The 60,948-nt window shown below is 35.0% G+C and overlaps 1 protein-coding gene and 1 long non-coding RNA gene across 3 annotated transcripts; one reads left to right on the top strand and one right to left on the bottom strand.

The window, feature by feature from the left end:
* The first annotated feature begins 10,458 nt into the window (after positions 1–10,458).
* LOC145680303 (uncharacterized) lies at positions 10,459–16,915 on the top strand. Its single transcript, XR_014130639.1, has 2 exons — positions 10,459–14,830; positions 14,893–16,915. It is a non-coding gene; the product is annotated as an uncharacterized LOC145680303 (long non-coding RNA).
* A 2,037-nt stretch (positions 16,916–18,952) lies between these two features.
* On the bottom strand, positions 18,953–41,533 carry LOC145680302 (uncharacterized). Of its 2 annotated transcripts, none has more exons than XM_081750665.1 (4): positions 41,345–41,533; positions 36,141–36,403; positions 31,437–32,141; positions 18,953–25,052 (listed from the first exon to the last, which is right to left on the bottom strand). In XM_081750665.1, the coding sequence occupies exons 1-4, from the start codon at positions 41,447–41,449 to the stop codon at positions 24,677–24,679; spliced, it is 1,449 nt and encodes a 482-aa protein (XP_081606791.1). In that variant the 5' UTR covers positions 41,450–41,533; the 3' UTR covers positions 18,953–24,676. The 2 variants fall into 2 exon arrangements, with proteins under 2 accessions (XP_081606791.1, XP_081606792.1); XM_081750666.1 differs by lacking the exon at positions 41,345–41,533 and adding an exon at positions 37,548–37,959.
* Positions 41,534–60,948: the final 19,415 nt, after the last annotated feature.

Here is a 60,948-nt window from a genome sequence, read left to right as displayed (position 1 = left end):
GTAGGAGGAAAATAAGCATTCACCGTTTTACGTTCAGATTTAATATGATTTATCAGTTTCACTTTCATTAATAAAAGTTTACGGAGCAAACCTTGTTCAGCAGAACCTTCATTTGTCATAGTAAGATCGAGCAATTTTAAAATTAGAAGCAAGGTAATTTAGGTGGCCTAGATTTAATGTCAGATGCCCACGAAGTATCCTTTATTTAAGGTAAACGATCGATTTATATACTTTTCTTTTCCCATTTCCGTTTTTCTAGGCATACCTTTCCTCAAAAGACCAAATAATACCGAGATATTTCATTCAGAAAGGAGAAAGTGTAGCGGTCTTAAGAGAAACTTCTAATGGTTGTTGATTATGGGCAATCATTTATTTGTAGCTATTCTTTACATTTAACTTCGCAAATAGGAAAAAGAGAAAGGACGAACAGTGTAGTAATGCGGTACTTGTAAACTTGGGTTTGTTTCTGTGTTTCCTGACATTCACCACACCAAACAGGCTAATAAACTATACATGCATCTTGAATATTTGAAAGTATGGTTTTTAGGTCAGTGAACAGCCAAATATAAGAATGACTAAGGTATACTCATATGGTATAAGAGTCCCTTTTGTTTTAACCTAGTAGTTAAATCTAAATCCTATACTCAAACCTACCATACAGCTCGGAAGAAGGCAGGTACTTTAGATACCGAAATTTTAACTAGCACGTGACAAGTCATTCGAAAAGTGCGATTCTTTAGTAACTTCAGTATTGTTCATCTCTCCCCAATCTTTGCGCGCTTTTTCATTGTTCTTTTTTTTTTTCGCACAAATAATTTTCTCTATGCTTCATACCCATGTTATATCACCATTTTTATCTATCATATTTTCCACATTTCTGTTCGTAGAAAATTCTTGTCAATTAAATTACATGAAACAAGCTATCTATTTTATATTTATATAATTGGTTCATCATTTTTTTTGTTTCTGAATAGTATGCTTGTTGTGCTTCTTAATAAAGATACTCATAATATTCAGTACAGCACAAAATAACGTCAACGATGATTTTTTTTTTCTTTTTGTACAAAACGCCTACGCTTTTTTTTTCCCTAACACCACTTCTGAAGATGCCAAATAATGTTGCGAAAGGTTAATGCTTTTGTGTTTTTAAATTTATTTTCGTGATACCTTGTTGTTCTTGATCACGACTGTAAATAATATAGCCTTTATATTACTTGAATGATTAATAAAGTTATAGTAATGTAGAAAAAAAAAAATATATGAACGATGTATTTGGTGCTTTAGCGTTAATGCTCAGAATCAGTGGAATAAAGAACCATTTATATTTATGTAAATTGTACAAATTTTTAATTCATTTATTAAAGCAACTACTTGTAGAGAGAGCACGTATTTTGTGAACTCTTAATATATTTATTGTTTATTTATATATATGTAAAGTAAATATGATCTTATTTGCTAAATACTGAAGATAGAAAAGCTCTGTGTCTATGTAAGTATTTTATTTCTTTTACTTTAAAGTTGCAGATTTATGTCAGTTATACTCTTAGTGATGACAACATGTTATGATTAATATACTTTGAGAAATACAGTTTGTAGTATATTAATATACAGTCCACCACAAAAGTTTATACACTCTTTGTCATCCTGTATTAGGATACTGGCATTGACAATTGTTCTGAAATTTAAGTATGTTGTAATATGGCTTTTCGCCCAACAGATGTCAACATTGTCAATTGTTTCCAGTTAAAATTATGTTATAGTACGGTTTTTTGCTCAACAGATGTCGCGACTGTCAGGCAGGACTTATTTCTCTAGGTGTTCTTCCCAATCTTCCTTTGTGAATGTCGTAAATCGTTCCATGGGCCTCAAACTTGTCAACAATGCGTTTGATTATTAGGCGGGTTGGTGGTTCAGTACCAAACTCCCCTCTCCATTGACACTACACTTCGATGGCATTCTCAAACCTGATAAAACACTTCAAAACGTACTTACGCTGCTCGGACGTCAAGCGTGCTCCTGTCATTTTCTTATCTCACTAACCGTGCTGACAGTACCGACATCTGTTGAGCGAAAAACCATACTACAACATAGTTAAATTTCAGAACAACATCCTAATAACAGGATGACAAAGAGTGTATACATTTTTCAGGCGGACTCTGTATAAACATATAATCATGTGAGTAATATTCAGACTGTGTGGGAAATTATTTCCCATTATCACATGTTATATCTCCTAAAATATTCTTGTCCAAATTATCTGTTAAAGCAAGTTGAAATAACCGTACAGGACAAATCAGTAAAATGAGAACTTCAGTATTCCTCGTCCATTTAAACCTGTACCAATCAGTGAATTAAGTTTTCAAAATGAAGTTTCCCGTTTACAGTTTCAATCATGACGAGATTAGTTTCCGGTTTCCCAAGAAAATCTGCAGGCAGGAATACAATCATCTAATCTGTAGGAATCTAATCATCATTATTATTATCACTGGTCCGTTACTTGCTGAAAATTTGGGAGGTTTTTCACGCATTACGAACTTCTGATTTCTTTGCTTTGCCTTAAGAAGAGGACTTTTATATATTGTCTGTCAATTGTATTTGTTTTATCCCTCTTTTATTTTCTACTGTATTACCATGAGCAAAATAAATGACGCGTCTCTTTATTTTGAAGTTTTTTGAAAATATCTCCGTTTTCTTTATATGTTCGAAATTTCGGAAGATTTCCCCAGCAGGACAGGTTAATAACAAACCCGTTTTTAATATTTGTGTTAGATATTAGCTTAAAATAAAGAAATTAGAAGCAAAAAACATTAAATCGACAGAAATCTCGAGAATTACCAACTCTGCTAAAGTGGGAAATTTTCAAGAACACGAGGGAATTCTGCATTTCAACACGAAGCAGCGACATCTATGTCATTGAGAGAAATGTGGATTAAATCTACAAACTAAACTTTTAACGAATATTCCTAGTATGTCTTATTATATGCATTTTCTGCAAACTCCAAATATATGAATCTATGCTAAGTATTAACATAAAGATAGAGCAAATAGTGAAAATTATCTATGGAAAAGGACGAATTGGTAGGACGATCGTAATGAAATATCGTCTTTACCGGAACAGGCTCAGTTCACGTAAAAAAAACAAATAGCTCAGTTAGTTAAAGCAACGAGTCTGTATGCTGAAGGTAGCGGGTTCGATCCCATGGAAGTGCCGTTGTCATTTTTTATCTCTACACTACGGTTATTTTATTTATTTTTTTATGTGGGAAAGAATTAAATTGTAACGTATGTGTAAAACTCATGACGATACCAAAAAAAGAAAAAATGCCGTTGTCGCACTTGCATTAGCGTCCCTAATTTTGTTTGCAAACAGTTTCGTAATTATTTCCCCTGTGCTCACTGCTCACCATATGCTCGCTGGCGCATAACGAATGTTTCCCAGTAAATGTTAATTCTAATTTGGAGAATTTTATAAAGTTTCACAATATTTCTCACTAGATAGTCTTCTATCTACGTGTTTGGATATTTTGATAACAGATGTCCCTATTAAATGTTTAATTTTCCCTAGATGTTTAATTACGGAAAAGTTTTACAATGTATTTGTATTGAATTGAAATTGTTTTGAATTTACTACATAAGGTAAGTAGACCGAAGGAGGAGAACTCAAGTAATTGATATTCTACGTAAAAGCAACCTATTGTAGAATGATGATGCTTCTTACCTTCAGCACATAATCTTTACGTTAGAGAGTCAGACAGAGAAAAAATCCTGGTTTTTCCTCCTCTATGACCACCCATCTTAAAGCTCTACCTATAATGATTCGTGTCACATAATTTCGGCTCTCCAAAGACATTCAAATAATAATAATAATAATAATAATAATAATAATAATAATAATAATAATAATAATAACAATAATAATAATAATAATAATAATAATAATAATAATAATAATCTTGAATATGCCATCCTTACATAATGTAAGGATATCTTAGTTTCCTAGTTTAAATCTTAAATATCTTAGTTTAAAATGCTTTAGTACTTATTTGAGCAACCATGTAGGAGAGGGTACGACTTTTTATTTTCCTTCTCTCATTTCAGTACCCTTCCAACAGAAAGTAATTTTTGATAAGCAGGACAGACAAAATGAATAAGAAATATATTTACAGCATCCTCTCCCCTTTCATGATTGGAATATCACGTAATATTTTTTATTCTACGAAAGATGGCCCTGTGCGGTTTGGGGTATGTAACTAAAAAAATACCTAATATATAGCGCTCCTTGATTGTAATATTACCGCTTCTTTATTTGTACGAGGGAGCCCCTACACAATCAAGGGTGACAAAAAGAATAGGAAGAGTGTCTATTGATTCCAGTGGTGGATCCAGCACGAACTCCTGGGGGAGAGGAGTTGAAGTGAAACATTCTTTTGATGATGTGAAGCTGTCACAAATTACCACTTAACTAAACTAAACAATAGTGGGGGGAACCGAAACCCAGTCAGTTTAAATTGATGTAAAAGTTTAATTTTTGGCTTCATATTAAAGTTTTGGTTTCAAATGAGAATTTCAGTCCAAGTGGTCAATGATCAAATCTCGTAGGGCTCTTCAGTGTAGGCTAATACGGCCCCCTTATGAGAAAAGGCAAAATTATTAACATGTTTATAGCTTTCGAAATTTTCGTCTAATTTAAAGAAATATTTTGCTTCGTATTAAAGTGTTGGTTCCAAATGACAAATTCAGTCCGAGATCTCCGGGGGGGATCTTCAGTATAGGGGGCTACGGCTCCCTTATGGGAAAAGGCAAAAATATGAAAATGCTTATAACTTCCGAATTTTCCGTCTATTTTAAAGAAATTATTGGCTTCATATTAAAGTCTTGGCTTCAAATGACAATTTCAGTCCGTGTGGACAATGATCAAATCTCGGAGGGCTCTTCGGTGTAGGGGTTTCGGCTTCTTTATGGGACAAGATTCACGTAGTTGATATTGCAAAATTGTTTTGTATATATAAGTGGAAACTTGCACCATTTGGTTAATTTTACCTCTTATGTTTTGCAGATTCATATTCCAAGCAATAGTTACTTCGCAGAGCTAAAAGAAGGCACTTACTAGTTTCATTAAAATGAAATGTCTTTTATGAGAAGTTCTCATGGAACCGACGAACGAATAGGCACCCAAACGTTGGTTGAGTCGTACAGTTGAAACTCGTTAAGCTCGCTTCAATTATTATTATTATTATTATTATTATTATTATTATTATTATTATTATTATTATTACTATTAATAATAATAATAATAATAATAATAATAAAGCATTGCAGGGACCTTTGGTGCAGGGGGTCCGTGGCTCGATTCCACTTCGTGCCAAGTGAAATTTGAGGTGGACAAATACCGTGTGCATGGGTATGTGTTTTCTTGAGATTTTCCATTTTCCTCCCACTTTCTTCATTTCACCATTTCATTCATCATCATTCTCCCTTAGCGTAGGTGCATAATCGTCCAACGTTAAACTAGATATTGCAATTTCAATAATAATAATAATAATAATTAATTCAACTGAAAGGACTGTAATTTATGTGGACAGCAATTATCATAAATATGCAACCATTATAAAAACGATGCTTTGAGTAGAAAGATAATCCTTTCCAAGTGTTAACGAATGCGCACGAGATAAGACATGTCTCGAGAAAGAGACAAGACGCGCTTTGTGACATCCAAGATAATACGAGGCAAATGTTTTGGACACGAGATAGCTTGTAAAATGTCTCGTCTTGTCTGGAATGTCTCGAAAACAAAAGTCTAAGTTTTAGAATTATTTTTCAAGATCTATTCTCTCAGAAGTAGTTCTCTGCCTTAAAATTAATAACGACATTTGTGATTTTAAAAAAGATAAACAATGCCTAAAGTTAATAGTTAACTTTTCGAAAAGAAGCTTCATTAAGGATGAACCTGAAAGATGTCCACAAACTTCGGGAGGTGATTCGTGACATCAAAAGGAGACAAATGGTCCTCTTGCAGTTTTCAAATTCAGCTTCGTTGTCGAGATACAGGGTTGCCAACTGGTCGTGTTTGAGAAACTCACTGAGAATAAATTCAAGTCCAAGAATAAACTACTACTCATATATTTTTCAGGTCAATTGACTTATACCATGTTGTAAGGTCAAATATTTATTTATGAAGTGTGTACAAAATTCGCCAGGGTCTTTTCTGAGAAAATCGTCGAGAAAAAGTCACCTCCAAGAATAAACTACCCCTTGTAAATTTTTCTAAGATAAATATCTGATACTGCAATATAGGGTTGTTAATTAAATATTGATTAATGAAAAATAAACAAAATTGTGAGAAAATAGCGTTTTTCGATTTTCGGCTGTTTGTAAACCACACTTATTTTAGGTGGTAGGGAAAAATGGAAAAGCTCCTGTAAGAATACTAAGTAAACCCTAAGTTTAAAATTTGGTGTAGATAAGTTGAACGGTATGGCCTCTAGGCGAGTGCATATAAAAGTGTGCCGAACGGACGGACCGGAAGGACGGGTGTCGAAAAGTCACATTTTCGGTATGTAGACGCCATGAAACATGTAAATCCGTTGAAATCTGAATTTGATATTATTATTTAACGAATATATTGAAAATTGTCAGAGACACGTATGCAGTAATTTATTTCGGGAGGGGTCCGACTTCAATATTAGGATAAATTATAATAAAATTTTAAAAGATAATCCCCAAAATTAGGCTAAATTTACAGAAAAGTTGGGGTTTCAGAGGGGGTCCGGACCCCCTGGACCCACCCCTAAATGCGTTCTTGTTTGTCTGTAACATTTCCTCATTTTGAAACCCTCAAAAACTTCGGATAGACTATATAAAGGAAAACGGGTTATTTTCGATGAAATATCACTTCAAGGAGACGCGTCAGTTTTATTGCACAGTGTGGTATCCCACGTTCACAATGGCAAGAATTTCTTTCCTCTGATTCTCTGTCATTGTGCTCTATCGAAAGGTTAGGTTTGTAACATATTACTCCTACGAACAAGTATGACTGGCAGATAGGAATACTGAACACAACTCCAGAGAAATGCATGCTGGAACTTACGTTTATAGCTACGCTTTGGTGATTTGCCCTCAAGGTCAATCGAGTGGTAATTCAGTTCCGTCTCTGTTCTTAAGCCATGTTCGTATTACTTCGAACAGTTTTGATAATGAAAAGCATGCCTTTTAATATAACAGACTTCTTTCGCGTAAGAAATCGAAACTCAGTTGGTCAGAGCAACTAGTCTGTAAGAATTAGGTTGTTAGTTAGTTAGGAGCCCAGTACGAGTAAGGGTTTTTATTACTATTGTTTTTATCTTTTTTATGTGAGGAAAAATCAAATTGTGACATCGCGATATCAAATGTATTTGATTAGGTAGCTTTGTCTTAGCTAAACTTTAAACACCAGTAACCGTCGAAATTATTTCACTAACCGATCACTTACTGAACATTTCAAACACGTCAAACCAGTGGCATAACATGAAGGTTAACCTCTCCTCCGCAATCCTTAGTTATGCGTCCGTACTTTCAAGGGCGGACTAAGGGCCGGGCGACTGCCCGGGGCGCCAGAGAAAGAGGGGCACCAAAACGAGCCTCAAAAAGTAAATTTTATAATGTGCTTTCTACTGACGTTTTTGGTTTATATTCTTGTAAAGTAGTGGCAATTATATGATCTTTTTCTATTTCACTATGGAAGAAGAGAGTTTCATAGTACTAAGGGGGCTGTATCGAAAAATTGAGAGATGACATGTAGAATAAAGAGTGCCGGGAATTAAGTATTGTTTGTTTGTTTGCTTGAGTTTAGCGTTCCACGGTTATGCCTTAATGGGCAAGGGAGATGTGGATACTAATTATAGTGGAATCCGAACCACTTTTATCGTTCAACAGTAATCCACCGGGAGTTGGACCCGGTACCACAGAAGGCTGGCGTGCTAGCCACTAGACCAGGGGAGGTGGAGTTGGTATTGTTTATAGCGGGCCATATTCTTTGTGAAGTTTTCCTAGGTAATGGATTTCTTTTTGAAAATGGGTTTAAAACAGGGGCGTCATTTAGGGAGGGCAGGGAGGGGCATTTGACCCCCTGAGTTTGAGATGTATATAGATTTTATCATTAGAATAGTAGTAAATCAGTGAAAAACGCGAAATTTTACTTATATCAAGAGGTCTTGCCCCCCCCCCCCAAAGCAAAATCTGAAATGACGCTCCTGGTTTAAACTATTAAAAACACTATGATAAAATGTAAAATATAGGGGAAGGGCGCCGAAAAGTCACTTTGCCCGTGTGAAAATTTGGCCTGCTCCGCCCCTGCGTACTTTCTGTATATTTTTTGGCCTTGCAGCTTGTGCGGTCCCCACGCCACATTGTTGCGGAGGCGCTATTTACGCCTACCCTTCGAACGTAATTCAATAACTGTTTAAGAAATTCTACCATCAGCGTGGAAACGGGAATATATTTTTCTAATAGTCCCATAGAACTTTCACTCAGAACGCCAGATGCAATTTTTCAGAGTGGGCTCTGGCTAAGTAGAAGGAAGATCTGTTTCCTAAGTAAGTTCCTTTCAGAAAGTTTGCTATTTCTTTAACAGTGATGTAAATAAACATATTCATCGTTATTAGCTCGACACCAAACCATCCTGGACAAATCCCTCTAGAACACTTTATTCTGCCTAATTTTATAAGCGACTCAACGGTGAAACACTTGTTAACGAAAACAATGCTGTGTATACACTGCCTTGTTTCTGACAAAATATAAAGTGTTTTGTAATCTTTAGACACTTTTCCTATTCTTTTTGTCACCCTTGGTTATGTAGGGTGGCCTCGAACAAATAAAGAAGAGGTAATATTACAGTCAAGGGGCGCAATAAATATATTAGATATTTCTTTTGTTACCTAACCATAACGGCCTAGGGTCGTCTTCAGTAGAATAAAAAATGTTACGTGATATTCCATTCACGAAGGAGGAAAGGTTACTTTAAATATATTTCTTATTCATTTTGTCTACTCTGCTTGTCAGAAATTATATACTTTCTGTTGGGACGGTGCTGAAAAGAGAGGGGGGGGGGAAATAAAACTTCGTGCCCCCTCATACATTTTAAATTTTGTTACATGGCTGCTCAAATTATTAAAGAAAGCACTTTAAACCAAGATATCTAACGTTACATTATGTAAGGGTGGCATATTCAGGAATAATAATAATAATAATAATAATAATAATAATAATAATAATAATAATAAATGTCTTTGGAGAGCCGAAATTATGTGACACGAATCATTACATGTAGAGCTTTAAGATGAGTGGTCATAGGAGAGGAAAAAACAGGATTTTTCTCTCTCTGACTCTCTAACGTTAAGATTATGTGATGAAGGTAAGAAGCATCATCATTCTACAATAGGTTGCTTTTACGTAGAATATCTATTACTTGAGCTCTCCTCCTTCGGGCAACTTTGCTTATGTAGTAAATTCAAAACAATTTCAATTTAAGACAAATATTTATAGAGAAAATTAAACATTTAATAGGGAGATCTGTTATCAAAATATCCAAACACGTAGATAGAAGACTATGTAGTGAGAAACATTGTGAAACTATAAAATTCTCCAAATTAGAATTAACATTTACTGGAAAACATTCGTTATGCATCAGTGAGCACAGGGGAAATAATTATGAATCTGTTTGCAAACAAAAATTAGACACACTAATGCAAATGCGACGATATTTTCTCTCTCTCTCCTTTTTTTTTTTTTTTTTTTTTTTTGTATCGTCATGAGTTTTACACATATGTTACAATTTGATTCTTTCCCAAATAAAAAATAAATAAAATAACCTTAGTGATGAAAATGACAACAGCACTTCCACGGGATTCGAACCGTCTACCTTCGGTATACAAACTCGTTGCTTTATCTAACTGAGCTATTTGCTTTCTTACGTAAGCTGAACCTGTTCTACAGTAAAGACGATTTTTCATTACGATTGGGCTAACAATTCGTCTTTTTCCATAGATAATTTCCACTATTTGCACTATCTATACGTTAATACTTAGCATAGATTCATATATTTGGAGTTCGCTGATAATGCATATAATAAGACATACTAGAAATATTTCGTTAAAATTTTCGTTTGTAGATCTAATCCACGCTTCTCTCAATGACATAGATGTCGCTGCTTCGTGTTGAACTGCAGAATTCCCTCGCGTTCTTGAAAATTTCCCACTTTAGCAGAGTTGGTAATTCTCGAGATTTCTGTCGATTTAATGTTTTTTGCTTCTAATTTCTTTATTTTAAGCTAATATCTAACACAAATATTAAAAACGGGTTTGTTATTAACCTGTCCTGCTGGGGAAACCTTCCGAAATTTCGAACATATAAAGAAAACGGAGATATTTTCAAAAAACTTCAAAATAAAGAGACGCGTCATTTATTTTGCTCATAGTAGTACCTTTCATGTCATCATAAGATTACCTCTGAAATATTGTTTCTAACTATTATCTTCTTTTAACCTTTGAACATACGATTATATTATGAAGCTTCATTTTGTGTTTGAAATCAATATTCTAGGTTTTTACCTAAGTAGTTAGAGCTTTAAAGGAACAATTTTGAAAAATGAAATGTAGTATTTCTGTCAGAATAACGATAATGATGATAATAACTGTCGAAACTTTTAGAAAAACTTACCTCTAAATGTGTGCTACTTTTGAAATCTCCATACGTTTCAACAAATCCTCGTGTCTTTCACGGCAACTTTGAAACTCCTAATGTAAACTTGCATCACATTCTGTGATAAAGCATCATTTTCATGTACTATTTAGCGGTACTGTACCATCCGCCTTCTGAATTATCGGCAAATGTACAAGGCGGTATTGTTGTATTTCAGGATGTGATGTAAGTTTACATTAAGAGTTTCAAAGCCGCCTAGGAAGAAAAGAGGACTTGTTGAATTGTACGTAATTTCAAAAGTATATGCATTCATTTTCTAAAGCTTAAATATGCGTCAGTTTCGTTCTTTGAGTGATTAATTATGAAGAAGTTTATTTGGAAAATTCTAGTTGTGTAATAAATGCATGGTATATTTTAAAGGCGAAAAAATTATGCATTTCGTATGTATTCTTGTTTGGACGTGCCAACCAAATTTTCGCTAGCTAGGACTTCTGTCGTCTTTCGGGCTATAACGTAGAAACGGGTGCTGAACTTACGTAATTATTCGATTAAAACAAAATGAGCCATGGTTTTCACTTGAATATGAAAGTTGATTGATTGATGTGCATTATTTACGCCCTTCGGCGAGGCTATGTAAATCAACAGTTCAAAGTAGTTTATGAACTATTATTGTGTGTTCGATACTCTCTCACCGGGAACGAATTCGCAATCTTATATCAAAAGCATACGAGCTAGCGGCCGAATACTATAAAGGCTGTATACTCATGTGGTATTCAGTATAATGGTGATAAGTTTTCTTTCTGTTTTAACCTAGTAAAGTAAATGTAAGTATGATAGCGTACAGCTCGAAAGAAGGTACCAACTCTAGCTACCAAAAAGTCAACTAGCATGTTGACACAAGCGACATTTGAAAGATGTGATTCATGTCTCTCCAACTTACGCTCATTTCCTCTTATTTATTTATTTTTTATCCATTCTTTATACGTAGGGATACGGTGGCTCAGTGGTAGAGCGCTCACCTTTGATGTGGGGGTCCCTAGTTCGATCCTCGCCAAATAAGTTTGTGGTAGACAACATAGTGTATGTGGGTATTCTCCTTGGGGTATTCTCCTTTCCTCCCACATTATCATTCTACTGTTTCGTCCATCATCATTTACTTGCCTTAATCATCCGTCTCCCTTAGCCTAAAGAGCATAATTGTGGGACATCAAACAGAAAGTTTTCATCTTATTTCATTCTTTGTACCCATATTTCATCATACTTTCCTAATATTGTTAGGTTTCTGCTTGTAGAATAAAGAGGAAGGTTACTGTAGACATACCTTAAGTAACCAATAGATGTTGTCATGTCTTGAAAAATTTTCGTTTGTGCAAATAATTGAAAGTTTAATCTGGTCTTCTGGTTATTATATTCGAATGTTTAGCCAATACTACACATCGGTTTATTTTATGATCGGTATTTATTGTAATTGATTGAATGAAAACCCGTGGACCCAAAGTTTAAGGTAAAATCCTAACCACCGTAATGCATTCAAATATTGAATGCCTCTCTTACCGGGAATCGAACTCGAATCATGTGCATCAGCAAAGGCGCACGCGCTAGTCACTACATGATCGATATTTAAATGTGCTAGATAGTGTATTATATTTGGTATAGATAAATACCTGATAATAAATGTATGACAGATTTCATGTACGGAGATTAAGTGTGTTCATGGATAATGTAAATATATATTTTAAAGAGAATGCGCTCACAAGCATGTTACTGCTATACACAGTATACAATGCTTCACACGAGATGGGTATTTTTCTTACCTCTTTGTTGAACGACCCACAAAAGATCTTTTCTTTTCCATGAAGACTTCTTCCGTCATTCTTATTCTTAGACTATTTTTCTGCAACAATAACTACTTCACTTTTAGGAAAATGAAGATAAAACTTAGCATTACGATGATAATAATGATTGAGAACTTGATTCTATAAAGGGAGCACATACATAATCTTATTGTATGAGGATTGAGAAGCAATACATGGTCATGGGTAAGAAACGCAAAGAAAAGATAATCTAATTTTTGCCTTCCGGGACAGAAGTTACTTTTAATTACAATGTAGATACCTTTTATTTATCATTGTCTTATATATCCGTCGTATAATACTGTACTATTCGGAAATTTTGGACCGTTATAAATCACTGTCCCACCAGAATATAACAACAATACACACTCAAGAGTTCAAGGGATGTATCAAAATGATGTAAGGTACACTCAAACTTTTTATTTTCTCTGGATATTTTACAAGTATCTTAATTTTCCATTACCTTCTGAAACTTGGTCACAGTTAATACATAGAGATCAAGAAAATGAAATGAAACAAAACAAACCCAGAAGTATCACTGCTATGGTGACATCAAACCTGATGAGCGTACTTTCTGACAGAGTATCATCCTAGTACTCGTCTGGTGTATTTGTTCCTTTTAATTATTTATTAATTTTACCCCGAACTCCTTAATATTCACTTGTCACCAAAATGCAGTATGGATGATAATTTAATCAACATGTTGTAGAATGGTTGGACTACGTTACTAGAATGCCAAATAATATCAGGTGGAAAATCGGAGAAAATAATTTTAAGCCAAAAAGAGGAGAATGAACAACGTGAATATTAGTGAAGTAGGTAACAACACTCTTCATTTGAATAGTCTGACACAGGATTAAGTTCACTACGGCGATTCTCTTTGTGACCACAACTGCACAGGAAAGCCGAAAGCAAGCATTTATAACTCTCAACAATTAATTAGACAAAGTGTAATTCTAACATTTCTGAGCGTGCCATGGAGCTCATTAAAATGAAATTTTTAGTAGTTAAACGTCTCACGCTTGTGCTCTTTAGGCTAAAGTAGACTCAGGCATGTGGCCAAGGGAAAAGGTCCAGATCCCCCCCCCCCTTCGAGTCCAGAAATGAAAAAAAATTAAAGATGGATGAGACAAAATGAAATGAGAAAAAGAAGGATCAGTGTTAAAAATAAATAGCTACAGCAAGCTTTTGGTTACTCTTTCTTATGAGGAGATTTGTATTATTTACAATACATAGTGGCGAGGTGAGCGAGATATCCTGGAAGAGTCAGGGAATTTGAAATTTCTAGAAAAGTTACGGAATTCTCAGAATTTCTGATACTAGTCGTGGAGATTTCGAAAGCATAGTGCCGTTGTGTAACAGCGTGAACATTTTTTATCATAATTTTTCGTCATCGCATCCTTGCAGTATCAAACATGTTATTTGAAAAACAATTTTCTACTGCTCCTTTAACCTGTCATTTGGAACAGACAATAGTTGACAGAATAATAAAAACAAAATTTATGTAGAAAGAAAGTGCTGTTAACATTTGATTCAGCATAGAAAGGAAGACATATTTTAAAATATTTTACAAGACATTATTGAATATGTACTTTTTATAATAGTTGAGGTCATAATGAAAGGAAAATTGTTATATTTGAATGAACAGAGAAACTGAGGAAGGACGCAAATATTGTAAAATCTTTTTCAATACTTTTTTTTATTTATTATTTTACTCGATTTTTCTTCATAGTTCGTTATTAAAATACTTACCAACATATCCTCATTTTATTGTCCTAACAAATCAATATGTGTTGCCAGTAAAATAGTTTAGATTGATCGAGCTCCTGGTGTGATAACCACAGTATTTCATGTCACGCCCCCTCCCCCATTACGAAATCCTGGCTAAACGAACCAATATATGTTCCAGTAAAGTAGTTTAGAATGATCGAGCCCCTGGTGTGATGACCATAGTATTTCATGTCACAGACTGCTCCCCCTTCCTCTCACGAAATCCTGGCTACATGCCTAAGTAGACTGATGATTAATGAAAGTGAATGTGAAAGAATTTGTGGAATAAGAAAGTGGGAAGAAACGGGAGAACCCGTGGGTACGATGTTTACATCACAAACTCACTCACATGGGGAAAGCAGACTTCGGGGCCATCTTTCGCGAGGTAGTAGTGCACATTTAAAGTGTTAACATCACAAACTGGGAGAGCGCAATAACCAGAAATAGCCTGGAAAAACCGTCTTAAAATGTCCTACTCGCTGCATATATGATACGACGCGTAAAGTTATCAAGTGACGGTGTGGCAGTGTGAGGTGCATGCACGATTCATGTGCAAAGGGTCCAAAGTTATCAAGTGACGGTGTGGCAGTGTGAGGTGCATGCACGATTCATGTGCAAAGGGTCCCGGGTTCGATTCCCTCTTTTTGTTTTTGTATTTTACGTACTAATATAGTACAAAACGTGAAAGACAGGTAATGCTCTTGGCCCCTCTCAAGCGAAGTCTGAAATTACGCCCCTGGTTATAGCAATACATCCAGTATTACCAAAGATTTCCCCCTCGTCCTCTTTGTAAATCGCACAGTGTTCACAGATATAGACACGAAGCATCAAGAACATTTTTTACACAACGACTGTGTAACCATAATATAACTCGTGCTATCAGTATATTTACGGAATAATTATATTTTGTTGCTAGTTAACATGGAACATTGAAAGAAAGGTTTTACAACTGATTTGAACATTTCTATTGTTTTATGCATTATAAGCATATGGTTAATTAATATTTTACTTGTAGCTACAAATAGATGCTTTTTGGTTAAAACAAAAATAAAAAAAAATCTCGAGCGGGAATCGAACCCGGGACCCTTTGCATGTGAGTCGTAGACGCTCTTCGATGTGCCACACCGTCACTTGATACCTTTATGCGTCGTATCGTATATGCGGCGAGCCGGAAACTTTACGACACACTTTCTTCGCTATTTCTGGCTATTGCGCCCTCCCAGTTTGTAATATTAACACTTTAAATGTGTACTACTACCTCGCGAAAGATGGCCCCGAAGTTCATTTACCAAAGTCTGCTTTCTCCTTGTTAGTCTGCGATTGAACCAGGAACCCGTAGCACCAGAGGTGAGCACTCTACCACTGAGCCACCGTGCCCCCATGAAGTAAATGGAATATATGCACTCAAAAGTCACCAACGAACAATAAAATATAGTTGGTTTCATTAAAACCAGTGGGCGGCTGTTGAAGAAAATTACATCGGTAAAAAATTAAATTTTATTGCTACAAGCTACGGGAATAGAGCTCAAGATGCAAGAAGTAGTACATTAAGTAAGCTTTCTTCCCTTAACCCATAGCAACAAATTTTACATTTTTAGTGATGTGATTTCCCTAAGAGCCGCCACTGATTAAAACCAATTATATTTGTACTTTATACTACAAACGAAAAGGTTGGCTTTGCGTTTATTTATTTATGTTCATCTTACTCATTTAAGAAATTACCTTTTTACACAAAGCTTTAAGGAAATCAAACGGATATTTTATTATTACTAATATTGCAAAAGCTATTGCGATGCAGTAAGAATATCTTACGAGAGTACAATACGTAACGGCTTTAATTGATTGATAAGAAGTACTGCACAATAACCTCATATTTAATGTACAATTGTTATAATGTGTTTATGTGTTAATGTTAATGTGTTTATACGACCAACACATGTGAAACTTACTGAAAAGGGTTTGCCTCAATATCTCTATAAACCATACACTTTTTCCTTACACACCATCTGTTATTTGAGTAAGAATGACTCTCCATTATTCGAAAGAAAGATGAAATTGTACATAGTTATACATAGAAAGTAGCGAAATCGTAATTTTTGATTTACATATTTTTCCAAGCTTCACCTGTTAGTCGTATAGTATACACATATAATTGAATTTTATCACACTGTGCATGTAACATGGAATAATCAATGAAAAGTTTAGATCAAATATATGTCAAAGAAACAAAAAGGACATCACTGAATTAGATGCGGGTAACAATGTCGAAAATATAATTGGTAGCATCTGCTCAATGGAATTATATGTTTTGTTTGTATTAAGTATTTACGATTATTTTATTTCAGTTGGCTCAAATATGTGGATAAGTTATTCTGTATAAAGAAAAAAAATATTTTGTGGTGTTGAGATTTTGTCTGAAAATATATTCACCTGTGAAATATTGTTGTAAAGTTCAATATATTGTTGAAGTAGTAGAAGATTTATATGACCTATTTTGCTCTTTTGTGCATGTCATTCTGTCGAATCTAGCTAGACGATATAGCTTGATTGAAGATGGTGATAAAACAAATATATTAAATAATAAAAAGAAATATGAAGTAAAACTAGTTTCATTTTCATTTCGAATTTTTGTTCCTGTGTTCCTTATTGAATTTTTTTTTTCCACTTTTACTTTCATATTATTCATTCCGGTAGATCAGTAGCAAGGATATGTAAATGATATTGCAAGATTATAGAATATATTTTGTTAGTCGCTTTTTAAGTGTATGTAGCATCAATGTGACAGCGAAATTCTCTGAATTTGATGTTGCAGACACAATTAGAGCTGTGCGAAATGTATACAGCTTCTTACATACGTTTCAAATAAATATGTTATCGCAACTAATATTTGGGTTGCGTTGACGAAAACGTAAATATAAACTCCAAAAATAACTTTTACGGGTAGACATAGAATCTACGATTTATATTATTTGTCTATGTGAACTATTACCAAATTGGAATATTATGGTGATCAAAAAAATCACAAACTTTCAAATATAAATTATCTTTATATTCCTCTGATAATCGCAACTTTTTTCGTATTTGCAACTCTTATTATTTTATACGTATTATATCTCCTCCAATTCCCATGGACACATTTAATACCATTCATATGACTAAAAAACAACCGATTTTACAGACTCCAACACCCCTCACCATAAGTGAACTACTATATGTATATTAACGCCAAAGCTAAAAACAGCCCTACCTCGAGGGAAATGAAGTGACATATAAAATGCACCGATCCTGCCTGTGATTAGGGAATAACTGTTAGTGCTTTCTTCCACTACCTTAATAGTGCTCCGAAAAGTGAAATTTTTCAGTATTGCCAGTCTTATTAGTGTTTTTAGTGATTTTTTTTTGTGTGTATGATCCCTCAGTGCTACCAACCTTCACAAGTAGAAAAATAACCCTTCGGCTTGTTTTTAAACAAGCCAGGGGGTGTAATGCCCCGCGTGATGTAGTGAATACACAATTCTACTCGTCAGTGTTTACAAACACCACTACATGGTTTGGCAAGAGGATTCCACACCAGATGGATCTACAATCACCTGCAGACGACGGGCTTCTGACCCCTCCCACGGAGCAGAATACGACAACGGAGCAGCAGCGCCACCGCCACCCAAAAGACCCTATAAATTGGATGGACGAAGGCAACTCGACACCAGTTTTCTGGTGACCCTCCTACTGTTTGCCACGGAACATTAGGAGTAACCTAACCCCAGGCCTCTAGTCTGCTACGGGACTACGCCTATCCTATCTCCTGGCTTAGCCTGCTACGGGGCTCTATCTGGGAATCCTAACCACAGCCACTTAGCCTGCTACGGGGCTCTGTTGGCCGCTTAACCCTCCTCTGCTTGGGTCCCTAACTCCTCTTTGCTTAGCCTGCTCTGTAGAGATCCTGTCTGCGACCTTACGGTCAAAAACTACCTTTAACTAACCTTGTATACTAGAGAGATTATTTGTAAAAATACTTCTATAGTGAAATTTTTATAATAAAAGCCGATGTGGGAATCGATTCCGGACACACTTTTTATTAACGCTCTACCTATACTATATGGGACAAAGCTTTACAATATGATATTCGGCTTGCTCAATATGTGTGCGTAAGATGAAATTTTGACAGTTCATGAACTCAACGATGCATTCCTTGCATTCATACAAGAAATTACAACGTCAGTGTTTTCTTATTAATTCCGCGTTACAACATTTGTGCGAAGTTTATTACCTTTGCTTTTGTGTATTCTTTCTAACTTTTCCTGTTTCAAGTTCGTTGCCCTGACTAACTAAATGCTTCATAAATAAATTACAAATTGGAATATTATTTCCAAAATCAGAGTGATGCTACAATACATGAAGACGAAGATATTACTTGAAGACCTTGGTACATGGAAATTTCTCAGTTTGCTGCAAGTGACCTGTCAATAATGATAGAATTAGTATGATAATAATAATTCGTTTTAAACGCAAGAAGATAACAAAGTGTAGCAATTTCATGCTCCGAAAAAGTTGCACCAAAATCAGATTTTTAAGAAGGAATTTTACACGGAAAAGACGAACAAAAATGCATTTTTATCCTGTATATCGAATTTAGCTTCAATAAAACAACATTTTTCAATATTACTTTTTTATTATTAAGAGTATCTTAGCATGTAAATAATACTTTAGACCATTTATATATTTCCCATTTATAAACCGCAATATATTTACAGTATTTTCTTAAAAACAATATACATGAAAAACATTATCACAACAGATCTTTAACTCATCTAATGACAAAGATACAGGGAAAAACGAAAAGAAGACGAAATGTCAATGTCTACAATCATATCGGTTTTTAAAAGTGTTTATTGTGGTTACGTTATAGTGATGGCTGGTTATTACATGCTACAGCACTCCCTGTGCATTGTAAAAACTTAACTTTTACAAAATTACATGATGATGGTAGTAAATTTCTGCACTTTTTATTTTTTAGAGCGTATTGGTTACACAGGTGAGTATGAACCGTCACTATTTACATAAATAAATAGTTTCAAGAAAGCCATAGTAATTTACAAGTTTCAGTATAACTTACCATACTTACTATAAAGATAGACAAACATACAAGTGATGACTTTCACTTTTCCTTTCTCACTGGTTTGTTAGTAGGTAAAACAATGTGCTACAAATTTTTGTGCTATGCCGTAAACGGCAAAACTATACAATTTACTTGAGCAATTGACTTTAATATGTTGACTGTCGCGTGACCCACTGATGGGTCACTCGACTTTTACGTTTGTTGCCACGTACCACCGGTGGGTCACCTTTTCCGGAGTTTTACATAATAATATAATTTACCCCAGTCTCTAAATCAATCTGCTCAAGTTGGTTTCCGATATTCATCTTAATATAAACAAATACTAAAATACTTGCTGTCCTTATACGTGTCAGTAATCAACGTATTAAAGACGAGATGTTTAACATGTTTTTCGTCGTAATATACAATATATTGCTTGAAACAATTAAATAGGAACAGATAGATTATCGTCTTTAGCATAAAAAACGCCAAGTGCAATTGCAGGAATGCCATCGACCTGAAAAGATTACTGAATTTCACGAAAGGCCTGAAAACGTCAGGATATTTTAAGTGCGGATCTTTCAGAATACCTGAGAATTGTTGGTCTGCTGAGTTTCTGTTTTTGCCTTAACCCGGCTATTTGATAGAGGATAATGTATAAACTAAATTAGCTTGTTTTGGAAACCTCTTCTATATATATGCATGCACAGTAGATGATGTAGAACCCCTTGTCGGGAAAAATATAGTTGCTTTTTCACAATAATACAAAGACCTGAAAATTTGTAAATCATGACTTAAAAAAGGCAGAGAATTCGTGCTCGCCAAAAGTAGAAACCGTGAAAGGTAATTATTTATGGTGGTATGTATGTTTCACTGACATTTATCGAAATTTTCAATTTAAAAAAATGCTTAGTTATGTTCTCATATCATCAGCAATAGCACAGACAACGTAGATGCACAACGTCTATCCTAACCTTAATGTGTAGTGCCGAGCATTTCATAGAATTGTATACGATTACAAATGAAATCTGGCCGTTATTTGTGGCTCTGACAGACATGCAACAATTTTACCTACTTGTGGTTGTTATCGTTTCGTACTATATAACAATAACGAACGCATCACACCGAACTTTAACAACCAAATTGCAACAACACCTGATTTTCAGGGCAATTCGGTCACTTATTAGTTGTGTGGATGCATAGGAATATTATAGTCAATACCCCAAATTACGATTTCTTGCTTGCATGTCATGTATCTTTCCTGCCTTCTTAGTTACTTGAACAGTAGTCAAATATACTTTATTATTGACAAAATAAGTAGTATCAACTTCGTTGTATATCAAATGCATGGAGATTTGAACAGGAATGTAAGCCAAGGAGGGGTCGAATTTCCTTTACTTCTTTCAATGAGTTTAGCACTGCCCAAATTTAGTCAGTAAGGTTCTGCTATGAATTTCACATTTAAAATGTCAGTTTCCTTTTTAATTGATTTACCAAAACAGAGAAGAGTTAATTTGTTCTAGTTCATGTTATTGGACTGTGTATCTTCTGTTGGTCTTCTTTCTCTGCACCCATTACATAAGAAAGAACCGCCAGTGGGATCTCTCATGTCAATATTCGAGAAACTGAGTTTCATATGGTTTTTTTTTTTTTTTTTTTTTTTTTTTAAATATTAGGTCCTGATCTGCAGCATGTTCAATCAAAGCGGGGAAAAAAAACCGTGCGTAAGCACTAAACATTCATAAAATAGTAGAAAATTACCTAAACGAAACCAGAAGAATTCTCTCCTCAAAACATGTTTTACCTGTATATACACACTGATGGAAATACATGTAAGCAGCGTCCGATTTTTTTTTTTTTTTTTTTTTTTTCAGTACAGAATGGGCCTGTAGAGAGCAAGCTGATTGCAGTTTTATGGTTAATTGGTTGGTTTACTAAGAGTTATATGTCTCTTTCCAGTACCGAGGCCGTATGAGACGGGACTACTATTTGAAGTGAGATCCGAACCTCTACTCATCACAGCATACCGGCCACCTCAGAAGGCAGGCTGATTGTAATGCCTATAGAGAGTATGCTGCTTGTAGTTTGAAGGCCGTACTTTTACGAGGGTGATTTGATATTAAAGAAAACAATTTGCGTTTTTTCAGTGTAGTTTATTTCTTAGCAGTCACTCGAAGTTCACCACATTTACCCCGACGTTTTTTCAGCTTCGCGATTATTTCGCGGGATGAATTTCATCGAGGCTTTCAAAATACTCGTTTACTTCCTGTATGACCCCCTTCATTTGACTCAAATTTTCGTCATGTCAAGAAAGTTTTGAGTTTCGGGAATAGATATAGTCCGAAGGAACTACATCTGGGGAATAGGCAGGATCCGGAAGCAGTTCAAATCGCAGCTCGGCCAATTTTGCTCAGCGACACGGCTTTTTCTATGCTCTGGATCGAGTAAACATGGCACCCATCTTGCGCGAAGTTTGTTTATGTGCAATTCATTATTCAAAATAAGCTGCACGCGTCCAATTTCGATATTTGTGGCTTGTGCTAACTCGCGCACTTTCACTCGTCTGTCGCCTAAAATCAGATAGTGGACTTTAACGGTGATTTCAAGGCTCGTAGAAAGGGGTACATCTTCAATGCTTGTTTTGCCACGTTCAAATTAATTTAGCCAAAGTCGAATATTTTCATAGGAAGGACATGAATCGCCAATATGGGTAAAATACTCTCATGAATTTCCTTCGCTATTTTCCCTTTCAGAAAAAAAAAAACAACTAAAAAACTGAATCACACCAGAAATTTTAACTCTATCCATTTTTCACTGTTAGTCAAAACATGTCTGTTTATGTAACTGTCCAGCAACGAGTGACTTGACACCACAGATCACTTATAGAAAGGAAATTTTTGACTACATACAGAAATCACGTTAGCGCCATCTATTAATATGCAAACGAAGTTACTTACCGAACTGCCCTCGTTATATGTGGACCAGATTTAACTACAATAAAAGGATGACGCATCTTGTCCAAATAATGACTTCCAACGTTGCCGTATAATGGGGCTGCGGAAGGCTGATTGGTCGCTGCACACAACTGCCGATTGCATGGGTTCTGACGTACCAGTGATTCCTTGGTGATGTACACTCATGTCCAAAATGACTGTTGCATATCTATAACTGTCTTCTTGTAAGAATATAATTTGATAATGATTTTGCAGGGTACTTTTAATACTGATACCATGTGTATAATCGGCAAATATTTGAGATAAATTTCAGTATATTTGAGATAAATTTCATAGGAAAAGAATTATAAATACGAAAATTAGAATGAGTAAAACAAAATGTTGCTAAATGGACAAGAAAGTTTTATTGTTCTTATTTACTACTCTTTTGACATGAAATTTTCCATATACATGTCTTTGCCGATTATACATGTACTAACATTATAAGAAATAACGGGCGAATTCGTTATCAAATTATATTCCTACAACATATTTATAGACATGCGACAATAATTTTGGACATGAGTGTACATGATGGGAGGCAGAGGATGGAGTATACGTGTCCTCCAGTAGTCTTGCAACGCACCTAGTAGGATAATTCGGGTCGCTCTGACACGACGGTAACGATCAGAGCTACCGTCAGTGGTGATTTCAGAGGGTGGCTCGATCCGGAGCTACGAGATTTTCCCCATGACATTTCTCATATCAAGCTCAATCATTACCCGTATTTTGGCAGTAGTACTTTCACCTTCAGCTTACTAAAAACCTCCCCCATCCGAGAGAAATCTGAAATTACCACGGGCCACCGTGGACCCTATGTGGCACATGAACACTAAACAATATATTGGAGACAGGTCTAAGTCTCTACGTTCTACTCGCATGGTTACCCTTGACACCTGGTCATCGCGAGAATGTCTTCGGTAGTCTCAAGATATACTGCAATAATAAGGCGACGGAGGACGTTGGTATTCAGCGATAAGAATTGTTCCTGTCTCACACAAAAATAACCGTGCATGTGTCTGCAGACGTACAAGTGATTGGAAATATTCAGGACCCACATTTGGATTCTGCTATGAGGGGAAATAAGATGTACACTCATGTCCAAAATTATTGTCGCATGTCTATAAATATGTTGTAGGAATATAATTTGATAACGAATTCGCACGTTATTTCTTATAATGTTAGTACATGTATAATCGGCAAAGACATATATGTGGAAAATTTCATGTCAAAAGAGAAGTAAATAAGAACAATAAAACGAAAATAAAACTTTCTTGTCCATTTAGCGACATTTTGTTTTACTCATTCTAATTTTCGTGTTTATAATTCTTTTCCTATGAAATTTACCACAAATATACAATTCCCGATTACACACGTAGTATCAGTATTAAAAGTACCCTGCAAAATCATTATCGAATTATATTCTTAAAAGAAGACAGTTATAGATATGCGACAATCATTTTGGACATGAGTGTGCATGTCGCTCGCCTCTGCTTTTCTTTCAGGGGAGTACGACTAACGCGTTGTATATTCATATCATTTAATCTTCTTCGCAGAAGCTCATCTTTCAACACGATAATGCGCATTCCATACTGCCGGAAAACCTATGTGCTCTACTCGCTATATGTCGTCTATCCTGGCCTGCTGTCTCCGGATATAAGCCCCTATAGAACACACGTGAGATATGGTAGGACGGCGCCCAACCGCAGACGGGTTCCGGAAACAATCACCACCTAGCTATGTCAAAATCTATAACGAGATTGAAATGCCACATTCCAGATATTCAGCATCTGCACGATAAACTACCTGCTCTAACGGCTCCTTCTGTGGGCGCTGGGCGTACGCGCAAATGTTGAATTCTTGTTGTTAATATGTGAGTTAGGAATGATTCTTTGTTTAGAGCCCTGACATCAGTATCTTTGAGTTTCCTTTCGTATGTTTGCAAGAAGCTTTCTTATAACCAAAAATATAGGAAACGAAGATAAAAATCAAACATTTTGTCTAATCTCACACAGAAGTCCAATATTTTTACAACGAAAGTCCTTCTGAGGCGCTCTCTATTTTTCTCTTTTATGGCTACATCCTGGGGCTGATGTAAGAAATCACGTTGAATTAACAGTAGACCCACTGATGTTCTATATCTGACGAATTAAAAAAAAAAAAAAAAAAAAAAAACTTTAGAGATAATTTTGTTACCACATCCACATTGAAACAACCTTCAACAAATGAAAAAGAAGGTATATTACCTTCTTTGGCCCATAACAGATCTTAACAACCAGTAGTCGATCGTATTAAATCTCCATGTGACCTATCAAATCATTCACTGAGCTATTATCTCTTTTAGGATTTTTTGCAAAAGTAAGATTGTTTGCAATACTTTGCAGGTATCCAATTACATCAGACGCATCATACTTTTTTGCTAAAGTGCAAATGCGTTTGGCAGCACCTTTATGTTTTCCTTTGGATTCTGGATTGTAGCCGGTACAAATCTCTTCCACTAGTAAATCCGTGGTCTCCTGTTCATCCTGAACAGCTTTCAAAATTTTCCAAAGGTGCTGATTAGAAGTGTGGGCTAGAAAATGTCGATGCCAAGCCTCTATGCTCAACTCTAGACGAGCTCCTGCCGTAGTTGCAGAATTATATTGGTTCCATGTGCTGATTGGGAACCTGAACAAAATTAGAAATATTAATATAATACGTTGTAAAAGTGACGGATGTGCTTATTGTACTAAATATTCATGAATATATACGTTCTACGTACTTATATCGAACTTCAATTGTGCTATACATACCTATACCAAACTGGGTAACAGTTGTGATTAATGTATTCCGAAGTTTGATTCACGATCAAGATACATGTGAGGCAGATCCTATGTTAAACAGAGCATCTTATTTCAATGGTCTTGGTACATTAACTAATGCTAATGTAATACTTTATGACTTAGCTTCTTACACAAATCATGAAATGTAATGAAATTTTACCGTTCATGTATCACATGGAATTGACGACCAGCCCATATAACCATAAATGAAATATAATGGCAGGAAGTTTTGGAATGAAACAAAACCCGGAAAACCGCAGGCATACGATATTCATGCATCAGAAAACCAACTGATCACTTGGGATAAAATCGAAAAAATTAGCAGCAGAAACGAGAACTTTACCCCACGCTTTAACACTTTCAGCCCCAACCCTGTTTGAGTAAATTTCACCCCGGGACCAGACTACAGTCTGCTATGAACATTGTCAGCCAATGTGTATCCATTTGATACACGTGATCCATCAGTAAACCCTCACTGTGTATCAAAAAGATACACATGGGGCTGAAAGTGTTAATTAGATACTATTTTCTTTATGAATTTTGTACACTTAACATTATGTAAAATGTATCCACTACAGTAAATATGTATGTAAAACGATTTCTTCTGGTTTTTTTTTTTTTTTTTTTTTTTTAATAAATAAAGAAAATGATACTCTTCAACACTCCTAAAATGTTACTAAGAAAAAATTGAGGAACTAATTTCTCCCAAACTTTTAAGAACGCAAGCCAATTATTGAACTTAGTATGCAGAAAAAAAATATAATTGCGTTTTTTGCTCCTCTGCAATCTTATGCTTAAGAATAATTTGGTTTTCTAGCATCTTAACCTTTGTCTGGCAGATAAACTAGATTACACTGCAGTTTCGATAGATTGTGATATTCTGATGTCAGGAATAGAAGCTATTGTGAACTAATAAAAGCAGAACATACTGATATCAGGAACAAAACCTACTGTGAACTAACGAAAGCAGAATATACTAATGTTAGGAAGAAGCTACTACCAGCTAATAAAAGCAGAATATACTAATGTCAGAAACAGAAGCCACTGTGAACTAATAAAAGCAGAATATACTGATGTCAGGAACAGAAGATACTGTGAATTAATAAAAACAGAATATACTGATGTCAGGGACAGAAGCTACTGTGAACTAATAAAAGCAGAATATACTGATATCAGGAACAGAAGCTACTGTGAATTAATAAAAGCAGAATATACTGATGTCAGGAACAGAAGCTACTTTGAACTAATAAAAGCAAAATATACTGATATCAGGAACTGAAGCTACTGTGAATTAATAAAAGCAGAATATACTTACTGATGTCAGAGACAGAAGCTACTGTGAACTAATAAAAGAATATACTGATGTCAGGAACACAAGCTACTTTGAACTAATAAAAGAAGAATATACTAATGTCAGAAACAGAAGGTACTGTGAATTAATAAAGGCAGAATATACTGATGTCAGGAACAGAAGCTACTTTGAACTAATAAAAGCAGAATATACTAACGTTAGGAATAGAACCTACTGTAAACTAATGAAAGCAGAATAAACTAATGTTAGGAACAAGCTACTATCAGCTAATAAAAACAGAATATACTAATGTCAAAAACAGAAGCTACTGTGAACTAATAAAAGCAGAATATACTGATATCAGGAACAGAAGCTACTGTGAATTAATAAAAGCAGAATATACTTACTGATGTCAGAGACAGAAGCTACTGTGAACTAACAAAAGAAGAATATACTGATGTCAGGAACAGAAGCTACTGTGAACTAATAAAAGAAGAATATACTAATGTCAGAACCAGAAGGTACTGTGAACTAATAAAAAGCAGAATATACTGATGTCAGGAACAGAAGCTACTGTGAACTAATAAAAGCAGAATATACTGATGTCAGGAACAGAAGCTACTATGAACTAATAAAAGCAGAATATACTGATGTCAGAAATAGAAGCTACTGTGAACTATTAAAAGCAGAATATACTGATGTTATGGACAGAAGGTACTGTGAACTAATAAAAGAAGAATATACTGATGTCAGGAACAGAAGCTACTGTGAACTAATTAGAGAAGAATATACTGATGTCAGGAACTGAAGCTACTGTGAATTAATAAAAGCAGAATATACTGATGTCAGGAACAGAAGCTACTGTGAACTAATAAAAGAAGAATATACTGATGTCAGGAATAGAAGCTGCTGTGAACTAATAAAAGCAGAATATACTGATGTCACGAACAGAAGCTACAGTGAACTAATAGAAGAATATACTAATGTTAGGGACAGAAGCTACTGTGAACTAATAAAAGCAGAATATACTAATGTTAGGAATAGAACCTACTGTGAACTAATGAAAGCAGAATATACTAATGTTAGGAACAAGCTACTATCAGCTAATAAAAGCAGAATATACTAATGTCAGAAACAGAAGCTACTGTGAACTAATAAAAGCAGAATATACTGATGTCAGAAACAGAAGCTGCCGTGAACTATTAAAAGCAGAATATACTGATGTTATGGACAGAAGGTACTGTGAACTAATAAAAGCAGAATATACTGATGTCAGGAACAGAAGCTACTGTGAATTAATAAAAGCATAATATACTTACTGATGTCAGAGACAGAAGCTACTGTGAACTAACAAAAGAAGAATATACTGATGTCAGGAACAGAAGCTACTGTGAACTAATAAAAGAAGAATATACTAATGTCAGAACCAGAAGGTACTGTGAACTAATAAAAGCAGAATATACTGATGTCAGGAACAGAAGCTACTTTGACCTAATAAAAGAAGAATATAGTAATGTCAGAAACAGAAGGTACTGTGAACTAATAAAAGCAGAATATACTAATGTCAGGAACAGAAGCTACTTTGACCTAATAAAAGCAGAATATGCTAATGTTAGGAATAGAACCTACTGTGAACTAATGAAAGCAGAATATACTAATGTTAGGAACAAGCTACTATCAGCTAATAAAAACAGAATATACTAATGTCAAAAACAGAAGCTACTGTGAACTAATGAAAACAGAAAATACTAATGTTAGAAACAAGCTACTATCAGCTAATAAAAGCAGAATATACTAATGTCAGAAACAGAAGCTACTGTGAACTAATAAAAGCAGAATATACTGATGTCAGGAACAGAAGCTACTATGAACTAATAAAAGCAGAATATACTGATGTCAGGAACAGAAGCTACTGTGAATTAATAAAAGCATAATATACTTACTGATGTCAGAGACAGAAGCTACTGTGAACTAACAAAAGAAGAATATACTGATGTCAGGAACAGAAGCTACTGTGAACTAATAAAAGAAGAATATACTAATGTCAGAACCAGAAGGTACTGTGAACTAATAAAAGCAGAATATACTGATGTCAGGAACAGAAGCTACTTTGACCTAATAAAAGAAGAATATAGTAATGTCAGAAACAGAAGGTACTGTGAACTAATAAAAGCAGAATATACTAATGTCAGGAACAGAAGCTACTTTGACCTAATAAAAGCAGAATATACTAATGTTAGGAATAGAACCTACTGTGAACTAATGAAAGCAGAATATACTAATGTTAGGAACAAGCTACTATCAGCTAATAAAAACAGAATATACTAATGTCAAAAACAGAAGCTACTGTGAACTAATGAAAACAGAAAATACTAATGTTAGAAACAAGCTACTATCAGCTAATAAAAGCAGAATATACTAATGTCAGAAACAGAAGCTACTGTGAACTAATAAAAGCAGAATATACTGATGTCAGGAACAGAAGCTACTATGAACTAATAAAAGCAGAATATACTGATGTCAGAAACAGAAGCTACTGTGAATTATTAAAAGCAGAATATACTGATGTTATGGACAGAAGGTACTGTGAACTAATAAAAGAAGAATATACTGATGTCAGGAACAGAAGGTACTGTGAACTAATAAAAGCAGAATATACTGATGTCAGGAACAGAAGCTACTGTGAATTAATAAAAGCAGAATATACTGATGTCAGGAACAGAAGCTATTGTGAACTAATAAAAGAAGAATATACTGATGTCAGGAACAGAAGCTACTGTGAACTAATAAAAGAAGAATATACTGATGTCAGGAACAGAAGCTACAGTGAACTAATAGAAGAATATACTAATGTTAGGGACAGAAGCTACTTTGAACTAATAAAAGCAGAATATACTAATGTTAGGAATAGAACCTACTGTGAACTAATGAAAGCAGAATATACTAATGTTAGGAACAAGCTACTATCAGCTAATAAAAGCAGAATATACTAATGTCAGAAACAAAAGCTACTGTGAACTAATAAAAGCAGAATATACTGATGTCAGGAACAAAAGCTACTGTGAACTAATAAAAGAAGAATATACTGATGTTAGGAATAGAACTTACTGTGAACTAATGAAAGCAGAATATACTAATGTTAGGAAGAGAAGCTACTGTGCACTAATAAAAGCAGAATATACTGATGTCAGGAACAGAAGCTACTGGAACTAATCAAATCAAAACTCCACGTAACTGTGAATTTCGTCATGTCCTGCAAAGCTTTTTTCAATATAAAAAAAGGATATGAGACGTTTTAGAGATTTAAAGTCTCTATTAAAATACAAATACAAGGCAAAAAAGACTACTGTAATATACTTGGTTGTTTGGATTTTAGTTTAGCGTCGCTTTCAGCGCCCAGGCTATATGAGACGAGAACCTATAGCTTACGTAAGATCCGAACCACATGAGCTCCCACTGAAAATTGTAATATACTTTATGTATTTCATATGTTGGGATTATTTTTAATGAATCTTCCGAGTTTCCAATTAAAATTATTCTAGGTCACAATATGAAACCACATATGTGTTTGTATATGTAAATTCTGAATATGACTCTTACCTTTTTTTCCCTTAAATTCTGGCAACCTTATGTTTGGAAGAAGAGTAAACTTAAAGCTATGAAACTTTCTATATACTTAAAAAAAAAAAAAAAAAAAAAAATCAAATAAATTTTGTCTCCTTGAAGGTACTCCATACTAGACGATAAAGGGACACTCTTTAAGTGTCATTGACTGAATTCTTGTACAAATCTGGTGATAACTCTCAGCCACTTAATTCATAAGAAATAACTAGTGCGTGATGTTAGCAAAATGGGCAACAGCAATATGCCAAGACAGCCGTAACTGTTAATAATGATGACTTCTGCATTGATGAAAAAAACACTCCGGAAGAACTGACTGCCAGTACACAACTTAATAACCACTGACCAACAAGGATTATAGAACTATTAGTCTTATATTTCATGCAGCAAAAATTTTGCTTCAAAATCTGAACAAAAGGTTGTATGGAAGAACAAATGAAAAAATAGAGGAGGAACAGTTCAGGTTTAGGAGGGGTGAGGGCAGAAGAGATGTAATTGGATTATTAAAGATGATCGGTGAAAGTTTTATAGAAAAAGGGAAAGAGATGTATGTTGTATTTACTTATTTATAAAAGACTTTTGACTGTGTGAATTGGGAATTGTTGGAAATTCTACAGAAGACTGGATTGGAATGGAAAGAACCAACAAGTGTGTGTTAGAATGGGGGGGATAATGACACAGGAGAGTGCAATTCGAAGGGAAGTTCGACAGAGATGCTGTCTCTGGCCAATATTACTTAATATCCATCTAGAAGGGATAGTAACAAAAGATCCTACATACGTAATGAAGATGGCATTTCTGTAGGAGCTAGAATAATTAGGTGTATACGGTTTGCAGATATATGGCTCTTATTCCGGAATCTGAAAAGAGAATCAATAAGATTAGAAAACTTGAAGGGCTGTGAAGAATATTGGATGAAAATAAATGTTAGGAAGAAAAAAGCCATGACAACTGGAACGAAGCAGTCGGTGTCCAATATAGAAGCAGAATGGGAGAAAATAAAACAGGTAACTAGTTTTCGATGCCTATGTGGTATTATTAGTAACGATATGAAATGTGAACGTGAAATAAAAGCAAGAATATGAATGACGAAAGAAGCCTTGAGGAGGAAGAAAATACTATTTTGTGGGACCCTGAATAAAAAGTTGAGAAAAACTCATAAAATACTTCATGTGAAGTATTGTATTGTATGGAGCAGAAACATAGACATTACATGGGCATAGACTGGCATGGACATTAAAATATAAGAACATTTTCTATAACTATGTCAGTTATAATAACTAAACCTCGGAACAGTACACTGAATACTTAACTAACCTTGGTTCCTCGCGTCCGCCGCCTTCTAGATATCTTCCAATATAGTTGTTCTGAAAATGCTGGAGTACAGGGTATAAACATTCTTCTAATACATCTGATAGCACCTCGAAAGCAAATATAACCTCCGCAGGCGGGACGAATGATAACGCAGGAATCATTTGGCAATGGAGAATAAAATCAGGATCACTGGAACACATATCCTGTATGCCATTAGCCTCAAGTTGTCTATAGATACACTGTGACAATTGAAAGTAACAAGTTTTCAGTTCACACTTAAAAACCTCCTGGAATGCAGACGCTGCATCTGACTCGTAGTCAAGAATAACAGACGTTACACACATAGATGGGCACTTACTTGTCAGAAAATGTAACAATCTCACGTAAGTGTTCTTAGTTGTATTTGGGAGTAATGCAAAAACGATAGGAATTACATCAACAGTATATACAATATGAACTACGTATAAATGATCAAATAAGGTCGGCACAACTTCACACGCAGCACCGGCATACCAGCATTCTGATCCTTCAAGTATCTCTAGTCCCTCTTTTGTACCAAATACTAAAAACCTCTCCTCGTCCTCTGCGCCTGAGTCATGCAGCAAGAAAGGAATTCCATTCTTCGTTATTTTGAACCTCTCTGGGATTTTTAACTCCTGTAAAGTTTCCGGCAATAGCTCAGGTTCATGGCGTCTCTTCCTGATCCAACTAGAAAGCAAAATATAAAACAAATATTATCCATAAAAAGATAAATACATAGATGGATGGATCGATAGATATAGAGAAAGAAAGTTAGAATGAAATAATCCAGAACAAATTACGGCACTTAGCAGAAAATAGTGAAAACATTACCGCAAATACTAAAGAAAATAAACTACGAGTATTAAAAAAAAAAAAAAAATCATCAAAGCACCCATATAAGAATTCGGCACCTAGCACTTTGAGGTCTCTGATTCGATCCTAGCTCCCGATGGGTGTGTGGGTTTTCACGGGGTTTTCTCGTTTCTTCTCATTTTCGTCATTCCACCATCTCATCATTCCCGTCTCCTTTATGGACGTATAATCGTGAGACATTAAGCTTAAGAAAAATATATCGACGCATACGTTTCAATGACCAACTGTCACCATCTCTAGTGTGCATTCTTTAAGAAATCACGCAGATAGTAGGATTACATATCTGATTAGAAAATGAAATGAAATCTGTGAGTTTTACGTCCCACGGTTATGCCGGTTAGGCTAAAGGAGACGGTGATGATGAGAGATGAGTGAAATGGTGGAATGAAGAAAGTGGGAGGAAACGGGAGAGCCCCGAGAAAACCCACGAGCACGGTGTTTGTCCACCACAAAGTTCACTTGGCGGGGGCTGGGATCGAACCCGGGACCCCAAGCACCAGAGGTGAACGCTCTACCACTGAGCCACCGCGCCCCCATATTCTGATTAGATTCCTTCATTGTAGAAATTGTGTTACTATCTTGAATTACTACCTTTACATTTCCTTGACAGGTTAAAGACGACTGTAAATTATGTATTGTGCAATACTACTTTGTTAACACCATTTCACTTGACACGAAGAACTGGTATGAATATCCCACTGAATTTCTTTGACGAAACTTCTTACAAGTAGTGTGATTTATTAAGGAACGTCCCCTGAAGATGACGACAATTGTCATAATCTCTACTCTAATTGGTTCATGAGAAATGGCGCAAAATGAGAAAAGGGGGGATTAATTTATTTCTCAAGAATGTCTTGATCGATTCTGTTCAAACTTGGATATACGTTATAGGTGTATACAAGGGCTTTGTCTAAAAAAAAAATAAATAAATAAATAAATAAAATAAAATAAAATAAAATAAAATAAAAATAAAAATAAATTAATAGCTCCCCCGACCACTTCGCCCCTCAAAAAAATTCGATTCAATATTTTAAGCCCCATTTGACCTATGATGATCTGCGAGCACAATTATGAAAAAAAAAAAAAAAATTTTTTAGATGTCGCTTTAACCCTACAATAGTAAATAGTAAATTTCTACAATATATGATAAAAACCTAGCTCAAGGTAGGTACAAACTATGTTCAAAATTTTACTGCAAACTTTTCAACCGTTTTTCCCGAGATGCAATTACAAACACCAGGCAACATCACAATCAATGTAAAGAAAGAAATTATAGAAAATATCCCCTTTCCCCATTAAAACGGGAATTCTCAAAAACCTACGACGTGAGTCCGCTTACCTTTAATGAGGAGTTTATATACCAAGTTTCATCTTCCTAACTTGACAGGATCATGAGATACTCATTTTTTCACGTAAGTTTTTAACCATCCGCTCCCTTCTTAGAATACGCATTTTAATCAAAATAACATGAAAAAACCTAGTTCGAGGAACATCCAAAAATTCATTCCGAACAGTTTAACCGTTTCGTCGTGATGTGATCACAAACAAGATCCTTTCTATTTTTATATAACAGAGTACGGTTGATTACTGTTACCGTGAATATGATCGATTGCAAACAAAATTCGTTATCCATGATTCCCAAACATTTTCAAATGGTATTCTGTCTTGGTAATGATATCTTGTTAAATCCATATTTTAAGCTAATTCTGAAACTTAGGCATGTACTAATAAATACGATTAAGAAAGTAATTATAAACACACTAAGATTATTATTTCAATCAAAGTTTTGAAGTACATTTATGGAAGTGGGTTATATATATATATACAGGGTGTTTCAAAACAACACCGACAACGTTTGGGAGGTGATTCCTGACACCAAGATAAGTTGTTCTATACTTGGGTGCAGAAATCCGTCATTTCGGAGCTATAGGCTGCCGAAAACATGAAAAAAAAAAATAAATTTAAAGATCCATAGTTCTAATACTATGGGATCTGCCGTAGTCGGATCAAGACTTCACTTAGGAATTAGCATGTGCCCTATCCAAATATCCATGTTTGAGAATCCTGCGGTACTTCGGCAACAATTTTTATAGAGATGGTTAGCGAGTACTTCAAATTCTATGCCCGTAGCCAAATTACCTCTATAAAAATTGTTGTGTGAGTACCGCAGGATTCTGAAACATATATTTTTGGATAGCGCACATATTATTTTCTAAGTGAAATCTTGACCCGACTACGGCAGATCCCATAGTGCTGGAACTATTGACTTTTAAAGTTTTTTTTTTTTTTTTTTTTTTCGGCAACCTATACCTCCGAAATGAGGGATTTCTGCACTCAGGTTGGTCTATACCTTTTGTCTTATCTTCTTGTCAGAAATTACCTCCCAAACGTTGTCGGTGTTGTTTTGAAACACCCTGCATATATAAAACTAGGGATTTTTGGATTGAAGAAAATTCCAACAGCCCTGATTTCAATCCATTCACACGTATCTTTTTCGGTGATGTACTTTGCAACTATTTACTATAACGAAAAAAGAGATTATTTATTAGTTTCGCTTCAAGAACAATACAATAATTACTTATCAAGCGTGTCGAAAATATAACAATATCTCAAATTACTTATCTAATGTTCTTCGTCAGTTTTTTCTTTAATATTTCAAATGAGACACTCGGCCATTCATGTTCAGGGTTGTACAACGGCTTACGTTGTTTCTCCGCAACACGATCCTTATTTTATTTATTTATTTATTTTATTTATTGTGCCTCAACAGCGGCTGTTTAAGTTCTGTAAAATTTCATCGGCACTTATGGTCGCCTTTCCTTCCCAACAGTTGTGATTTTTCTATATAAAAATATACGCATGCACTATTAATATTAGTGTAATAATTAAATCTAGTAGTAACCTTTTCTATTGCTGTTTTAGGGTTTCATTCTGATTGATTCTCTTCATCAAAATGTCTATACGTAATACTTCGTTAGCATTTTGATAGGACGTTTTGATGAAGAAGAATCCATTGGGGAAAAAAAGCTCTAAAACATTAATGAAAAAGATTATTAAGGATCATGTTATGAAAAAGGCCTCAAGCTATTGTGCACTCCTGCAGATGAGTGACAGCGAGTCTCACTCGAAATATTAAGGAAAAAAAACTACGGGAAACATTACTATTTATTTATTTCGACTTGTTTTACGTGTCGACGTTAAGGTTATATGAAGCGTTTTCTTCCACCTAAACATGATACAAAATTCAAAGACTATATTAGAATAGAAAAGAAAAAAATAGAAAGTAAAAAAAGAAATACAACAAAGAAACAGACGCTCACTTAAAACAAACACAGACACACACACACACAGAGAGAGAGAGAGAGAGAGAGAGAGCTTAACTCACGTATCGAGGTTGGCAAAACATTCCAATCACGACAGGTTGAAATTATATATGAATTGAGGAATAAGTAAATATATGACCAGGAATTGCAAGCTGGCTGTTAAAACGCGATCTTGTGTCCCTGTCATGGAAATCTCTTTAAAAAATAAGGCGTTTTTTTAAGGTAAGAAGTCTCTGTAGAAGTTAAGTGTTTTATAGAGCAGTACCAACGAGCACAAGTTACGCCGTTGCTGCATCTTCCGCCATTGTAGCTTTTGAAAGAATGACGTTATAAGATCGGAAAATTTTAAGTTAAAAATAAAAGATATGCAAGCATTTAGAGGTATAACAATACAATATATATCACATACAAAAATAAGAATTCGATAAAATAAGTCACTCCTGGAATTATATTTTTATCAGTCCTTTCAGTACAAATCTGAAAGACTCACCGAAGTGTTCTTTTGATACTCTCTATAGTCGGTAGTTGCTGTAAGGCAGGCTCACTCAGATCGCTCATACAGGAGTCAATAATATGTTCATAGTCATCCATAGTCTTCTCCGCCTTCTCCTTCATGACTGAATACGCCATCGCAGCTTCCACTTTTGCATCATTGGGAGGATGCGTGTGGTCGTTTATGTGTTTAACCACAATCCCATCAATGGTGTGTATTCTGGCATTACATATGTCTTTTTCGCTACATTGCCAATAAATCTGTAACAATGAAAGAAGAAAGCCACTGTAAAAATTTAGTAGTACAAATAGCTAATCATTAGAGATTGTATGTTCAATCACTAAAAACACGGTAAGTAGACACTTATCTAACTCATTCACTCACTCTATGTTCTATGGAACGCAGAGATTTAGTGCCGCACTCACACCAACTCTACATTGACTTCTGTCCTTAACAAACTGGACCCAGTTCCTACCTTGTATTCCTATTTCTGTGGGATCTATCTTAATATTGTCTTTCCATCTGAGATCCTAGGTCTTCCTAATGTTTATTATTATTATTATTATTATTATTATTATTATTATTATTATTATTATTATTATTATTATTATTATTATCCTATTGGGTTTCCAGTTAAAATTTAGAAAGCGTTTCTACTTTCCCCCATTCTAGCTACATGACTTGCCCACTTGAGCCTCCTAGGTGTTAGATAAAAGGCATAAATCATAATTAAAAATATAGGCAGTAGCACATTCAACTAAAATATAACTAGAAACAATGAAGATAAACATCTAATAATATACAAAGCTGAAATTGAGTCATGTATAGTGTTCCAATAACCTTGGAACACACTTTATCGTTCTTTAAAGAACACCTTCTACTTAAGAAATATGCATTAAACTCTTTCCATGTGTATCTATTAACCACTACCGACAGAAAAAAGCCAAATTTACATGTGTGATGTCTAAAAGAATGCTGGTAACTACTACCTTCGGAAATCAAACCCTACGCGTCTTGTACCATGTTGAGGCGTTTACCTCTACTTTTTCTCTGTAAATCTGGGATCGAATACTTAATTTGAAATCAGTATTTTCCAACATGTTGAGATACTGGCTACAGCTGGGCATAACCTCATAAAACCATATTGAAGCATAGACAACAAACTGATGTAGGCAAGATTGTTTCTGGAATCGTACAAATGGCGTAAGCCAAACCAGCATATCTGCTATATCGAACTATGGAAATTATTTTAGGTTGCGAGATATATACAAAGAAAAGTCACATGGTTCAAATTTGAGATATTTAATAGGATAGAAATTTGCGTGAATGAGTTCGTGTATGTCTGTGGATTGTTTTACACACTGAAAGACATGCAAAACTTAAACAGATGTTTCTTGCACATACCTGAGAATTATCAATGAGGCGTACTCCATTTCCAGGCAAGGTTTTTTTTTTTTTTTTTTTTTCAATTGATTCATTGTCTCCTGGTTACAATATTAGTTTCAATCCTGATTGGTGACAGGTGATAATTTCAGAGACGAAGATAAATATGGCTGATATTCCTTTACTAGTCCATTTTTTAGTGAGCCCAATGGCACAACCAGCCGTGTTTGCAATGTATCCAGCCGCATATCTTAATGCTTCCGTTTCCTCTATTGGTGTGAAAATTGTTGTTATATGTTTCTTCATCCAAACTGAAATCTGACATTTTTTCATGTCTTCATTTTCTGATACAATGTCTCCAGAGCCAGAAGAATCCATAAGATCATGGAAATATGATTTTGTCATGATATCTCAAGTTGCTTCTACTGGGCACTTGTAGGATGTGATAAACGGCATCCTAATATTAAAAGGAGCACGCTGTGTTTAACTTCTATTGGGAGAGGATGGTTACAGCATTCTGGTGAGTTGAGATAATAAATTCTCGAGTGCATCTTGATTTAATTTTCTTGTGAGTATATACGTGAAGCCAATGGTCTTTATGTCCCCATAAAGTCCCTTAAAGTTACTGGTAGAAACAAATAAACCGCGCTGAAAAGGTAAAAGATTGCTTTTTATCAATTACTCTCAAATCTTGAATCGTTTCTTTCATTTGATTTAATACTCCAATTTCCTTTTCAAAATGTACTCCGAAACCACATTTGAGCTCCTTGATGCATCAATGGGAACAGCAGAATTCATATCAATAAAATCATTGACAAGATGGAAGGAGCTGTATGCTGTTTTATTTTCTGGCGTTAGAAATGTGGTAAGTGCAGCCGTATAATGGGTAAACAATTCCATAACTGGGGCAACTCTTTGTCTATCATTTTCCTACGACATAATATAATACCAGACTAGTTTTGAAGAATGTTTTAATCCTGAAGAATCAAGCTTTAGGAGCATCTCTAGCAGACTTGTTTTGATAACTGCACCACTCAACTCAAAACCACTATCCATCAAATGATTTCTCGAAAAATTCACCAAATGAGGCAATTCTGCAAAGACCCAAATATTTTTCCTTTTCAGTTCCCGGGTTCATCAAATATGAGTGATCTGCATTTATTTGTAATCATTCTACAGCCTCCTATTGCCACCACCCAAATCGGAAATATTGAATCCTGAGACTTCTGCTTTTGATATGATTTCAAAGAGTAACTTTTACTAATAGTCTCATCGAAATCACAATACATTGGCTGTTTCCACGCATACGTCAAATCTCGTATCATTGCCACCTGGACATTTCTGTGTGATCCCAAAACTAAATCCTCCTCCTGGTTGTAGCATTACGCGTCAGTTAATGTTCATTTCATCAAACATAGGCACTGAAAATACCTCCACACTCTTTGAGTAGCGCCCTTGCTCCGTCAAAATCTTCAAAGATGGGTAAAAATAACGGGAGAAAACGGTAATTTTTTCACCCAACATCGGACTGTTGACACACTGAATAGGGGAATTCAAACTTGTAACCGATGATGATTGTATAATTTGTTACTGATGGCGTATTGTGTTAATGTAGGAATGATATCTTCCTCATTCCATCTCAGTTTCTTCTTGGCATTTATCAGCATATTTACTTGGCCCGACGTAAAACTTTATGCTCATCTCCCACTCTATTGAAACAACCACACCATTCTAATTTAGAAATGACTCTTGAAATTGTTTTAATTGTATTTCCTTTCCAGTTCTTTTAACTTTGTAAATCCATTATTTTGGCTTTATACGTACCAATGTCAGACTTCAAGTATTCGCTCTCTTCATGCAACAAGGAAAGCTCTTCCTTAAGTTTATATACCTCACTCTCTATAGAACAGACAAAAATTAACATAGAGTAAATTTTTGTTGCGGTCACTACAGTCTTTTCATCTAACTGAATCCCAATGTCTTTTTTTTTTTCTTTTCTAACTTTTGCAAGCTTATTTCGTTCATTATTTACATGAACGCGATTCACATACAACAGTAATGTTACAGCATTTCGTTTCAACTTTTTCTTGGGTGGAATATTTAGAAACTTAGGTTTTAAATCATGTTCATAAACTTGGGGAATAAACTGATCGAAACAGACGCGCGTTCAACTTTAAACGTGTCTTTCCTACAGCACTAATTTTGCCAAACCTTCCACAGTTCAGGATCCGTGGAAATACATGATCGAAACCCTTCGTATTTCTACTACGATTGCGACAAATACGGAAAGGTTCTCAACACAGGAAAACAAGAATCACTCATTTCACTACAAAAATCAAACAAAAACAAAGGGTGAATGACAAGGACCTTGGGTGAAAGCTGTCTCTGCTCCGGCCGTGACGTCACAGTTTTATTACCGTACATCTTCGCTTTTCAACGAAGGGTAATTATGAGGTGATTTGAATTCAGGATAGTTATGACGTGATAAGAATTTGAACTCACTTTTAGTTTATCATCAATTTTAGCAACGAGGCTGTATCAGACGTGGAACTACAGTTTAACGTGTAATTCGAACTAATGAGCTTCCGCCGCGAATCGAACCGCTTAGCCCCAAGGGAGTTTAAAAGACGGAAGGACGGACGGAAGTAGGGTCGACGGACTTTGCTACTGTGAAACAGTAAGACATAAAAGAAAGAACTTTGTAGTGAAAAGCTACAGAGTAAAGAAGAGATTGGTGAAAATTTCTTCGGAATGTAAATTAGTTGTGTCACGCGTAGTATGCAAGCATATACACCATCGCTATCGCACCTGCTCCCTACGAACGTCCCCTCCCTTACTATCGCTCAGATCCCTCAGCTCCGCTCTTGTCCTGACCCGGTAAGATGGCATTCGTGCTTTTCAGAGTCTACCCAGCGCAAGTTGGCCTGTGTTTCATACCCAGCCCTACTAAAATGAGTGAGCACCCATTAATGCAACTCCTCCTTTAGTAACAATTTATTTCCTGCTAATATTATATTTTATGAATATAAGTATACCCCCATAAAATTGTAGCTTATAGCACAATACTTTCATTTCTTATATCTTAGGATAAATACATTTTTCCTTATACATTCCTGATTTGAAATAGCATTCGATTCTTCTTCTGTAAATTTTACAGAACTACGGATACTCAAAACTGGGAAGCACTCATAATTATCAATTCCTGCTCTTGATCTCCAGCGTGCAGTGTGGATCCATATAGTAGAACTCCGCCGTTTCCAGTACACCATAATCCGTTTTGAGATTATTATTTCAAAGGATACAGGAACTTGTTTGGATGCAAGGTGTCTCGAAATAGATATTTATTAAAAGGAGAAAACTGGCCATCCTACTAGCTCTGAGTAACTGGGTTAGCAGAAAACGCTACGGTACGTAGACGTTTCGAAGTACAATTTCGACTGGTATATTCACTAAATACTATTTCAGCTTAAAACTACGTGATGTATTTAAGGTTAAAACCTATCATTTAACTAATAATAATAATAATAATAATAAAGTTACACAAAATTTTCATGGAAGTAATTTCGGTGTAATAGATTGCTCTACACCAAGTTTTCCGCATTCTCATAGGCTCCATATGAAAAATTCAAGAATAAATAAAATCGTATATGTGCATTAACGATTTACGATTCAACAAAATTAAAAATAATCAAACGCACGCATAAAATACACTATCATTAGAATCAACCAAGTGTTACTATTCGTGCTTCTTGTAAAAATAGGAATGCACCGAGATATCCCTGAACGAAAGGTAAACCTCCGAAATATTAGTATCTTACCTTGCCATGATAGACTTTTTCATGTACATACATATACCCAGCCTCGACAAATTTTTCCCTACCACGGCTACTTCTCACAATTCCTTGGCTATCAATTTCCATCATCAAATATCAAATATGACCCATGCGAAGTCACCTTAATCCTTGCACTATTTTTTTTTCCAAACCTTCGTCAAAAGAACTGTAAGTACTTCCTAATCCACCCAAACGGTGAATTGAAGTGGATATGAGAAGTAATTTCGTCAATTCTGTCATTCACGTCTCCTGTGTTATGATTTGCGTAAGGCAACACAAAAATGCATTTAGTTTGCAATAATCATCATAGTCAGTGGCGTATTTAGGAGGTTGGTTTCCGGGCTTAAGCCCCCTACGAAATCTTACTTAGTATAGTAAAGTAAATGAAATATCTTGCAGAATGTTCACATTTCGAGGCAAAGCCTTCCCCCCCGAAAGTTAGCAAAGCCCCTCCCGAAACAAAATCATAAATATGCCACTGATCATAGTAATTATGTTTCCTTTAGCATTGTTTTTCGGTGAAGTTTGGTACGATCCGTAAAGTTTGTAAATACAGATACTGAATGAGATCCTGATAATACAAAGCTTAAAAAATCGTATATCAGTTCCAAAGTAGGCTCTGCTAGCTCAAGAAAATGTAGATTGTTGTGTGTTTCTCAATTCACATAAATATGTTACCTTGCCTGCTAATTTTTGATCAATTTGCATATGTATTGTTTAAAGTTATCTTGCTCTAAAGTTTAAACAAAAATCCGAGTTTATTCTTTAATTAAAATTTTCATTGCTCAGCTGAACTTGTAACTTTCATACGTAGCCTTTTTTCGTAACAATGCAAATAAATCATATCGGAAGTAACTTGCTGATGGACATCAGTCATGCTTGACCCTCCCATTAACGTTCCTCGAGTACACATCAAGGCCAAGGGAGAGAATGATTAAAAAAAAAAAAAAACGGAAGAACTTCCAAGAACTTACATATACCGTGTTTGTTTATCACAAAGCTCACTTAGTGAGAGCTGGGATCGATCCAGGAACCCCAGGCGCCATAGGTGAGCGCTGTTACTGAGCACTGAGCCTCACGGCCCAGGGAATATAAAATACCAGGCAGCCACAGTTTACGTTTAGCTTTCTGATTGATTCTCTGTCCGTCGCGTCATCAGGAGGAATATTTTCTGTCATCTTCCTATTGTTATACCTTGAGATTGACTGGTAAGACTGGATAGGAATAGAAAGTAGAGGAATAGAATTAACTACTGCATTCTTTCGATTTTCAAATCCTACGAACGATTTTTTCGGCTAACAAATGAGGATTATAATTTAAGATAAAATAATAAATTATACCAGTATTACATCAATTATTAGTGAGACATATGAAAGCAAACATAGTTTTAAACTATGTGGAGGATATTCTATTGTCTTTACAAAATACGAAGAGAATATTGAAAGTCGTGAGAAACATGTTTTCACAACCGTAATCTTTAGTTGTAAGTGAAACAAAGTAAATTATCTCAATCTACAAGACCTTATTTTCTTTCTTTCTAGACGTTGACGCTGTTCGTTGCTAGCACGTGACCACAAGCAGGATTTCCAAAATGATAGGCAGAGATGTTTCGTTTCGACAGCGTGCTGTGATTGAATTCCTTGTTAAAGTGGACCAATCTGCTTCTGAATTTCACTGCAGACTGCAGCATGCCTATGGAAATGTGTGCATGGATGTCTGTAATGCTAAGGATGGAAACACGAGTATCGAAGATGACCCTTTCAGTGGGCGCCCTCGAACTACCTCCACGAAACGCAACAAGGTAACTGTTGATGAGCTGATTAGGAGAAATATTCGTATAATTGTGAATCAAATTGCTGCAAAACTTAGTGTTAGACATAGTGCGGTGCAAGAAATGTTTCTCTCCACCTCTCTTTGGTATGAATTAGGGGCGAGATAAACTACTTATTTTCAATACCAATAAGAGTGAGTGAATTCCGCCCTCACTCCGTTGTGAGTAGTAACTCCAAACCAGCCTAACACATTGTGATTCGCTGTATAATGTGTAAATGAAAACATGAATGCATTTGGATTCTAAGAAATTTAATGTGATTCTCAATTCTTTAGAAATGTTTTAAAAGTGTACTTTTCAAGTGTCTGAGTAGATTACACCGTTTGCCAAGGAATGCAACTATACACATGAATAAGACTTACCTTGAACTTCCAACTGGTCCTGGAGCACCTCTGCCACCTTCTTCTTTGTCTCCGGATAGATGGGCCTGTTGACTCCAAATTGGTGGGGATGAACCTGATAAAGGTGATGGTTTCTATCTTCCTCTTTATGCCGACTCGATCAGATTAAGAAGTGACTTTTTATATCGGCTTACAGCTTTGAGCGTAGAATAACTAATATTCAGTATCTGGATCTGACTCAGTGTCAAGACAAGAAACTGATTTGTACTATCTGAGTGGCGACCGCATGATTCACAGGTTAGGCTATCGGAAGGTTTTGTGCTCGTTGGGCCCCACGGTTATTAACCGAGGACCACAAACGTCACAGACTAACCATTGCCCAAACCCTTCTTCAGAGACTTCGACATGAAGATGATGACTTTTTGACGAGTATTGTGACTGGAGATGAAAGCTGGTTCCATCATTATGAACCTGAAACAAAACGACAGAGTATGGAATGGCACCACTTGAATTCGCCACTGAAGAAGAAAGTGAAGACAGTGCAATCGGTAGGGAAAGTTATGGGGAGCGTCTTCTGGGACACATAGGGTTGACTTTCTTAAGCCTAGACAAACCATAAATTCTGCCCACTTCATCCAGACACTTTTGAACATCCGTCGTGCCTTGCGTGATAAACGTTCTGCAAAGACCACCCTTCAACGCGCGTTCGCATACTGCACGTGCAACTATGGACCAGATTAGGGATGCGCACGAGTCGAAACACACTTAGTAAAATTCGAGACGAACGTATTTCTCGACTCGAATTTTCGAGTCGAGACACGAGTCGAGTCGAGACAGCTCGTAAAAATCTCGACTCGACTCGAATGTCTCGAAAATCTTTCTATAATTTTAATATTATTTTGAAGAAAGTATTCATTCAGAAACACTCGGCATGAGAATTTCGGAAACTGCAGGACTTGTCAGGTGTTCGAAGAGTGTTGTGGTGAGTGTCTTCAACAAGTGGCGAAACCAAAGGGAAACGACGTCCAAACGTCGAGGTGTTGGGCGCCCCCCACCTCATTACATATGTCGGACGTTGTAGGCTGAGCAGACTGGTAAAACAGGACAGGCAACGAACTGCGTCGGAACTAACATCAGAGTTTAATGCTGGGCTAAGTACAAGTGTGTCTGAACTAGTGTTGTAAAATTTCCGGAAATTTTGAACCTGTTGGTAAAAAACCGTTTTTTCGATTTCTTTCGGAAAAAATTGGAAACATTGAAAAAAATAAAAAAATGTTTATAATAGGTTAATTTTACTAGTAATGTTTCTTTTTTTTCAAACACGTGAAAAATATAAGTTCAAAAATTTCAATATTGCGAATATTAAACTATAGCACTCGAAAATAAAACTATTCCAATTATTATCTGTATTGAAATACTAGATTTACGCGTATATGTTTGTCCCCACAGAAAAGTTTATATGTTTGTCTCCAGTCCTTTCGACAATGATTTATTGAACCCACAAGTGCTAGAAACGTGCCGTTTTCATTGGTCGATTCCAAATTTTGTGTAAATTGTCCAGTTCTAATAAATATTAAAAAGACATGACCATTAGTTCTTTACTAAATTTTTAGGGGTACACTGGAAATACTGAAATTTTTTAAAGCTTCATACCCTACGAGTTATATATTCCGACATCACATAGTTGTATATAGGGGTTGTATATCTCTCAGTTGTTTGTTTCATATTAATGGCCAAATGATAAGAAAACGATAACCATTTTTAAAGTCCAAGATGAGTCTTCATTGTTTGGAGAGTTTTTTTTAAATAAACTCCGTATATAACTGACATAATTAATTGTGTGTGTAATTTATTTACTTATTACATAATGCATGCAAAAAGAAAGAAAACACTGGTCATATATGAATTAGAAATTCCAAGCACAAGTCGGCTCAAATCTTGCAAACGGTGCGAGATATTGAAAAAAAATAGTCGAAAAAATTTCCCCTTTATGATACCCCTTGCCGATTTTTATGAAAGCGTTCTTCAGGGACATGTACAGATATGAGGAATGACAAGGAGATTCATGCTCATATGTGAATGATGCGCTGTGTAGAGAGCGCAGGTTCAGCTAGTTGAAAATTAATAGACTGTACTTATTTCTGTTATGTCCTTTATTCATAGATGTGCATTAGTTACAGAAGTTACAGTTACAGTTACATACAGTCACATGCATTAATTACGGTTACATACAAGCCTACCAACATCAAGTGTTCTGTTGCAACAAATACGTAGTTCTCTTGAATAAAACTGAGTTCTCAATATGCTCTTTCGTCTGGTGAAGTTTTGTTAATTTTAACCAAATTACTTCTTAAGAGAAAGAGCAGTAGGCATATTTCACTAATACTCATGCACTAAAACATATAATTACTATTATTTAATATTTTAACATAGACACTTATATAAACTTTAGGTACAAAATCCTGTATGTAAACAAATACATAGTAGTATGTTAAATAAAAGTAAACAATCATGAATATTCATGAGTGTGTACTTTTCTGACATGGTAGCACTTGGTAATGCACGTTTTAAAAAATGGATACACCCTTTTTCCCCGCATACTAATGACACATAATGTATGCAGGTGTATCCGGAGGTAACATGACATATAATAAATGTTTCCGGTCAAAAGAAATGTTAATGGGACAAGCAGAATACAGAAAAGACCTTTCGGAAATAAAATATGCAGATCACACACGTAGAACAAGGTAATTCATTAATATTCAGCACAAGTAACGCGACAGCTGCTGGATCGGAATGAGTGAAAGAAAGCACTGGAAAACTTCCAGATCTTTTTAATTTATTATTGTTGGAATAGGGGAAAGAACACACTCGAACCTTCTGGAAAGATTTAAGGGTATAAAAAATACTGATGCATTTGCATGATGTGTACATTTAGAAAGAATACAGCAGGAACATCAAGTGTTAAGTTTGCGAAGAAGATATTTTACTACTAGGAGAGATTGGAAGATTGGTAAGTAATAACGTTGTAGTTTTCTTGTATTATACTTGTTCATTTTTATATGGGAAAGGGACATATTGTAATTGTTTGGAGTATAAGGGGACGGAACTGTTTGGTTTTATCGGGAATTGATTGCGGATTTTCCGGCATTGAAAAATGATATGACTCGGTGTACTTTTATGGAATTATAACTTGACTAAGATATAGTATAATGTTATATGTAGGGTAGAGGGAATCATTATTAATGATTGCACTGGGACTCGAATGAGTATTTTCCCACGTGGAGAACCGTACGCTAAATTTTATGCTTGCAGTGCGAACTTGTTACTTATATGTAGCTATGAATTGTGTAAGACATAACAGGTATATATAAATTATATCGTACAGAAAGTTAGCAGAATGCGCCCCCGGGACTCGAATTAGTATTTTCCCACGTGGAGAACCGTACGCTAAATATTTTGCTTAGCAGATATTGTTACTTATACATAGCTATGAATTGTGTAAGACGTATAACTGGTATTTAGAAAGTATATGGGAAGTTTTATTGAGCAGGGAGCCATGATACTGCCGGAACTCGAACCAGGGCTATCCCACGTGGAGAACCGTACGCTAATTTTTATGCTTGCAGTGTGAACTTGTTATTTATATATAGCTATGAATTGTGTAAGATATAACAGGTATATATAAATTATATTGTACAGAAAGTTAGCAGAATGCGCCCCCGGGAATCGAACCAGAGCTTTTCCACGTGAAAAGCCGTACGACAAACATTTTGCTTAGCAGATGTTGTTACTTATATGTAGCTATGAATTGTGTGAGATAAATAGGTATATATTAATTATATTGTACAGAAAGTTAGCAGAATGCGCCCCGGAAATCGAACCAGGGCTATTCCACGTGGAGAACCGCACGCTTGCTTGCGCTGTAGACTTTTTTCAGTTATAAATGGTATATTTTACAAACTTATATTGGATAGATAGTTAACAGAATCTGCACCGCGAATCGAACCATGGCTCTCTTACATGCAAAGCCAATATGGTTGAGAAGGTTAATGCTACGTTGAATATCATATTTTTGTAATTTGAAAAGTCGTAATAGGGTAACTAAGTACACTTTTTTTTCTTTTCTGTTTTAGGTGCTGAAGCAAATAAGTGATAGGAGCGAGAAAAGCAGAGAGCACGAAAGGCGTGGATTTGAATTGGATTATCACTTAAACAGAGATAAATTAATATTCGGTAAGTATTATTATTATTATTATTATTATTATTATTATTATTATTGTAAACTGTTGTGTTTTGTTTCATAAACGCTAGTGTAACAATGAGGATATATGGCGACAGAACGTTTAACGTTATCGCAGATTGAACTTAAGGTTTTTTTATGTTGAAAGCTAATGCAATAAAAAGAGACCCGAGATTGTTTGAACATATTACCCAGGACGAAATGTAGTAGTGAAGTTGAAAGGGAAACTTTATACGTATATTTTGTAATTGGAAGTTGTAATACATCAAATAACTAATTCTTAATTTCTTTTATTGTTTTAGGTGGTGAAGGAAATAAAAAATTTTAATAGAAATACTGGAGAACAAACCTTATTTTCCTGAATTGTTCGCTGTTGAAATATAGCGGTGTTTTTAGTGAAAAGGAGTTATAGATTGGTTTTAAAATATGGATTCAATGAAACCGTTGGATCTTAGTACAAGAGGTGAAAGTGATCTCGCAGAATCATCATCTTTGCCGGGAACAGAGGTTTTATCCCAACCGGTGGTGATTTCGCACTTTCCACCACTGGAAACAGAAGTTACCCCGGCCAACTTGGATGTATTACCGGGAACAGAATTTTCATCCCAACCGGTGGTGAGTCCGCAACCTCCGCCACTGGAAACAGAAGTTACCCCGGCCAACTCCGATGTATTGACGTCTTTATCTGGGACATCCCAACCGGTGGTGAGCCCACAACCTCCGCCATTGGAAACAGAAGTTTTCCCGTTACTTGATGTTGAAAACGAAATAGAAGAATATCCCCCTACACCTTCACCAACAGTGAGTAATTTCCCGGTGGAGAATTGGGAGTTGGAAGAATTTTTGAAGTTACCATGTGACTGTACTGTGGAACATACATCATTGGATTGTATAAAAGAGTGTATAATATATTGGAAACCAGACGATATTTGTATTTGTATTGCATGCGGTTTTTTGGAAGGTGGACAATTAAAGCATGATTGTTTGATGTTGGATACGGAATGTCTTGAACGGAAAGCTATAGAAACCATAACAAAAGTTGAAGTTCGTAAAGAATTATTATCAATTTACAGAAAAAAGCATGGACATTTGTTTTTGATTACATGGAACTTTATTGAACGTTTCCGAGATCTTGTGTGTGACTTTGAATACAGGCCCACTCTATTAAAGATTTTACTAGAAAAAGATTTTGGGAAATATACTGATATGGTGTAAAAAATGTACAAGAAGAATGTACGAAAGTACGTTAAAAGTAACCTTAGTGTGAGTAAAAGATTTTTATATTGAATTAGAGTGTAGAATATATTACCAATAACAATAAGACAAATATATATTTTTGCATTTATGTATTTTATTATAATAGAACATACATCGTGATGTTATATTAACGAATTGTTTCTTGTAAAAGATTTATTTTGTATTGCCCTGAAACATATTATTAAACAGACAATTCGAATAAAATATTATTGATTGTAATATAAGACGGAGAATGCATAGAACACTTTATTAAATGTAAGGAAAAAAATGTGTTTTACACATGCGCAGAAGCTTTTATTGTAGGTATATAAATAGATATATCACACTTGAAAAATTATTGTATTTGATTTGTTTTGCTGAAGAGCAGAAAAATGACTACCATGGAGACTGTTTATGTTTCACCTAGAGGAAAAGAAATTCAGCGTGAAAACGAAAAACCTATACTGTTAATTCACCCGTCTGACCCCGATTTGCCAGATGAATTACGTGATAAAGTGAGAATCATATATCCATCACAAGAAATAGAAGAAGTGTATTATTTTAGACGCTATAATAGATATAATGATGAAATACTCCCGGAAAGTGATGATAACAATGTTTCATATATTAACTGTTTTGAAGTGGAAGCTAATGACTGTGAGTGTACTAGTGAAACTATTAGTGATACATGTGTTATACAATTATTTAATGAGTACACACCAAATTCAGCACTATTATGTGAAGCATGTGTTGAACACAATGAAAATGAAAAAGATCACAACTGTTTGCTGCAGTATGATTACGAATTATTACAAAAGGTGTGGACGATCTTAATTAAACGTGAAATGAGAGAGAAAATCTATAAACTTTTTTTAAAGAAGCATTTTAAAGGTTGTAACATTAAGAACACTTATACTTTGAAGAAAAAATTTAATTTGGTATATGAATACATTACAGAGTGTGATTGTTATATCAAAGAAATAGTAGAAATATTTTTAGAGAAAGATAAACAATTATTTAATTTTGTAAATGAACACTGAGACACTGTAGCATATGCATTTGATTGTGTATGAATAGAAGAACATATTTATCCTCATATATATATTAGGGCTAAATACTTTGATGTAAGTTGAGAAATTACAAAGGGTTACAGAGAATTGAACTGTTAACTATATTATTTTATAAATGGATAAATTTGTAGTATTGTAATATTAAGAATTTAATAGATTACAAACATTGGACTGACACATGTAAATAATAGTTAGAGCTAAAATACTGAATTACTGGCAACTGAATTGTCAGTGAGAGTAATGTATTGTTTTCTTTAAAAGAAATAAATAAACTGATACTAGAAAAAATAATCTTAGTTGTTTTGTATACAATATGAAGAAACTAGTGTTTAAGAAGCAGTGCATTAGAAGAAAAAATAATGGTTTTCGAAGAATATGGTAGGAAACTGAAAGTATTTAATACTTTATTTTAGATTTTTTACAGACATTACCAACGTAAGTGAATGATGACCTGTTGTTCATTGAATAGGAGGCACTGACTTTGATACCTTGTGTTTATGAAGACTTCAAAACCTTTCTTTAAGCATTTACTTTAAATGAAAACAACATATAATTTTGTATACAAAACGGATTGAATTAAGGGTGTACCCACGCGAGGGATTTTTTGGACGCGGACCACATTTTAAAACGCTATATAACCCAACAAACATTTTAATACTTTTTAAGAGAAATATGACTGCAGTAGGAGAGAAATGCGTGATATACTGTAGAAAAGTCGATGTTATAGTACACATGTACTCTTTATGTCTTATAAAAAAGAAGTTATCATACTCTTTTGCTGAGAATATAGATGACAATATTGTAAAATTACGTGTCGTTTTATTGCAACTAGAATAATGTTACTTCAATAATGCTTAAACGCAGTGACTATTAGTGCAGAATCCACCCTCCAACAAAAATTAGGATGTGCAGACCCTTACTTGGTATATGATTTTAAAAAGAATAAACATTGTACGGTAACCTCTTGAAACTTGTAGACCCACAGTGAAGTATAGTCGGATATGGGGGTGAGGGCACCGTGACTCAGTGGTAGAAGAGATTTTGATGTTTGTGATTTAAAACCGACCAAATGAACTTTGTGGCGGACAACATCTTTTTTTTTTCCTGATACTTCCATTTCCTATATTTATTTATTGGCTTAATTAGCTTATTCGATCTTTCTCTCTTGCAATAGAATCATTACAAGGCTATGATCATACCTTATAATTATTATTAAATAATCCTTATTGAAGGTTTAATTTACTTCACGATTTCTTTGGAAACAATAAAAAAAATTACTTGAGATGGATTGTTTCTCAGGGAGGAAATGTCAGAATCATGAGAAAAATTGCTTACATGCTGTGTGCCAAACATAATAAACCTTTGGCGGGCTAAGATCGAGCCATGGACCCATCACGCGCCAGAGGTGAACGATTTGAAGGCGATGAAGAATATTTTATAATACCACAGTAGTATCAATAATTGTTTGAGATTTTAATATACTATGTGATACAGGTTACACGAATTTTATTTGTTCTTTTGAACTAATGCTTAATAGGACCAGAAGGATAGATTTCAAGAACTACCTATGGTTCACGGATTATAGTTTTAATTTTACAGCTTTATACACATGCATTCAAAAATTTAGTGCCATTAGATGGTTGAATAAGACTCTTCTTGGAATAAGGGGGCGCGGTGACTCAGTGGTAGAGCGTTTACCTCTGATGCTTGGGAGTTCCGGGTTCGATCCCAGCTTCCGCCAAGTGAACTTTGTTGGGGACAAACACCGTGCTCGTGGGTTTTTCGGGGTTCTCCCCTTTCCTCACACTTTCTTCATTCCACCATTTCACCAATCTCTCATTATCACCGTCTCCTTTACCCTAACCGGCATAACCGTGGGACGTAAAACTTAAAGTTTTCATTTCATTTCATTTTCTTCTTGGAATAAATGTTTTCGCTGGAACCTTTTTTAAATTTAATGTGAAACTATAAACATAATGAAGAAAATAAGAACATGCTATGGTGAAATAAACTTGAAAACTCCCACGAAGTGAAATTTCTCGAGTTGCTACTCGCCAAATTTCACAAATTTCGTGGATACGAGTTTCTTCTTTTCTGGCTTGAGAGCAAGGAGAAAACACTTATTCTGGCATGAGTCTTATATACTCATCTACTTGAGACATTTTACAAGTAGGCAACGTTGAATGGCTAATGATTGTAAAAATGTTGGATATGAAGAAAGTGTTAGGAAAGGGAGAACCCCAAGAAAATCCACAGGGTGTTGTCCATCACAAATTGTCATGGTCTGGGATTGAACTAATGGATCCTCGTGCCAAATGGATACACTCTACTAATGGACAAAAAAAAACTGTTTCAGTTCAAAGAAGTATTCCGTACAGTGATAATTATGAATGTTGTCTAATATTTTTCTTGTAGGTTTTCGTGCGTATGTTGTTAAATAAAACATTTTTTCTACTAACATTACAATGGACAAATGATGAAAGCGAATATGTATAAGAAATAATAAAATATTAAATGGTCGTATAAAATAATCTCTAATATTAAAAGTTAAATAAAATTGAATTACTCGCACACAACTCGTGTTCAAAAATCAATACATAAACTTTTCATCCACACCTGTATCGTCCTCCTATAATAAAACTAGATAGTTCGTTCGTTTATTATAGTTTAAGTTGAATGCATGTTCTGATGAAATTTCAAATACGTATTAAGAGTCCAGATAAAGAAACATTTCGTCTTTTGAAAGTTCATGTATCGTTAATTTTAATACCAACAGATGTTTCGTGAAGTTGTTGTTGTCCACCAGCACCACTACCCATGGAATTTTTGTCCATCACAATTGCACATGTTCTGAGATTGAACCATGCAATACTATTTTACAAACACTACCTGGTTCACTTTTCCAGTTTTAGCTACTGGCATAAGCATACAAACTCATCATCTGAGAAAAATAATCGATATATTTGGTGGTCAATCTCAACCACGGATAGTTTCAGCTTGAAAACAGAAGCTGTTTTCCGTAATTCTTTTGCACGGTGGGAGTTTTCAAGTTTATTTCACCTTAGCATGTTCTTATTTTCTTCATTATGTTTATAGTTTCACATTAAATTTAAAAAAGGTTCCAGCGAAAACATTTATTCCAAGAAGAAAATGAAATGAAATGAAAACTTTAAGTTTTACGTCCCACGGTTATGCCGGTTAGGGTAAAGGAGACGGTGATAATGAGAGATTGGTGAAATGGTGGAATGAAGAAAGTGTGAGGAAAGGGGAGAACCCCGAAAAACCCACGAGCACGGTGTTTGTCCCCAACAAAGTTCACTTGGCGGAAGCTGGGATCGAACCCGGAACTCCCAAGCATCAGAGGTAAACGCTCTACCACTGAGTCACCGCGCCCCCTTATTCCAAGAAGAGTCTTATTCAACCATCTAATGGCACTAAATTTTTGAATGCATGTGTATAAAGCTGTAAAATTAAAACTATAATCCGTGAACCATAGGTAGTTCTTGAAATCTATCCTTCTGGTCCTATTAAGCATTAGTTCAAAAGAACAAATAAAATTCGTGTAACCTGTATCACATAGTATATTAAAATCTCAAACAATTATTGATACTACTGTGGTATTATAAAATATTCTTCATCGCCTTCAAATCGTTCACCTCTGGCGCGTGATGGGTCTATGGCTCGATCTTAGCCCGCCAAAGGTTTATTATGTTTGGCACACAGCATGTAAGCAATTTTTCTCATGATTCTGACATTTCCTCCCTGAGAAACAATCCATCTCAAGTAATTTTTTTTATTGTTTCCAAAGAAATCGTGAAGTAAATTAAACCTTCAATAAGGATTATTTAATAATAATTATAAGGTATGATCATAGCCTTGTAATGATTCTATTGCAAGAGAGAAAGATCGAATAAGCTAATTAAGCCAATAAATAAATATAGGAAATGGAAGTATCAGGAAAAAAAAAAGATGTTGTCCGCCACAAAGTTCATTTGGTCGGTTTTAAATCACAAACATCAAAATCTCTTCTACCACTGAGTCACGGTGCCCTCCCCCCATATCCGACTATACTTCACTGTGGGTCTACAAGTTTCAAGAGGTTACCGTACAATGTTTATTCTTTTTAAAATCATATACCAAGTAAGGGTCTGCACATCCTAATTTTTGTTGGAGGGTGGATTCTGCACTAATAGTCACTGCGTTTAAGCATTATTGAAGTAACATTATTCTAGTTGCAATAAAACGACACGTAATTTTACAATATTGTCATCTATATTCTCAGCAAAAGAGTATGATAACTTCTTTTTTATAAGACATAAAGAGTACATGTGTACTATAACATCGACTTTTCTACAGTATATCACGCATTTCTCTCCTACTGCAGTCATATTTCTCTTAAAAAGTATTAAAATGTTTGTTGGGTTATATAGCGTTTTAAAATGTGGTCCGCGTCCAAAAAATCCCTCGCGTGGGTACACCCTTAATTCAATCCGTTTTGTATACAAAATTATATGTTGTTTTCATTTAAAGTAAATGCTTAAAGAAAGGTTTTGAAGTCTTCATAAACACAAGGTATCAAAGTCAGTGCCTCCTATTCAATGAACAACAGGTCATCATTCACTTACGTTGGTAATGTCTGTAAAAAATCTAAAATAAAGTATTAAATACTTTCAGTTTCCTACCATATTCTTCGAAAACCATTATTTTTTCTTCTAATGCACTGCTTCTTAAACACTAGTTTCTTCATATTGTATACAAAACAACTAAGATTATTTTTTCTAGTATCAGTTTATTTATTTCTTTTAAAGAAAACAATACATTACTCTCACTGACAATTCAGTTGCCAGTAATTCAGTATTTTAGCTCTAACTATTATTTACATGTGTCAGTCCAATGTTTGTAATCTATTAAATTCTTAATATTACAATACTACAAATTTATCCATTTATAAAATAATATAGTTAACAGTTCAATTCTCTGTAACCCTTTGTAATTTCTCAACTTACATCAAAGTATTTAGCCCTAATATATATATGAGGATAAATATGTTCTTCTATTCATACACAATCAAATGCATATGCTACAGTGTCTCAGTGTTCATTTACAAAATTAAATAATTGTTTATCTTTCTCTAAAAATATTTCTACTATTTCTTTGATATAACAATCACACTCTGTAATGTATTCATATACCAAATTAAATTTTTTCTTCAAAGTATAAGTGTTCTTAATGTTACAACCTTTAAAATGCTTCTTTAAAAAAAGTTTATAGATTTTCTCTCTCATTTCACGTTTAATTAAGATCGTCCACACCTTTTGTAATAATTCGTAATCATACTGCAGCAAACAGTTGTGATCTTTTTCATTTTCATTGTGTTCAACACATGCTTCACATAATAGTGCTGAATTTGGTGTGTACTCATTAAATAATTGTATAACACATGTATCACTAATAGTTTCACTAGTACACTCACAGTCATTAGCTTCCACTTCAAAACAGTTAATATATGAAACATTGTTATCATCACTTTCCGGGAGTATTTCATCATTATATCTATTATAGCGTCCTAAAATAATACACTTCTTCTATTTCTTGTGATGGATATATGATTCTCACTTTATCACGTAATTCATCTGGCAAATCGGGGTCAGACGGGTGAATTAACAGTATAGGTTTTTCGTTTTCACGCTGAATTTCTTTTCCTCTAGGTGAAACATAAACAGTCTCCATGGTAGTCATTTTTCTGCTCTTCAGCAAAACAAATCAAATACAATAATTTTTCAAGTGTGATATATCTATTTATATACCTACAATAAAAGCTTCTGCGCATGTGTAAAACACATTTTTTTCCTTACATTTAATAAAGTGTTCTATGCATTCTCCGTCTTATATTACAATCAATAATATTTTATTCGAATTGTCTGTTTAATAATATGTTTCAGGGCAATACAAAATAAAATCTTTTACAAGAAACAATTCGTTAATATAACATCACGATGTATGTTCTATTATAATAAAATACATAAATGCAAAAACATATATTTGTCTTATTGTTATTGGTAATATATTCTACACTCTAATTCAATATAAAAATCTTTTACTCACACTAAGGTTACTTTTAACGTACTTTCGTACATTCTTCTTGTACATTTTTTACACCATATCAGTATATTTCCCAAAATCTTTTTCTAGTAAAATCTTTAATAGAGTGGGCCTGTATTCAAAGTCACACACAAGATCTCGGAAACGTTCAATAAAGTTCCATGTAATCAAAAACAAATGTCCATGCTTTTTTCTGTAAATTGATAATAATTCTTTACGAACTTCAACTTTTGTTATGGTTTCTATAGCTTTCCGTTCAAGACATTCCGTATCCAACATCAAACAATCATGCTTTAATTGTCCACCTTCCAAAAAACCGCATGCAATACAAATACAAATATCGTCTGGTTTCCAATATATTATACACTCTTTTATACAATCCAATGATGTATGTTCCACAGTACAGTCACATGGTAACTTCAAAAATTCTTCCAACTCCCAATTCTCCACCGGGAAATTACTCACTGTTGGTGAAGGTGTAGGGGGATATTCTTCTATTTCGTTTTCAACATCAAGTAACGGGAAAACTTCTGTTTCCAATGGCGGAGGTTGTGGGCTCACCACCGGTTGGGATGTCCCAGATAAAGACGTCAATACATCGGAGTTGGCCGGGGTAACTTCTGTTTCCAGTGGCGGAGGTTGCGGACTCACCACCGGTTGGGATGAAAATTCTGTTCCCGGTAATACATCCAAGTTGGCCGGGGTAACTTCTGTTTCCAGTGGTGGAAAGTGCGAAATCACCACCGGTTGGGATAAAACCTCTGTTCCCGGCAAAGATGATGATTCTGCGAGATCACTTTCACCTCTTGTACTAAGATCCAACGGTTTCATTGAATCCATATTTTAAAACCAATCTATAACTCCTTTTCACTAAAAACACCGCTATATTTCAACAGCGAACAATTCAGGAAAATAAGGTTTGTTCTCCAGTATTTCTATTAAAATTTTTTATTTCCTTCACCACCTAAAACAATAAAAGAAATTAAGAATTAGTTATTTGATGTATTACAACTTCCAATTACAAAATATACGTATAAAGTTTCCCTTTCAACTTCACTACTACATTTCGTCCTGGGTAATATGTTCAAACAATCTCGGGTCTCTTTTTATTGCATTAGCTTTCAACATAAAAAAACCTTAAGTTCAATCTGCGATAACGTTAAACGTTCTGTCGCCATATATCCTCATTGTTACACTAGCGTTTATGAAACAAAACACAACAGTTTACAATAATAATAATAATAATAATAATAATAATAATAATAATACTTACCGAATATTAATTTATCTCTGTTTAAGTGATAATCCAATTCAAATCCACGCCTTTCGTGCTCTCTGCTTTTCTCGCTCCTATCACTTATTTGCTTCAGCACCTAAAACAGAAAAGAAAAAAAGTGTACTTAGTTACCCTATTACGACTTTTCAAATTACAAAAATATGATATTCAACGTAGCATTAACCTTCTCAACCATATTGGCTTTGCATGTAAGAGAGCCATGGTTCGATTCGCGGTGCAGATTCTGTTAACTATCTATCCAATATAAGTTTGTAAAATATACCATTTATAACTGAAAAAAGTCTACAGCGCAAGCAAGCGTGCGGTTCTCCACGTGGAATAGCCCTGGTTCGATTTCCGGGGCGCATTCTGCTAACTTTCTGTACAATATAATTAATATATACCTATTTATCTCACACAATTCATAGCTACATATAAGTAACAACATCTGCTAAGCAAAATGTTTGTCGTACGGCTTTTCACGTGGAAAAGCTCTGGTTCGATTCCCGGGGGCGCATTCTGCTAACTTTCTGTACAATATAATTTATATATACCTGTTATATCTTACACAATTCATAGCTATATATAAATAACAAGTTCACACTGCAAGCATAAAAATTAGCGTACGGTTCTCCACGTGGGATAGCCCTGGTTCGAGTTCCGGCAGTATCATGGCTCCCTGCTCAATAAAACTTCCCATATACTTTCTAAATACCAGTTATACGTCTTACACAATTCATAGCTATGTATAAGTAACAATATCTGCTAAGCAAAATATTTAGCGTACGGTTCTCCACGTGGGAAAATACTAATTCGAGTCCCGGGGGCGCATTCTGCTAACTTTCTGTACGATATAATTTATATATACCTGTTATGTCTTACACAATTCATAGCTACATATAAGTAACAAGTTCGCACTGCAAGCATAAAATTTAGCGTACGGTTCTCCACGTGGGAAAATACTCATTCGAGTCCCAGTGCAATCATTAATAATGATTCCCTCTACCCTACATATAACATTATACTATATCTTAGTCAAGTTATAATTCCATAAAAGTACACCGAGTCATATCATTTTTCAATGCCGGAAAATCCGCAATCAATTCCCGATAAAACCAAACAGTTCCGTCCCCTTATACTCCAAACAATTACAATATGTCCCTTTCCCATATAAAAATGAACAAGTATAATACAAGAAAACTACAACGTTATTACTTACCAATCTTCCAATCTCTCCTAGTAGTAAAATATCTTCTTCGCAAACTTAACACTTGATGTTCCTGCTGTATTCTTTCTAAATGTACACATCATGCAAATGCATCAGTATTTTTTATACCCTTAAATCTTTCCAGAAGGTTCGAGTGTGTTCTTTCCCCTATTCCAACAATAATAAATTAAAAAGATCTGGAAGTTTTCCAGTGCTTTCTTTCACTCATTCCGATCCAGCAGCTGTCGCGTTACTTGTGCTGAATATTAATGAATTACCTTGTTCTACGTGTGTGATCTGCATATTTTATTTCCGAAAGGTCTTTTCTGTATTCTGCTTGTCCCATTAACATTTCTTTTGACCGGAAACATTTATTATATGTCATGTTACCTCCGGATACACCTGCATACATTATGTGTCATTAGTATGCGGGGAAAAAGGGTGTATCCATTTTTTAAAACGTGCATTACCAAGTGCTACCATGTCAGAAAAGTACACACTCATGAATATTCATGATTGTTTACTTTTATTTAACATACTACTATACATGTTTTCTATTGCGACAGATTATCTATTACAATCAAAATGAAAGTTACTATGTTTCTAACTTAATAACTCTTGTATCATCAGACCGACCTCCATAAAACTTTCAACATAGATGAGGTTCGGGATGTTTTTTTTTTCATTATACTTTGAAGGTGCAACTTGGGGAAAGGGGAGAGGGAAAAATGACATATTAGTATCGAATCCACCATTTTCGGGGTCGCTGAAATGAGCAATGACACTTCCGATGCCATTTAAATCAAAATTCAGCCCGCGGTTAGCGTACGCGCCTTTAGCGTGGGAGACCCGGGTTCGATTCCCGGAGGGAGCTCATGTGGTTCGGATTCCACGTTAATCAGTAGGTCCACGTCTCATATAGCCTCGCTGCTGAACGGGACGTTAAACTCAAACGCAAGTCAAGTCAAAATTCAGCCCCACAACTTGGAGGAGATATATTAAAATTATTGAAAATGACCGATATTAGTGTCGAATCGATAGTTTTCGAGGTCGATGAGATGAACAGTGACACTTCCGGCCGTTTAAATCCAAATTCAGTCCCATTAGTACTCTAAGGCGGAATGGTGACATGTAAAGATAACTGAAAATTACATATATTAATGTCGAATTCATAGTTTTGGGGCTCCATAAGTTTATTGGTGACAGTTTTAGTGTTCTTTGTGTCCAAAATGAAACGTATTCTCCCCGTGTGAAAAACGGGTACTCTGCTAGTCTGTAATAATAACGAACGGAAGTTTCACATACTCAACCCTTTAATATATTTCTCGCTGCTCAAATTTACTCACTTGTGCTGTATATGTGTCTATATGTAAATAAGATCATCTCTCTTTTTGAGTTATTCGAAAAATATACAAAGAATAAAGAGGGGTTTTACCAGAAATCAGAAAACTAAAGAGTAGAATTTAATCTTGCTTTGAGTATTTTTCCGTTAGCGAAATATATTGTATATATATAGTAGAACGTCGATAATCCCAACGTCAAAAATCCGAACGCGGTCCCTAGAAACTTTTTACATTTTGTCTCTATATAACGCTAGCGATAAACAAACAGTAGTGTGTCTGTCGACGTTGTGTGAAGTCAGTGTTTTTACAAAAGTTCATTCATACGTAATCGTTTATCATACATATTTTTATTTATTTATTTATTTATTTTTTGTCTTAGGCCTATAAATTTTAAGTGTGACTTACAAGATCACTGTAATTTAGTGTACGAGCAAGTTCTTCGGAAACATTAAATGTAAGTAACCTTTCGTACGGTATTGTAATTATTGTATGTACTGAATAACCACTGTATCGATAGAAGAACATACCGTACAGTATATGTAAGCCTAAATGGCATTTTCTTGGTCATTTTCGTAAATCCGAGGTCCCAATTAGTTCGGATTTTCGACTTCCTACTGTATATGCTGCAGGCATGTTACAGCAAGTAAGATGGCTAGCATCAGGCCAAGAAATAGTTTTTAAATTATATTTTCCTGTTTTCGCCAATATTTCCGGACAAATGATTTTTCTAATGGATTCAAAATTTCCGGAAATTTTACATAGAACAAGGAAGACATCTCCATAAATTATATGTTTGATTTAACATATTAACTAAAATGATTCTGGCCCTGTTATTTTAACTAGGGATGCGCACGAGACGAGTCGAGACAGAATTTTCCTGACAAATTTCGAGTCGAAACACAGCTCTTCCAATAGAAAAGAATAAATTTGTCGAGTCGAG

This window comes from Thermobia domestica, chromosome 3 (assembly GCF_964235325.1).
Source record: "Thermobia domestica chromosome 3, izTheDome1.hap1.1, whole genome shotgun sequence".
NCBI classification, from domain to species: Eukaryota; Metazoa; Arthropoda; class Insecta; order Zygentoma; family Lepismatidae; genus Thermobia; species Thermobia domestica.
The sequence above is the reverse complement of the archived record's forward strand: the minus strand, read 5'-3'. Positions and strand labels throughout refer to the sequence as shown.

Excerpts from the sequence above, each read along its gene's own strand:
- LOC145680302 (XM_081750665.1), bottom strand. The coding sequence starts at position 41,449 with ATGATGGAAATTGATAGCCAAGGAATTGTGAGAAGTAGCCGTGGTAGG. Across the intron at positions 36,404-41,344 it reads AAAAAGTCTATCATGGCAAG|ATTTATTGGCAATGTAGCGA; the intron begins GTAAGATACTAA and ends TCATTGTTACAG. Across the intron at positions 25,053-31,436 it reads GGCGGACGCGAGGAACCAAG|GTTCCCAATCAGCACATGGA; the intron begins GTTAGTTAAGTA and ends AATTTTGTTCAG.